A 72,089-nucleotide genomic window follows, 5' to 3' on the forward strand; every position below is an offset into this window, starting at 1 on the left:
TTTGTAACACTCTTATGGAAACTCCTCAAGGCCTTTACACGTATTTTATTATTAAATATTTTTTTCTAAATATAAAAACTATTATTTATAACTTCTTGTGTAGTGACTTTTGAAAATGGTTTTAAAAATTACTATATACTAAGGTGGTGTTTGTTTGTGCTATTTTTCAACGCTTATTGCTGAAAAAAAAATTTCAGCACTTTTTGTCAAAATAGCATGTTTGTTTACTCCATATTTGCAGCGTTTATCGTTGAAAATAAATGAAAAAAATTCAACACTATTTTGATGCTGAAAAAAAATATTAAAGCGGTAAGCACTTTGCTTTTTTCGACATGAACAAGTATACCCTTCGTTTTTTGAGCATGGACAAGTATGTCCTTATGCTTAAAAGGATAACCTCTTATATCCCATGGATAAGTATATAAACAGCCCACAAATTAATAAATCCATACCAAAGTCAAATTATTTTGTCTTATATGGGTTAAAAGTTTTGGAATGAGTTGATTTTTGGTAAGGATGATCTCTACAATGAGGAGATCATCCTCACCAAAAATCAGCTCATCGTGAAACTTCTAACCCCATCAAAACAAGTTCAAGAATCATAAATCGTCTATTTTTTTTTAAAACTAGTTTTGACGTGGTTAGAAGTTTCAAAATGGGCTGATTTTTTGTGAGTATGATTTCTAGACTATATAAATCATCCTCACCAAAAATTGGTTCATTCCAAAAACTTTAACCTATATAAGACAAAAAAATTGGCTATGGTGTAGGTTGCCATTTGTAGGGTGCTTTATAATTACACATCCTTTATTTCCATAAAAAATTATTCACCCCAAATTAAGTTCTTTCAATGTTGATTTCAAATTTTGGTGACTTGTATGACATTATTGTTTTTAATTTAAAATTTATTATTTATAAATTGAAATTTTGAGTAATACTTATTATTTAAAAATGAATTGTATTTTAATTTTATAAGAAATAATATATTTTATTGTATTTAATCAGAAATAGGCATTTGAAACATGCAAATAATATATAATATGATTGTAAGAGTAAAAAAGATAATTTACCAATTTTAGTAATGCGTAATAAGCATGATTCTGCATATAAACAAGCAATTTTTTCAACACTTAAATTTAGTGCTTATAAGTTTCAGTGCTTAATGTTGCTCAGCACTTATTTTTTTCAGTTTAACAAATAACACTTAACACATTTTTGGTGTATTAGTTGATTTATATCATTTGTTAATAGAACCAACACCACATCCAAGGGTTCAAACCTTCAAAAACAAAAAAATCAACTTGGGCACCCAAACATAATCTTAAGTGAAAGTCATCACAAAATTACATCAGGGCCTTAGTGGAATGGACGACCTAAGAAGACTTAAAGTCATCCAAAGGAGATGGATTTCTCAATCAATAATTATTAGATGCGAATACAAAAAATGCACCTAAATCTGATGACATGAAATTATCCAAAGAAAAAAAATGTTCAAATCTCATAATCATCATTATTATCAATGTCTTATTCCAAAAATTTAGGGGGTTAATTGAAGGAATTTTATTCTTGTAATATGTTAATCTTATTTTGTTTAAATATACTCTAAAAATGATACTGTCCCTCTTTTGACATTTTCAACCTGAACATTCCTTCTACTTGAAAGTTTATTTCTTCATTTGTAAGAAGTTATGATTGAGATTAACAAATTGAATGTGAGATTTGTTAAAGCAACCATGATTCTCTTTTATTCTAGTTTAAGTTGGAAACTAGGGGTCTGTTCTTTACAGAAGCCAATTCCACTTACAAAAGTTAATTTCTAGAAGAAGCAAAATCCCAGAGCTTGAAAAGTCATATCCAGTAGAAGTTTGTTTGTTACAAAAGTGCATAAGTTGGAAATTGATGTTTGTTTGACAGCTTTTTATTGCTGGATTATGGTAAAATGATAAAAATACCCTTAATATTGATAATGCACTAAAAATGAGTAGAATACCTTTATATATATATATATATATTAAAAAATTAAAAAATAATTATTTTTAATTTAATTAAATTTATAAATTTTATAATTCTATTGAAATTTTGCCAACATCTACTCTTAAAAATGAAAATATAAAATTTTTCTGATAAAAAAAATACATTTATAATACACAATCCAACATCCACATAAAGATGAAGGATGTTTTGGTAATAAAGTAGTGATGAAGAATTTCTTTTAATCTTGGTAGTAAAGATGAAGGGCATTTTGGTAAAGATGAAGGGTGTTTTGTTAATTTTTTTTATTTTTTAAAATTTAGTTTGGTTGAAAATTTGATTAAAGATGAAGGGTATTTTGATAATTTCATGTTTTGAAGGTTAAGTTTGGTTGGAAATTTGATTAAAGATGAAAGGTATTTTGGTAATTCACTTTTATTTTTTAAGGTTAAGTTTGGTTGGAAATTTGATTAAAGATGAAAGGTATTTTGGAAGATGAAAAATATTTTGGTAATTGGTAAAGATGAATGGTATTTTGGTAATTTCTTTTTGTTTTTTAAGGTTAAGTTTGGTTGAAAATTTGATTAAAGATGAAAGGTATTTTGGAAGATGAAGGACATTATGATAAAAATGAAGGGTATTTTAGTAATCTCATTTCATTTTTTAAGGTTAAGTGTAGTTGGAAATTTAATTAAAGATGAAGCATATTTTTGTAACTAGACTTGAGTCGTTTAACGTTTTTGACTTCTCCCAAAAACCATTGAAGAAGTCCCTATTGAATGACTTCTTTTAGAAGTTACTTTTAGGCTTCAATTGAAATTTGAGGGAGCCAAAAAAGCCCAAATAAATATCATTTATCTGATTTTTTTTAGCTTAAAAGCAAAAATAACTGACTCCTGAAACTCAAATGAATAGGGCCTAGGTCTACCAAATGATTTTGTTCATAACTTTTATCATCAATTCATCGTGCTTTTATGGACTTCTAAGGATGAAACAAGATTCTTTCATTAAAAACATATCACACCACACATTATCTTTAAATGCCCTTTCGACCTAAAAAAAAGTCTATGAATTGAGACATGCTTTGGGTGGAATCCTAATTTGGTGTCATTTCTCAAGGGAAATAAAATTCTCAAAGCACTACCCAACAATAACAACCTTACAAAGTTTTCTTTTTTGTAGTACACTTTGATGGACACTTTTGTTCTTCATTTTCATTCGACACTTGATTTTTGTCTTTTTTTTTTGTGTAAAAGGTATGGGCATTTTTTTATGGAGTTTGGTAGGATATGTACCTAACAATGGATTAGAATTGATTCTTAAATTTGCAAAAGAAGTTGATGATAAGTTGTTAGATAAATTGAAAACCCAGATCATCTTGATCTTGGTGTGATTCTATTAAGTAGAGATATATGTAAGTTATATAACCGTCCATAACTACTCTAACCAACCTAACAATTTGATCTAATCCTATATTGATTTGATATTTCTACATACAATTTAATACAATACATTAACTGATACTCTAAGCGTTGATGCCTGTCATTGTATCGTAATTAAATTTGTCACACACTAAAAATTTCGAACCTTAATCCGATCCATGACCCGGTTCAAGATCCTAATTCAAGGATATGAAAGGAATCAAGAACCATTGAGTCATATCAACTAAATATCTAAATATAATAATTAAAATAAATAGAAATTAATACTTATGAAAATGAAGAGCATCATCTTAGAATTCAATTAAAATGTTAAGTGTAGCAATACTTATTGGGTACTTATTACATTCAAACCAAATATAACAAAATAAAATAAAATTATTCTAAATTTGAATCTTAAAGGATTAAAAAATTAACTAAAATAAATAAATAAACTATATCCACTAATGATTCTGCATTTCCATCGTCCAATTCCAACTTCAATGCTCATTATCTGAAAAAAAAATTTCAACAGAGTCAGTAAGCTAAAGTTTGCAGAAAAGTCAACGCTACATTAACATCTATTCATAAATACATACAAATAAAAATATATATATGAACATGTTATCATCAAGTAACCAAGTCATTCTAAAACAATCAATGCATTCAATGATGATAATTTTTTCACCAGCTTAGCCATTACCATCATCACACATTTTTCTAACAGCTCAGTCAAATTCTCTATTTCAAAATAATCAATGCATGCAATGATTTACAATTTTTCCATTGGCTTAATCATAACCATTATCATCAATTTTCCTAACAGCTCGGTCAAACACTATTCTAAAACGTGGAACCTTCTTCGAGGGCCTTTAGGGTCTTTCACCTAAAGACTTAAGTCTTGACCTGCTCAATTTATTATTTCAAAACATGTCCATGATTATGTAATTTTACATTTATCTTCTAAAAGAACATTCTATACAGTTTCAACACAAAACATTATGACGATAACAAAAAATTTATCATCCAAATCTACCAGACATTCAAATATCACATTATTCATCGATAAGCATATAAGAAACATATAATCATGTTATATATTTAATTTTTATTTACTACATATATATAAATAGATGTTTCGTGAAAACTTGCCTTAATCAATATTGGAATCTACTAATGAAATCCAATTCATTCTTCTCCATTTTACGTCTTCTCGATTTTTACATCAAATAATTATATAGATAAAAATTACATAACTACTAATGGTGTTTAAACTATCCTAATGAGATTTTTAGTGTTTCTCTCATGCCAATGATCTTATTTTCTTTTTGAAAAAATAAAATAAAATAATACAACATTCAAGAACAAAAAAAAACTAAAATGATAGTCTTGCATTGAAAAATGACTTCAATGAATACATAATTTTATTTTAATTTTTCTGAAATTTGTTTTGTAAAGGGGACTTCCAAATCTTTCCAACGATATATAAATCGTCGAAAATGGTTAAGTAACAAATTCTCGACAGATTTTACAAGTTAAGCTTATAAATCTATCTTAAGTGATGAGAATCATAGATTCTTAAAAGAGATGTTTTTTTTTTTTTTTGTAAATTTTACAATAAAAGTATAGATTTTTAGTTTAAAACTATAATGCATAGAAATCTATGACTATTAGGAAGATCAAGAAGTTCCCTACCTTAGATCGAATGCTAAAAACTCCACCAAGAATGCGGGAGGCTAAGTTGGGTTGAAGGTTTTAGATAATATGTTGTTGAAAATCAAAGCTTTTTTGTTTCTCCTCAAAGGTTGCAATGGTCCGGTCATTTTTCTATTTTACATTGACATCCAACGGAGACTCGAAATGAATGAAAACCTAGGTCGAAGATGGAGGGAGGTTAGGGTTTTATTTTATAAGAAGAAAATGTGGAAAATAGAGGATTAATTCTAAAATTTTTGCGAATTTTAATATTAATAGTGTTAAAAAGACGTAATGGTTATTATTCAATTTGTTTTGCTTTAATTAAAAAATCTATGTTCTGAAATTCGATTTTCGTGATCTTATAGTCTATTTCGATTAATTTTTCGATGCAGATCTAATAATGTAATAGGTTTCAAAAAATTTCAACTGTAAAAAAAATCTTCTATTTGTTAACCTACGAATTTCCTCGAAATCCATGCTTAAAAATCTGGGCCATTACAAGATTTTATTATGGATTTCTAACCAACCAAGTCATGGCCATAAAAGGAATAGCAACATGTGTTATTTAAATATTATCCAACAATCAATTCCATGAAGTATAATAAGTCTTACTATAAAAAAAAAAAAAACTCTAGTAGTACACCTCCACTTTAATTTTCTTATTATAATTTTATGAACACTCTCCCCAACCTCTTTTTCTTTATGCATAACTAGAATTTTTCAATGCCTAGGGCCCGACCATCCTCGTTGAACTTAAAGGGGTAAAATGAAAAATATTGTAAGGTTAGAAAGTATTATCGAAAAAGGAAAGGGGGTGAAGAGGAAAGACACTAAAATGGTAGTATGGTACCCACTCCACTGTAATTGAGTGGACGTTTATGTAGACACCCCATTTTTGCATCTACCTGATTCAATAATTTGTCACTCGGTTGCCGTGAATTCCTAATGATGACTTCAAAGACCTTAAAGGCTTGTGAGTACTATCCTTGATTCCTTCTGTTTCTAGTCCTTTCATCCCCTACTCGCTACGACTTGACATAGAAATTTACGTACACTTAAGATCGTTACACCTTACACCGATTTAGCAAGCACGCATGTTTTAGGTTCGCTACACAGTTCGATAACTTAGAGACCTTGCTACACTAGGAAAATGCGACTTTGAAACTTAGAAATAATCACGTTGGGATTAAAAAAATTTCACGCCTAAATTCCTAAAAATTTGCAAAAATCATGAAAATAACGAAAATACCTCTTATAAATTTTGGACCTTTGAAAAATCTCGAAAGTACCTCCATTGCACTCAGAATATGATTTTGAGTCTAACGGAACCAAAATCGACGAAAACAAAGAAATTTAGGAAAAATCATAAAAACGATCAAAATACCCCTTAACATCCAAATTTGACCTAGAAACCTTGATCCTTTGGAAAATATGATAAAAAAAAATCAAAATCAAATTAAAAATTCATCGATCAAATTAAAAAATCAAAATCAAATTAAAACCAATTAAAATCCAACCATTCAGTAAATCAAAATCAATTAAAATCTAATCGACCAATCAAAGAGAAATTAAAATCAAATACTAATTGACCAATTCAAATTAAAAATCAATCGATCATTAAGGTCCAAATTAAAATTTAACCAATCAATTAAAATTCAAAATCAAATTAAAAATTAAAAATTAAAAATCAATCAACCAATAAATCCAAATTCAAATTCCATTGAAATCCAACGAAATTAAATCAACAGATTCAAAACTCAAAATCGAACTTAATCAACCAAACCAAATTGAAATTAAATCTTAATTGGACAATTAAAATTCAAAATCAAATGCAAAATCAATTTAAAAGTTAAATTTTAAACATCAAATTTAATGTCGACAAAACCTAATCAAAATTTCATTCAAAATCGAAATAAAAAAACTTTATTATCAACTAGTGGAATCAAAATTAAATTGGTCAATTACAACTCATCGATAGAAGATTATCGTGGTACAAGTAACGTGGAATTCTCACCCTTATTCTCCTAAAAAGAATGCAAAAAATGTGTAAGAAAGAAATTATTTATTTATTTTTTAAATATAAACTTTAGTTTTTATAAGAGGACGAACAAAGAAGAAAAGATGACTTTTTTCTTCACGATCAATTTCACACTCCACTGCTCCATCTCCAGATCTTCTTCTACAACCCTCCACTCTTTCTCTACTGAACCAATTCCACACTCAACCCTTTCCTCTTCTTCTTCTGTGGCTGAACCTGCAACACAGCCTGCTGCTGCAATACCTACAACGTCCTTTTGTTGCCCAATATTTTTCCTAGCCCCTCTCATTCTCTCTACATTTTGCTGCAATAGCCAACTTCCCCAATCCTTTCTATCACGTTTTCTCATCTCCATTCTCTCTCTTTCCCTCACGTTCTCCAGTCTAGAACAACCCATTGTTGTCCATTTTCTCCTTCCCCATTAAAAGTTGTTCCTTCTCGCTACTGTCCTTACGTCTATCTATGCTCAGCTCTATCTCTAATCTCTCATCTTCCCTACATCCTCTCTTTGTCCTTCACCTCTCCTTACGTCTCCATCCTTCTCTATCTTCTTCTCCTTTTGCTCATCTGCACTTCTAGTCCAGTCTCTGTTTTGGACAACAAACAAAAAAATAGAAAGTGAGAAATGAAAAAGATAATAAAAAAAAGGGAGGCTTACCTGGTAGCTTTCTTTTTCTTCAACCATTGACCCCTACGTCCTCCACCCTCTCTCACGTTCCTCTCACATCTCTCTATCTCATTGCATTTTAAAAATAAGAGAGCTTCTCCTAACCATGACAGTCATCACGTTTTAAAAAATGAGGGAACTTCTTTTCTTCTCTCTCATAGTGGTTTTGAAAGAAATGAAAGCACCTTCTCTCTCAGACCCACGTTTGAAAAGGGAGAGAACTTCTCCTCTTTCACAATGGCTAGTTGAACGTCTGGCTTTCTATTCAGATTCACATCCTCTCTGCCCAGACTCATGCCCCTACTGCCCTCTTCAACTCGCTACTCTAACAACCGCATCATCTTTCACGTTTTATTCAGCTCCTTATTTTTCTCTGTTGGCGTCTGCAACATCCTCTTTTTGCCTTCATCTCCGTTACTCCATTGTAGCTATTGTGACACATCTCACTCCTGTCCTCACCCCGTTGTACTCGCTGTGACACATCTCTCTCACGTCCTCACTTCATTGCAGCCATTGTGACACTTCTCTTACAACCCATAATAGCAACGCACTCGTCTCTCCATCACTCTTTAATGCTTTCCTCACATTTATCTTCCTTACTACCATACTCATGAGCCATTTCGAGTTGTGCTTGAAGGAGCTACACCCAATTGCCATTCTGACATCAAGGTAAGTCTAATATGATTTTAATTTTTTTTTATTTTGTTTTCTCTTCTCCTTCTACTCAAGCTGTGTTATTTTTCAATTTTTCTAGGGTATACGAAATTGTAATTCTTATATTTTTTCTCAGTATTTTTGTTATATTAGTAAGATTATGAATTATATTAATTTTTTTTATGAAATTCATGATCATCATGCTTAATTTGATTTTTTTGTGTATGGTTAAATTATTTTGACGATTGGAGTGAGTCAAATTATTTTGATAGTTTTCATAATTAGGAATGTATAATTATTTGAATTGAAGGATTGTAATAAGTAATAATTGTGTAATGATTTGAGAATGATGCAATGCACTAATTTGTTTGTCAAATCGACAAATATTCAAAACGACTCTTTTGAAAATTTAGAAATTGGTATATCTTTATTTCTTGTTAATTTTGGAATTTTGTCCATCTAAGTAATTTATCGATTTAGAAATTTCATGATCATGATTTGATAATTTTGAAATTCATAAATTACACGTATTTTGGGAATTTTCTATTCAAATTTGTGATATTCTATTTTAAAAATTTTCATGTTCATATTTACTATTTTCTATTTTGAAATTTTCGGATTCATATTTTCTATTGTGGAAAATTCGTAATTGAAATTTTCCAATATGAAAATTACATAATTTTCTATTTTGAAAAAACATATATTCATAAATTTCTAATTTAGAAATTTCACATTTTAGTAATTCCCCAATTTAGAAGATTTTACATTTTTCTATTTATAAATTTCATGTTCATGAAAATTTGGGATTTTCTAATTCGAAATTTTATATTTTCTTTGAAACTTTCTATTTTGGATAATTCATTTTTATAAATTTCTGATTTGGGAATTCATCATATTTATAAATTTCTAATTTAGAAAGTTACCAATTTTTAATTTAGAAACTTCACAAGTTCCCATTTTAGGAATTTCACATTCCTAATTTTCTAATTTGGAAAATTTTCATCATTCCCATTGTTGTTTACTTTGGAACATATTTGCATGTGTGGATTGCTAATTAATTTTAGATCATGAGACATAATTATGATTTTTTTCACAAATTTTTCCTTTTGTGCGAAATTCAAAGATCATGTAATATTGGAGAACTTTAATTGTAAGAGTCATTTAGCATATCCGATATAAATTGATGAAGATGATTGGACCATAGTCTTCCCCGTTTGACCTTAGAATTTTTTTACTTGGATCGTAGTAAAGAATAATCATTTTGATTGGGTAGGTTCGGTGCCTAATACCTTTCGAAACCCGTAATTTGATCCCTTATCCATTTCTTTTATTTGTGGACCGATCCATATTCATTCGGAGTTATTTTTTGTTCCTAGACCTAAACTAGGTGGCGACTCCCATTTTTCAAAAAATCTCCCATTTATAAATCGGACTCTTATTCGTTATTTAATGAAAAAAGGGTCGACTCAATTTCAGTGGCAACTTTACTGGGCATTTTAAGGTCAAACTTGACCCGATCCAAAACTATCCTTAGGTTGACTATTTACTTAAGTCAACTCAATTGACTCAAAAAGACTTTTAGAATATGCTAGATTTTGTCCTTCCTTTCATTGACATGTGATTGGAAGTAATTGATTTTATTTTTTTGATTGATTTGATGATTGGATGTATGAGGTTTGTATGGTTGGATATTTGTGAAAACGCCCCGGGCATACTTTGTCCATTCGCATACACTCATGAGCATGCATACTCACATTTGCATCATGACATGCCCTTATAAATTCCCGTAGTTGGATCCAAGCTAACCTAGTCCTTCGGGATATAGGGGATGACAGTGAACGCTACAACTTCAGTATAGTACCTTTGGGTATATCAAATTAGAGCACCACGTACTGCTTAACCAAGTAAAATTGAGATAGTACATCGGTATTTCGGGCTGAAGTGACCTAAGTTTTGTTCTAACCTAGCCTCAATCATATAGTGAGCCTAGAGACTTGAACTTAAGTACGGTCCCATTAAATCATGACTTGAATAGACCATGAGTGCTTTTGAGTTATTTTTTTTAATCTAACAAAAAAGGTAAGTGGGTGAACCGATCCACACCACTCAAATTGAACCCGCAACAATGGTCTAACCCAAGAGATGTAATTGATAAGACGTGCCGACCAATCAATTTAAAACCTATTGACTCAATCGGTACATCAATCTTTTGGATCGGTATACCGACCGATCGAGTTAATTGATTTAGTAAAATGTCAATTAGGTGATATATTATTCTTTTGAATCCATTGGGTAGAACCGATCCAAATGTGACAATTGAATTTCTTTTTCGAACCTACTCTATCCAATAGATCTGACCTTTCCTTAAATCAAAATGGTTGAATCACATTAAATATCATACCAAACAAAAATAGACTTGGCTCCTTTTAATGTGTCAATAATGGAAGGTAGTTTTTTTGTATAAATGGCTCACGATGATATATAATTATTGATGGACCGAGCCTTAGAAGCATTAACCACTGTCGAGAAGTACAATTTTGTTGCATGTGGATTTCAAAACATATTCTCCCTCAAATAAGTAAATGTTAACTAGAACCTCTTATGTGCCGCGGTCAAGTTCTGGGACCCAAACTACCATGTATTTCGCTTTAGTTCTATCATGTTTTGTGCTACTCACGAGGATTTCTATAGCATCATGGGGATAAACACATTAGGTCCAATGGTTCGTCAGTTATTACCATCTCAATATATGAAAGAACTTGTAAGAGGATTAGGAGTTAAGCTTAAGAAAGCAAGAAGATTCATCAATTACGAATCATTGAACATGCGAACACTATTAGAAGTACACCAAACTCCCAAACGGTAGTACCTTGGGATTTTGCTTCGGAACCTCATAGGAAGACTAAAGATTTTACCATATGTTTGGGGGTATTGTTGATGAATTTTCTAATTTCCTTTAGGATGGGTCATCAGTTGCCAGGCTTCTTTGTAGATATTGCTGAACAACTCAAGAATAAGGCTACCCGATTCCTATAATATTCATCGAAACTTTTGATGGGTTATTTAATGAGAATGCACCAAAAGGAGCAGGGTTAAGATGAAGCCCACACTTACTTAATATATGGTTGTGCATTCTACTTAGCATTGCAGAATTCCTACGAATTAAAAAAAGGTAAATGGGATAAATTCACAAAAAAAGAGACATCGGTGGAAGATTGGAGAGATTGATTCTCAAATTTGATTGCTCGGGACGTCAGTTGGGACAGATTGGAATCGAAGATAACTGAAGGTATCGTGCTTCCTTCAAAATGGTATGATCATGTAGTACTCACCAGACTATTGAATACATATTTTTATTACCCAAGGATGATACCAAGATAGATGAGACTCCCTTCATTTATCTTAGTGCACCTAAGGAATCGACACCAATTCAGAAATTGGTACGATTTTTAATGCAAAGTCTCTTTAAATAAGACCCTAATTAATAATAAATCACCTCGTCAAACATAATCCTGACCAGCAAATTTATAAAAGAAATAATAAAAGAGAATGCTATCAAGAAGGATCATTTACCTACCACCAATTCTTAATGCACTTTTGACGAGTTTGATGATACTATTGTGTCCAAACTCAAACGTCCACCACCTAGTTGGAGTCGAGAGTCAAGTCGTTCAAAGCGAATATCAACACCAAGTGAACTGTCATAAATGACCTCAGAATCTACTACCTCAGTCTTATCGATTGAAAGCGATGTCTTGAATCCTCATTCTATAATTAAACTCGTTATGGGTACTCGTCTTTAATTTTTCACGAGTCATGTGACTTAGTTCGAGTTTAGTCTTTTATCAAGTTGGCAATGCCTTATTTTCATTAGCACGAGTTTAGCCATTTTATTTCTGTTGAGTCGAATCAGTTTGTCGAGCTTGCAATAGCGTCAGTTACCCCATTTGAATTTAATGGAATAAAAGAAATTTTCGAATACCTCTAGTGCATTAATGAATTAATTAATAATCATACTTTAAGAGAGGATTCTCTAACGAGAAACATCCTCTCGAGTTAATCGCATTACTTGAACAAAAAGACAAAGGTCGGACTCAACGTTTAATCTAGGAAGACAATGTTATTAACCTCGGAACAAAAAATAATTTCCAAGTAATTCAGATTGGATCTAATTTATCCCTAGAGGAACATGAGGAGATGATAAATTTATTCAGAAAATTCAAAAGACTTATTCACGTAGTCCTATGAGGATATATGGGGTAAGCTTCGGTGTTGTCTAACATGAAATAAATGTCCGTCCTACGAAATGAAATACTACACATAAAGTCAGAACGGAATCACATAATCAGAGGACAAGTTATGAAATATATCAATGTTGGATTTCTCAAAATAGTAGAACACCTAGAGTGGATTACTATTGAGGCAGCTAACAAAAATCTTGAAACTCTCATCATGAAAAGGTATAAAACACATCGAGATCGGTCAGAGAAATTATCGTTCACACCTTTGACATATCAAATTTCAATTCGATTTTCTATGCAGACTACCCAGAGTTTTATGTTATGTGGCATGAAAAGAAATTTTTGAAATGGAAAGTTCGTTTCTTAAAGTATGAACAAAAAATCAATTGTTAGAAGCGGATTTGATTTATCACCATGAATTATTTGTGTTTTGATAAGAAAATGAAGATGTGGGACATGCAAGTTGAAGATTTATTCTTCAAAGAAAATCGAGCAATTGTCTCTAACCCAATAAAGAAAATGCAAATCCAACATGGAAGGTCCTTTCATCACCAAGATAAGAATATTTGAAAAATCTGTCAGATTTCAAAGATCGCAACGACGCCAAAATGTTATAATCATTCAACCTTGGCTAGATCGAGCGGTACTATATTTAAGGAGGCCATCTTTGGCCGAACAAATTTTCCTGTTACCTAGTTCAATATCCCATTTTTTAACCTTTTGTAGCCTTTCAAAAAAAATTTTGTTTTTTCTTTCTCAACCCGATTATCCAACTTAGGGGAGGGAATGTGCTCAAACTATGTTTTGGTCTGATCTCAAAAATAATTGGGGTACATAGGCAACCTAAGAAGTTACTTTAGGCCCGACACACAAAAAAAAAAATATAAAATTTCTCCCTCAAAGAGATAAAAAAAATCCAAAGAAAAAAGGTATTGTCAAAATAGGGAAGAAAATTCAGAAAGAAAAAAATCAAAGATATTGTCAAAATAGGGAATAAATTTCAAAGAAAATGAAAAAAAAAAGTTTCGAGAGAAATGCCACACAAAGGGCATTTGGGTTTTAAGCCTAAAGTTTTCTTTCTTTCTTAGCCTACTCCTAATCCCACTTATGAAAGTCCTCCTAATTACCATGCGAAAAAGTCAAGGAAAATAGCAAAGCATGATCAAACAGTAACTCCAGAAGTTCAGAAGGGAAGAAAAAGAAAAGTCTGCTGGCTCGAAACTCCGAAAAGACGACTTAGGCAAAAATTAAGGTAAGCTCGTAAGGTTGAAAATTTGAAATGACGGGCTTGGCAACAATCAAAGGAAAGAAAAATGGTAAGCTCACTAGATCAAAAATCTAAAAAGGCGATCTATGCAAAAGTTAGACCATGATCGCTAGATTGAAAATCTTAAAAGGTTGTCTAGGCAAAAATTAGAGCAATCAAGGAAAAATCCCAATCAAGTTGAGAATCTTAAAAGTGGTCAAAACTGAAACATTAAAAGTTTGAAGGGCCAAGCTTCATTGATTTTGGGACAAACAATTAATACCCAGTTTAAACCAAATATAGACTTAATGGATACAAGTATCTCTTCTATGATTGATCTGAAGAGCTTCACGTCCTTAAGTGAATCAACGAGGGATAAAGAACAGATTCTATAATGAATTTCAAAAAGAAAATATTTTGTTTCAATTTCTTTGAGCCTGACTCAAAATTTTCAATATAAAAAGTCAAAATTAAAAGTTAAACCTTTATTGCACTTGTCGTAATCAAAGATTTTAAACTTTTATAATAAAGACATTTCCTTTTTTCAAAAAGTATAGTTTCCCCTTTTATGTTAGGGACATTCTTTTTCAAATGATTTTCAATTATCCCTAGTATAATGTTTTATATCAGACTAGGGGCATTTTGTTCTGAAGTCTGATCAATTTCAATCGCAAAGGATAAGGTTAACCTTGAATTAAAAGTTACCATTTTGATAGCAAGTTTTAAAAAACCCCTAAGGTTAAAAAGAAGTTAAAATGTTGACCCAAGATTCAATTTTTTTTAAAACCTGTCCGCTGAGATTTTTCTTGGATTATGCTCAAACATCGCTAAGGGTTTTCTATAATTTTGCTCAGACACCGTTGAGGGTTTTCTCAGATTTTGCTCAGACACCCTCGAGGATTTTTCTAAAATTGTGCTCAGACACTGTCGAGTGTTTTCTCTAATTTTGCTTAGATATCACCGAGGGTTTCTCTAGGATTATGCTTAGACACCGTCGAGGGTAGTCTCAGATTTTGCTCAAATACTGTCGAGGGTCGTCTCAGATTTTGGTCAAACACCGTCGAGGGTTTTTCTCGAATTATGCTCAGACACCGTTGAGGGTTTTCTCGGATTATGCTCAGATACCGCCGAGGGTTTTCTCGAATTTTGCTCAGACACAGCCGAGTGTTTTTTCAGATTTTGCTCAGACACCATTGAGGATTTTCTCAGGTTATGCTCAGATTATGCTCAAATTATGCTCAGTTTATGCTTAGATTTTACTTAGTTTCTAATTCATAATTTTCTCAAGTGTTGCTCAGGTCTTATGTTGACCTTACACAGCTTTTCATTATTAAGCTTGTTATCCTTCCAACATGAATGCATAGAATGGAGGTGCGTCATTTCAAGATTATCACTACACTATTGCACACATATACACTTGTATTGTATTCACATAGCCAAGGAGAATTTTTCAAAATTCAAGGATTTGACATTTTTAGTTCAATGAGAGGTTACGAGGGTAAAAATGAAAAAAATAAAGTTAGAAGGGTATTAATCTTTATGGTTATATGGATAAAAGATGAAAAATAATAAAATAGGTTAAAATGGGTAAAAAGAAAATATAGTAAAATTCGAAGGAGTAAAGAATAAAATAAATAAAGTGAACCCCACAAAATTATTACTTGATGGGAGGTTTATTTTCATACGCACACACACAAACATGTAGTATTGTGGATCCTAGAGTTGGGTTAAGAGGGGTGAAAAAAGGTAGGAGGGGTATTATTGAAAAAATTAAGATTAAAAGGGTAAAAGATGAAAAATAAAAAAAGTGGATTAAATGGGTAAAAGAGAAAATATAGTAAAATTAGAGAAGATGAAGAATAAAGAAAATTAAGTGGATCCCATAAAAGTGGGCCTTATCGTTATTAAATTTTTTTAAGGTCAACAGGAAAAATAAAAAAAATAATAAAATAGCTTAAAATTGAGATATAATAAAGTTAGAGGGAGTGAAGAGGAAAGACAAAAAAAATGTGTTATAGGTAGATGAGACATTTCTCTAACTACAAAACTATAGTTGATGGGACATCTATCCTCAACTCAAAAAACACAAAACTGTAATAATTTAGTTGTACTTTTATTTTATTTTATATAGTTATAGTATGTCCAAATTTCTTAAAAATAAAAACTCATTTTTTTACATAAGGTTAAGGAGAAAATAAAATAATAATAAAAATCAAGACTCCAAAAGTCACAACTTACAACTAAAAATTCTACATCGTCCCTTTTTTTTCCCTTTAGTTATTCATTCAATGATGGATTCAAAGGTCATATGCACTTATATTTACTAGTTTTCTTATTTTTTATGTTATAATTTTTTAAGAAATAAATTTTATTTGGTGATCCAAATGAAATTAGGGTTGTTCAATGAACTCGACCCATCCAAAATTATCTAACCCAATTTTAAAAGCTCAAGCTCAAGTTGACCTTGGATTAATGAGCTCAGACAAAATCGTAGGGTTGCGGCTTTTGCCACCTGGGTTGAGCCTGGGTTTACCCTCCAACCAGGTTGTAACCCTACCTCTTAGCAACCCCCAGCCAGGTCAACATGGAACTGGACCCGCACAAAACAATGGTTTTATTGGGGAAATTTTATTAGAATTATTCATATAACTATGACAAGTGGAAATATTTAGTAATCAAAAGGTTTTTGCTATGAAAAATAGAAAATTGGATCGACTCTATTGGAATATTAGATCTAAGGGAAAATGTGGTATTTTGGAATTCGGGTTAATTGGTTTCAGATATGGAAATCTACAATTATATGAGTTATGTCTCTAACCATTCTCAACATGGTGACATTCTCCCATCTCTCATTTGTAAGGCTTAGTCGAACCACGTAACTCTTGTGTTCCTTTTATTTATTTCTCATTACATACATAACTGTATATAAGGATTGATGCTCATAGACTATAATCATTAGCTATAAATTATAGACTATATTTGTTTACAGTTATCAAAGGGGAGAATCCAAGAATCAGGAGCAGCATATGACTAATGAGGCTATAAAAGTGAGTAAATAGGCTTAGTTACTCGTATCACCGCACCATTCCATGCAGGGACGTCGAAACCTTCGATCATCAATCTAAACATTGAAAATTTGACATGGATAGTTGATCAAAGACCCTTTAATCAGATGGTTAATTAGCTTTCTTGAAACTAATCCGTAACAGTGCTCGGACGTACCATTTTTACTTAAAAAACCTTATTTGTTCTGATATAGGCTCATCAATCCAAGCCCAAAATTACATTTGCCAAACAATTTTGGGTTTGTATTAAACAATTCTGAGAAGGCCTTGAAGCAATTCAATATGATCAAATGGACACAATAATTCGCTTGTCAAGATGTTCTCATAATTGAGTGAGGAGAGGGAGAGACATTGTAATGTTTAATATGAGTGTTCTTACTCAATAAAAATGGTACGATCATCTATTCTTAATGTCCTTTTTGAGAGATTCTATTGCAACAACAACTTTTGCTAATGCCACCTCAATTCATATGTAAATCATCAAAGAATTAACACACATCCTGGGGTGGCATCAGTAAAAGTTGGTGTGGCAATAGAAGCTCTCTTCATTTTTTAGCCAACCATTTCAATAAATGGAGACACAATGTGAAAAAAGCCCAAATTTGATGGCCTTGGGCCATCAAAATTCATAAAATTCGATAGACCAAGAGGTTGAATTGGTGTCGAATTTTATTTTTCAACGAGTCGAAACTGTCAAATTAATGAAGGATGAAAGAAATTTGACAGCTCTAAACCATCAAATCTGGGAACATCAAGAATTTCGACAGTCATAGACCGTCAAAATTGAATTTCTAAAATTCATGGGCCTTGGCTTGTCAAATTTTTATGTCGAATTTTCTAATTTTCACATAGTGAGATCTAATGAACTATCCTCCTTTTTTAGCATTCCACAGTTGCAATCATATTCTGCCAACCTATAACTTGATATTTGTACCAAAAAATATACACAAAATCTCAAGATTAATCAAAATATACCCTTTTTAAGGAAAACAACAAAAATTGTACAACTCAAGCCAGTTCTTGCTCTACCACCTCAATTCAATCTCTCCCTCCCCCCCTCCCTCAATTCCATTCCCAAAACAACAAAAAAAATGGGTTCTTTTTCTTGTTTATTCCTACTTTCTTCTTTCTTGATTGTTTCTCTCTGCTTCCTTTCCATCTCTGCAGTTGTGATAGACCCCACCGCAGAATTAATTGACGAGATCTGTCACCAGATTGATAACTATGATTTTTGCAAGAAAACTTTTTATGAAAACAAGAAATCCTCCACAACTAACCTGCTAGGCCTCGCTCAAATCACAATCGAGTTAGTGCTATTCAATGCCACAAATACTTTTTGTTACATTGATCATCTTTCTATGAATGAGAGAGATAGCGTAATGAAGGAAGATCTTTTCAAATGCGAAGAAAAGTATCTAAGTTTGATGGATAATTTTGAAGAAGCCTTCAGGTGTCTGGACATGAGGCAGTACCACACTACGATGAAATTAGAGTTCGACGTATCAGATGAGCCTAGGAAATGTGAGAATCTGTTCATGCAACAACCGGTTCGTACGTCCCCTCTGAGCGATAAGAATGAGGTTATGGAACTGCTCAGTAAGATGGCTCTTGTGACTGCCAGTCTTCTTGTTTTTGATCAGCCTTCCAAGTTTTTCAATGAGCTTCAATGTGTCATCTAATAGGTGTTCATGTTCTTCTTCTTTAGTTATTTTGCTCTTTTTTTGTTGGTCTTTTGAGTTGATGGAGGTGGGTAGTTCCAAGGCCTTTGTGGCTAATTTGAGTGCCTCAATTGAAAAAGTTGGACCAGAAATAATGAAAATCTTTTGTACTTCATTTGATCTGTTTTGCTTATACTACTCGTCTTTCTATCATCTACTAGGAGGGTATGCATGTGATTCTCAAGAAATGACATAGATGAAGGTACTTTTATGATTAATATAAACAAGTGTTGGGTTAGATGTCTACGAGTAAAGTCCTGATGGGTTCTGTACATCAAATACCCAACCTGGGGATAATTGGGATTTTGACATAAGGGAAAAATATGGTATTTTGGATTTTTGGAGGATTATCATTTCTCATTCGTGAATGTAGACATAGCAGAACCACTTAAATCTTTGCTGGATCTAAAGACCTGAACGCACGACAATAAACACACAAGAAACACTTAAAGACAACCATACTTCTATTTTCTACTTGAGTCGTAAATTGAATTATTACCACTCAAGTTCTTAAAAATATCATCGTAAATTTAGAATAAGTACACATATTTTTTGTTAAGAGTTTACTGATTGTTAATAGAGGTTATTTAAAAAATATCCTAAAAAGAACTGTTCAAAGAATCCATTTTTATTGCAAACCCACTAATGGATTAGTAATTACAAGCTTCTGAAAGTTTTAAGAGAAAAAAACAGATTTTTAGATACTTTTAAAAGGGAGAAGAAACTACATATCATCTTACTGACTTTTTTATTTTGAATAATGCTGAAGTGACTTCGTACTAACACTAACACTGCCTTGGCCACCGAACTAACATTGAGGTTTGTCCAGAACCATAGACCTTTTTCCCTGAGATGTTAGTGAGCGCATGTATGATTCTAAGTAGGGGTGCAACTTAATTTGATTTAAACTGAGAATCAAATCAATCTGTGAATTTTGGATTAGATTGATTTGATTTTAATTAAATAACGGTTCGATTTCAGATTAACAAATTAAAAATCGATGGGTTCATTCAGTTTTGGATTCAGAATTTATAAATAATCGAACCGAATCAAAATTGTATTTTAAAATAAAATATAAATTCTTTTCAAAACCCTAACCCTCTCTCTCTCTCTCTCTCGTCTCTACGGTTGCGAGCCTGCGACTGCGATCGGTTCATCTCTCTCTCTCTCGTCTCTGCGGCCTGCGGCTGCGACCGGTCTCTCTCTCTCTCTCTCGTCTCTACTGCTGCGACCTGCAGCTGCGAGTTGCCTCTAACTGCGTCGGCGGCAGTTCATCTCTCTCTCTCCTTTTGGACATCTGGTTATTTTTGTTTCCCGCCAAGATAATGATTTCTTTTGGTGTTTATTTCCTCTTTTTGGACATCTGGGTGTTCCTAATTTTGATGATTTGTGCATATTTTTTTCATTTTTTTAACTACCAAAAAAGGAGCTAACTCTGGTGGGTTTGCTCTGTTTTTTTTCTTTTTTCCTTTTTTTTTTTTTCAGATAAGGAGATCTTGGTACCACGATGTGATTAGAGTTTCTGAGATTCAAAAGGTCCTGGACATTAGTGGGTTCAAACCTACATTATCAACAGTGCGAGAGTTGTGTTCTTGAACGAGCGACCTCAGCCTAGGCCTGGTAAAGGTGTCACAAACACGTGCGAAGCCTGCGAGCGAAGCCTTCTTGACTCCTTCAGATTTTGCTCTCTTGGATGCAAAGTAAGAATACAAATTCCCAATTTTCTCTCTTAATTCATTGTTTTTAATGAAAATTTGACATAAATTCAAAGGGGTTTTGAGTAATTTGTGATTAGTTTTGTAAAAATTCTTGCCTATTGTTCTCAGATTGTTGGGACATCAAAGAATCACAGGAAGAAGAAACGATCAACAAATTCAGATTTTGAAGAATCCTACAGTAACTGCAGCCATGGCCATGAGAAGAACAAAATTCAGAGCTTCACTCCTTCAACGCCCCCTCCAATTGTCACCAATTACAGAACTGCCAAGCGAAGAAAGGGAATACCTCACAGAGCACCAATGGGTGGATTTATCTTAGAATACTGAAAAATATATTTATAATTACTGGCAACCCATGGAACCGAACCGAACCAAACCAAATCGAATTAAGGTCAGTTTGGGTTGGTTCAGTTTTGATTCTGATTCTCATATAATGGAACCGATTTCAGTCAGTTTGATTCTGATTTTACTCTAACCCGAACCAAGTTGCACCCCTAGTTCTAAGCACATCTCCACGTCAGTTCAGTGCCCAACACAGTGTCCTGCACAGCCACTAGCATCATCCTGTAAGGAGTAAACCTAGTTCATTTAATTAGTGGTAGCAAGAAAATATTCATGCTTGCTCAACTTAAATTTTTTTTGACAAAACAAGATAGTTCATCCCAATCGCAGAACTTGTTCACATTTTACAATTTATTGTTAAATGAGGCATTTGCAAATCCTTCCGTCTATTTGGTTCTCTCGAGGCTACGGTTTGCATTTCCAAATCATCTCTCCCTGACTAGGAAAAGTGGCATTCTAGTTTTTTTTTTTTAAACCCACTGTAATATCATTTGAGTGGAGGGCTCGGATTTGTACAATCATAACTAACACAGCTTATGAGATATGATGATAATAGAGTATGGGAGAAGAATATAACCATAAAAATGGAAAAAAGAAAAAAAAAAAAAAAAAAAGAAGAATTATTCTTAGATTTAAGAAACAAATGCCAATATCTGTAACAGAAACACAGAAACCTTTAAACAAAGGACGATAAATTGTTTAAACAGTTCCTTTCTCTCAAGGTCTAGAAGAAAAATGAAAAGCAATACATCCAAGTAGTAATAATAATAGTACCATTTCTACTCTTGACATGCTTACTGTAGCCCAAAAATCATAAGGAATCATCCCCAATCTTCTATGCCTGCAATAATGGAAAGATGTGAATGATCCGACAAAAATACCCTATCCTTACATATTAAATGAAATCTTCTTGTATCGAATCTGGGCATGTTTACCTTGTTAGCAATGTTGTTGGAGAGCCAATCCAGTCCCTCATACAGCCCTTCTCCAGAAGTTGCACATGTGCCCTGAATGTACCTAGTAATAATTATACAAATAGAGGATCTCCAATTAAATAAAAATTTTATGAAGTTTCGTACAGAAATAATAATTATTTATACCAAGATTGAATAAACATGCTTTTTTAATTTACCAGTGGCGCTGTCGGAGTGAGTGAAGACCGAGCTTATCAGTGATCTCAGCAGCATTCATTGCATTCGGAAGATCTTGTTTGTTTGCAAAAACGAGCAGAACTGCATCCCTCAACTCATCCTGCCACATAATTATGTTATAACAAAGACCATTCACACTAACACAGTCAAGGTTGAGAATCCTTCAAAATGTTTCTATGTTGTTCCCCAGAAATGATACGATAGATAAATAGCTTAGAATAATAGTACTAGAGCCATTGTCTAAGGGTTTTCTTCTATTACCTCATTCAACATCCTGTGCAGCTCATCCCTAGCCTCAACCACACGGTCACGGTCATTGCTGTCAACCACAAAGATAAGACCTTGGTGTATTTTGGAAGTAATGTCTCCACAAAGGGCGGATCTGAAACCAGCACAGAAAAAAGAAAAAACACCCACAACTTTTTAGAGGTTCTACCACTTAATTAAGCCAAATCGGTAAGTGGTACCTTCGATTAGATGATGTGGATTTATTACAATAATTAAATAACAACTAAACCCCAAGTCTCTTCCCCACACATACGATATGCCTTGAAATGTCAACCACAAAGGGTAAACATAAAATATGTAAGTACATGTTTGCCTTCGCACGTCTATAGATGCATATATGTGTGCGTATTGTACACTCATCAAAATTCCCTATAATCATTAGCCACATCATGGCATACCCACACATGTATGTCAATGAATATGTGAACGTACATATGTGTACGGTCAATTCAGTAAATATTCAAGAAAATGCCTTGAAATGTCAACCGTCGCATTTTGCTTCTCCTCTAAATAATCAAAGACAGACTGAACAATAAAATGACTTGAATCACTATAGCTCATGATTATGTTAAGTAACTGATAGGGAGACGATTAATCAGCAGCACTAGACCGTCCATATGCGTGCCAACTTTGAAACTGTAAATAGACATACTACATGGATAGAAGTATACGTCATTAGATACAAAGATATATCTGTGGGCATCAAAATTTTAAAAAAGGCCCTCATAAATTTTATAAGGCAAAATAAAGTCCTTAACCTCACAGTTAGGCCCACAAGTCTAAATTGAGGATCTGTTAATCGGGACGGGCTTCATATGTTTGGGTTTGGATTTTCATAGATAAAGCCCATGATCTAAACTAAATCAAGTGATCCATATATTAAATATTTGGCCTTATATCTAAATAAATGAGTTTGACCCAATAATAATCCATAGAATCCCTAAATGGGATTTGAACAAATTTAGCCTCTTAAACAAATCAATTAAGCCTTTTTAAGTTGAGGGTATAATTGAAAAGCTAAATTACCTTTAAGTCTATAAATACAAGAGCCTCTCTCATGGAGAGGGGATCTGGATCACTTTCTTTCAGAAGACAGAAGTTCTCTCTCTAGAGAAGAAGAAGCTCTCAAGCCCTCCTCCAGAGACAAAGCAAGGTTCTTCAGAGATCCGGACTCCGACTAAAGAGAAGATCAAGTATAAAGTCCTTCTCCGGAAGTCAAGAAAATATTCTCAGCCGATAAAGCGCGAAGCCCGGAGATAAGAAAATCTACAGAAGCCTCTACAGAAGATCAAGCACAAAGCAAAGCCAACATCAAAGCATCCTTCTTAGCCGATAAAGCGCGAAGCTCGGAGAGAAGAAAAGCTACATACGTTGTCACTATTTTTTTTGTACTTGACTGTTAATCAGTGGAAACACTGAGATCTGTATCCACTTTTCATCAAAAATCAATAAAATCATTTACGATCTTATTTCACGGATCTCGAGGTAGATCCGTAGAAATTTATTGTCGACAATATCATTATACATATATTTACTATTATGACGAAACTCACCGCTAGATCTGTGAGCTGATCCTTGATCCCTTATGTTTTCAAAAAAAAAAAAAAAAATTCATGCAAACATCTAAGAATAATATTAATCTTGATTTTGAATTCTGGCATTTCAGTCATTTTAATTGAAGCCGAGGATACTTGGAGCATTCTTTTTCAAAATCATCCTCAGCCATAAGTGTCATGTTAGTGGTGGTCGTGATCTAGAGCCCGGGGAAGGGGTGGGGCTCCAATCAGTGCAAGACCTTCCACAAGCATGTCCATTATATTGGTATATAAAATGAGTCATGCTATCTCGATGAAAAGCATCTATGGTTTTGTGCGCACCTCCACATCAGGAAAGTGCATTATTCATATAAAATACATGCATGCATGCTCCCCTAATTGACATGCCTAAAAGATGTTTAAAAATGTCAGCCATAGAAGATTCTATATTTTTAATAGGATCAAAGGACTGAAAAAAGAAATGGCTTGGGTTTCTCTCAGTTATGATTATGTTAAGTACTGACATGGAGACAATTAATCAGCACTAGACCGTCCATAAGCATGCCTGCTTTGAAACTATAAACATACGTACATATGTGCATGCCTATAAATATACTTCCTTAAATACGTACATTTTTTTGTTTTGTTTTGTGGATAAGTAAATTAACTTGTTTTTAATGAGTTCAGTAACTTGGTGTTGGCAGGATATGAACCCTGGTCTCTAGTATCATCACCCGAACACTTTACTAATTAAGCATGCAGGCACCTGCTCCTTAAGCACACACATATCTCCACCTTTATGATCATGAGAATGCATATGCTTCACATACTCATACACATCATGAAATTGACAAGACTTACCCCAACTATCTTGAGTTGCACGCACAACCCTTGATAACTCAATTTATTGAGTCCGACTTTGAAGTGGCCAAGCTGCCTCAAAATTTTGTAGGAACCCACCTCATTACAAGACACGTGACTTTTTGTATTTATTTCACGTCCTTACTTTTAAATTAATATTTAGGATATCTCCAAGGAATGCCACGTGTAATCCAAAGGAGAGGGCTTTACCGAAATTTGAAGTTTGGATGGTAGCTTCAAATTCTTTTCCCAATTTATATCTATAAAATAGAACACTTTTTTTCTACAGTTTATGTGCTTTTTGAGGTGGGGATAAACATCCCCTTAACTATAATTTTGTGATATGACAAATGGCCCGTTGACCTACTCCACACTTTTTTATTTTTTCTCTTCACTCCCTCTAGCTTTATTATATTTCCTCTTTAACCCACTTGATTGTTTTTCATTTTTTACTCTCTTAACCTCATTTTTTTTAATAATAACTCACTAACTTTATTTTTTTTCCACTTTTACCCCCCAAAGATGATGCACGTGCTATAGGCACGAGCGAACTCTAGTATAGCTATATCCTTTACTATATACATTTTCTTTTTTGTTATGTAGATATAATGCATACACTGCGTCATATTTCACGAAAAACGACTGGCCAAAGCCGTCGTTTTTTAAGAATAATGACGGCCCCCGCCGTCGCAAGAGCAGTTGTGAATAACGATGTCGTTTTTAGTGAACGACGGGTGGCACGTGTCAACAAAGTGTTGTGAAAAACGACGGTCATGGTCTGTCAAAATAAAACGACGGCCCAAACCCGTCATTTATTTATTCGAATTTAAATTTAATTAATGGATATAAACGACGGCTTAAAGTCGTCGTTTTTTTTTAACACTTTTTTTTTTTTTTTTTTTTTGTAATTAACCACTATTGTTTGTCATTTTTAATATTTTTCACCTAAAAAGAAAATGACAATTTTCATTGAAAATTGAAATCTAATAAAATAAATAAATACACCAAAAAAACAAAAATTTACATTTTTCAAATGGAAACAATTTTCCTTCAAATTTTACATGTGCAATCATAGTCCAACATGCCCCGTTTTGCATGGTGTCAATTTTAATCTACATTTCAATGTTTAAAGTAGTTTTTCAAAAAATATCTTCTACCAACTTCACTTCACTTGACTTGACTTGTAGAAATCAAAACCAACATCTGTCTTTCTCAGTCCTTAGAAGAATGACGCAGCGATTCTTAAGGATAATATACATTCCTACTTCTTGTGACATATTGCCGAAATCTGTGGTTGAAAAATTAAAAAAACATTGTCAGATATATAGTAATGACACCGACTACCTAAAACAATCCAAGTAATTATGCAAGAAAGATAAATATACCAAATTACAAAATAAAAGAGTTCTCATAACTATCATTGTCAAACATTTCTCAACAGCACTAGCTCAATCCTTAACCATAACCTAAGCTCTCACAGTAAGTGGTGTCCCTCTTAATTTCCCAATTATCGATTATCTTGGTTTTGTCAACTATATTGAACCCTGTCACATTACAATATTGGTGTCATTCTCTGAGAACGGGAGGGGAACAGGAAGCTGAAACTGTTGGGTGAAATCTCAGGGGGCATTTTGTTCTTGATTCTAGAATCTGATTAGTTGTTTAGTTGGGAAATCAATAGTGTTTCTCCCAGGATCAGAATCAAACATTGGCTAAACATAACCAGAATAGAATACAAGACCTGTTTCTTGCAATTTTTTAATCTGTTTATTATGCTTTTAGCTCTAATGTGTGTTTTTGCTTATATGCATACTGTATTTTGTATAACAGTTGCTGAAACTATCAGAAAATATGTCATCAGCACCAACAGATTTTTATTATTATAGCTTTTGAAATTAGTTTCATGGCAAAGTGTAGACCAATTAATTGTGTAGACCACTTTCAACTAAGTCATTCATGTATGGATTGTTGTTAAGCAGCGAGGCTACATCACGAAAATAAATAAATAAATTATTCTCACTGTTTGTTGGCTTTTGGCATGGCTGGCAATGTATATGAAAGGAGAAATCTTAGTTTCCTTCAAGTTGTGGGGATTCAAAAAATGAGTGACCTCGAAGTTGGTGCATCTCCTACTTCATTTCTAGCGTTTCCATACGTGGGAAGCCTCATTTCAGCCAAATCAGCCTTGAGAGTGAAAGGGTAACAGTAAGTAAATATTGAAGAAGGAAGAAAGACTTTTGGGTTGCTGTATATTTAAAAATCTATGGCTGTCTACACACTACTGTGTCGGTGCAATGTTGCATGTATTATCTTAGGAAGTCACTTTAAACATTGGTAGCTTTATACAGCCAAGAGAGGAACTAAAGCAAAAGAAACCAGCCAAGTAGTAGCATCTCATACACTGAAAGAAAAAGAAGAAATCCAATGTACCAAGCACATAATCTACCCTCCACCAGCCAACACTTACCTCTACTTTCTAAAACCCTAAGATCAAGTCTACACTAATTATAAAAATAAAAAAAATAAAAAAGCCCCACAGACAAGAAAGTGGACCTTTCAGAGCATAAAGGGTGCAAAGAAGTAAGGAATGGCACTCCCTGTTCTCTGGCAGTTTAAGAAATCCCTCCAATATCTGCAAACAAACACGAAAGACAAATTAAAATCTTAGCATTCTTTTTTTATTTTATACCAACTGAACAAAATCAGAAACTGAAGTTGGCTAAAACATAGCATTTTAGTAAAGGGATTAGCTGAGTAGGCTGCATTAAACCTTGTAAGAGGGAAAAAAAAAGTTAGGGCTTAGACCCATAGCTCAGTTGGTTTGAAAGATTGCAAAACTCAGGTAGATCTGACCCACATAGTGATGAAAGAATTTTTTTTTTTCTTCTCTTTGTAACTCTAACCCACATGGGTGCTATCTGTGTTATGATGAAAGTCTTAATTGAAAGAAATAAGTACATTCAAACCCAACTTTAATAAGTAGTACTAGTCTTTAAGAATCCCTCTATCATATAACAATAAAGTGAAAGCTCCCAAATTATATTCTTTGTAACTCTCTACAAGCAAAGCACATACAAGTCCAAGTCCTAGCAACTAAAGAAACCCAAAAGATAAAGAAAAATCTTGCTTTTTTTAACAGGTGCATTCAAACTGAACACCTCTTTTTATCAATATATCTTGTGAGAACAATATATTGATGTTAAGGGATCTAATTTACAAGAATCCTACTTTGATCCCATTGGCTAGTGATCCTTCTAGCTAAGATTGCTAACTCTATAAGCTTCTACCTCTTCTTGGTGATGAATTGCATACGCATATACTATAAAATTGTGAAAATAATAATTCTATTTATAATGGAAATAATCCAAGCAACTCATGAACAAACTATACAAACTGACTTTGGCAGATGCTATGTTCGTTGAAAGTATTTTAATAGCAATGTAACCAAAAGTGTAAGCGATTGAGGTCCTTCAGGCATGGGCAAAGCTTCTCCAAGAACATTTTGACAATAAAAAATCAAATTATTGAGATTCACACTCCAATCAAACAAATGAATGCATTGCTCATTCCACTCAGTTTCTAAAGACAGTATCTGCCATACCTCACTTCATAACTATAAAATCTAGTAGTAAACATAGTAGGAAATTAAGCACAAATCACTAGCATTTTAACTTTCAAACCAATTCATAGGATCGAAAGTTGACTCTAGAAAATGTTTTTTTAACTATAAATTGATCATAGTTTTCAGCATCCGGAGTTGCTGCATTTCTGAGCATAATTTGACTTCTAAGTGCTCATTGGCTCGGGACTGCCAGAAGAAACTAAAAAGAAATACTTCAGTGAACGGATTTTTACAACTAAGCAACAACTTAACAGATTCAACAAGAAAAAATAAACTGTGAAAGATCTCAAAACCTAAACACAAATAAACAAATCAATCCAAAATCAAAAAAACCTATATGTACGAAACAGAACGAATCAGAAATACAAAACCAATAATCTCCAACAGAAATATAGTTTAACAAAGTGTAATCAAGAAATCTTTTTGTATTGAAAATTAAGGAGATTCATCAAAGATCTAATCAATTCACCAATTAGCTCAAAATTTCCAAATTAGTACACATATAGGTAGTCTGCGATCATCATAAAGACATAAACAGATCAAATATGTGGTTATAAACGAATCAACCTCCAACATTTTGAAGTAATCATCCATCAATCTATCTAACAAATAATCTCTAACAGAAACAGAGTAACAATGTATGATCTACAACAAAACAAGAACACGATTAAACAAATACAATCTATTCACCATTAGAAATCTCCATTATTCAAGAAAAATTTAGCTTAAATTCAAGAAATAAACAGAGATCGTTATCAAATGGCTGTAGAAAACATTATGCCTGTGTGTGTGTGTGTGTGTGAGAGAGAGAGAGAGAGAGAGAGAGAGAGAGAGAGAACTACCTGGAACGTGTGGGTTGAAGAAGATCCGAAACTCCAATGAGAATGAAAATCCGACAGAGACGTTTGTTGCTTTATGATTTCGTGCAAAAAATCTATGAGAATGAAAATCCGAAACTCCAAATCGACAGAGAGAAGATCGATCTTCTCTCCGAAACCCTAGAATCGTGAGAGAAGAAATCGAAAATCTCAAACTCTAGAGTCGTGAGAGAAGAAATCGAAAAAAAAAATAGATTAAATGTGATTTGTTGTTTCAGATTTGAGATTCAAGATTTTTTAAGGAAGAAGATGCAAATAATAGATTTTAAGTGAAGAAGATGGAAAGGGTGTAACATTAGTAAAAGTTGGTGCGTCAAATAGTCGCACCCAATTTTTATTCACGCCACACCAATTGGTGTAGCATTAGTAAAATTTGGTGCGGCAAATAATAACACCCAATTTTTATTAACACCACATCAATAAGTGTAATATTAGTAAAAGTTGGTGCGGCAATAGTAACACCCAATTTTTATTAACGCCACACCAATCGGTGTAACATTAGTAAAAGTTGGTGCGGCAATAGTGACTCTTTTACTAATTTAATGACGGATTAAATTAGTTGTTTATAATCGATCATTATAAACGTCATTAAGGGTTAAACAACTGACAAAACCCGTCGTTTATAAACGACGGTTGTAGTCCGTCGTTTTTTCCGCTATATTTACTCGTTTTTCATAGTTTGTGACGTAGTGATATTAATATGCAAGAAGATGGTTTGACATTTCACAGGCTTCACTATTATCAGTCACCAATAAAGATGACGATCAATTCAGATATATTTTTGACTTACAGCTTTCAAAATTGTTGCTTCAATCCAGGCACCCCATTAAGTAACCATATGAACTTCCTAAACCCTATGGTCCTCATGCAATTCTAGAATGTAATATGATTCAGTGTCATTATTATAGCTTTAAGTCTTTGGATCAATAAGAAGTTATTGACCATACATACCTTGTCCTGACCACCAACATCCCAGACAGTGAAGCTAATGTTCTTGTATTCCAGAGTCTCCACGTTAAATCCTGATAGAAAAAAGAGCATGTGAGACACAAGTAAACATGCATGTATATAATGCGAGCTAAAAGAACAGGAGAAAATTCTTGCATCCTTCATCTGAATGGAAGTTACATAAAAAATTTAAACATAATAACACCGGATACCACATGTGTGTTCATCCTTCAATTGCATTTCCCAAAAAATTTGAATTCATTTTCTTTTTAAGTTTTTCGGATATTCATGCATTATTACCAGGATGAGTCATTAGGTTTAAAATCTAAATAGGACAAAAACAACTCAAAGACACTTAGGGTATGTTTGATTGCATGGAAAGTCACTTTCCATGAAATTTGAAATCCATGAAAAATTAGTTGTGGAAAATAGGTAGGGTTGGAAAATCAAATTCCATTGTTTGATTTCACTTGGATAAAATCATGAAAAAAATATGAGAAAAAATAAGAAGAGGAGAAGGAGGATGTGGCGACGACGAGGGCGACGGTGGCGGCGACAACGGCGGCGGTGGCGATGGCGGTGGCGACTACGACGACGATGGTGGAGGCGGTGGCGGCGACGACGACGACGGTGGCGACGGCGACAACGACGACGATGACGGCGACGACGACAACGACGACGGTGGCGACGGCGACGATAAAGGTAAGTGAAGAAAATGGGGGGAGAACTTGGTGGTGGTGGTGGCGGAGGAGGTGAGGGATGGAGAAGAAGAAAAATAAGAAGAGAGAGAGAGAAGGTGGTCGGAGACGGAAGAGAGAGAGAGAAGGTGGTCGGAGACGGAGTCGACGGCGACGGCGATGACGATGGTGACGACGGCGATGACGACGACGGCAAGGTTAGTGTAATGGTGGTGGTGGTGGTAGTGGTGGTGGTAGGGAATAATTTAGATGGAAAACATGGGTGGATTTCATTTTCCCACCCATATGGGTGGAAAAGTGAAATCCATGATTTAGTTGACTTTTTGAATGGGGTGGAAAATGAATTCCATTTCCATGTGCAATCAAACACTTGAAAAATGTCATTTTCCATGGAAATTGATTTTCCACCTTATTTTCCATGTGCAATCAAACATACCCTTAAATTTTAATATGCACATTTAATGCTCATAGACCCAATTCTAACTAATCATGTAGATACAAGAAAAAAATCCAACTAATGAAAATTAATTATTAACCTAAGTAACTAAGGTTCATATACATAAGTAGAATATTCTTCTACATATTATATAGAAAGAACCAAGCACAAACAGTCCTTAACACCTAGAAAACATACATGGAATGTCCTTTGCCTCATTCATATATTTTTAAGTTTAGAACATAAAAGAAATATACTCGTATATTTTAAGATTAGAATGTGAAACAAGCATACCAATTGTAGGAATGGTGGTGACGATCTCTCCTAACTTGAGCTTGTACAAAATGGTGGTCTTACCAGCAGCGTCGAGAACTACCATAAGAATGAGCATCTCTTTCTTGGCAAAGAGCTGACTGAAAAACTTGGTGAAAGACAACCCCATGTTTGAGTCTGAAGGCTCAAGCAATCCCAAGTGAGGTCAGAAACCTTTTTTTTTCTTTTGGGTACTTTATATAAAATGTAAGTTGTCAATCAATTACCATACAGGAGCATGTTGTGGGACATACATGGATATTTGCATGATGGTAACCACGTACAAGGATTAAAATATCATATGGATTGAATTTTTCAGTCAATGAAAAAGCCCATACGGTATAGATCGATACATTCAATACAAACCGATACATTTGCGAAATATTCAATATTTTTTTATCAGTCGTGTCCGATAAAGATACGTATCGACCGATACATTCCGATATTTTAAACGCCCATGTACATTCAAATGATTATTGGATGCTTGTAAAATTCAATAGGCACCCAATCGCCAGGAATGTATGGCTATCATTAACTTTGGATTTGGATGCCTTTTAATAGAAATTTAAACAATGAATACGTTAAATTCATAACATTTGATCTAAAACAAGGAAATCTCCATGAAAGAAATCAGTCAGAAAACGATATCGCATCTTATGCAAGTCTACTCCCTCAAGAAATAGAATGTAAAATAAATATAATCCGTCCTAAGTGGTTAAACATCTGTTCATCAATGCTCATAGAATATCAGATCAATCAAAATTAATCAATCAACTTCATCAAATCCAGAAGGAAAACAAATTACCTCTATAAATATATATATATATTTATTTATTTATTTGTCAACAATCAAATTAAACAAAATCAAACAAATTAACAAGAAATTCAAACTCAAACACATAAATTAATTAATCAACGCTAGTGTTTGCATCAAAATGCAGATTTGCCAGATCGTAAAACAATTTTGATTACACAAATGCAAATGTTAAGAAAGAAACAAAATCAACCTCGAACGACACAAATAGATCTAGCAAGACTGGATTTCTTCTTCTACGAAGCAAATCAACCAAAGCACACTTCAAATCCAACAAAATCAATCAAAATACTAGCAAAAGATCTAAGAGATTACCGAATCTAGGTCTGAAAATCTCAAAAAAATCCCTAAAATCACAGATCGAAAAGAAAAAAATGATAGAAAACGTGAATCAAATTCAAAACTAGCTCTTACAAGAGAAAAAAGGCAGATCGCAGAAATCCTAATGAGAAGTTGTTGTTCACAACCAGACTCGACATCAAAAGAAGTGGCTACATATGAAGACCGATATTAATGGGCATTAAAATGTCGTTAGCATTTGCAAGTGCAAGTGAACTGTCACGTGACGGACACCATTATTATTGCCATTAATTCTGGTCTTGCGTGTTACGTCTCCTTGACGCGTTGAATGTTTCAACTTGTTGTCTTCGAATTATAACATTTTGCACAAAATTACGAAATGTGCCTGTGACGCCCCGCCAAACGCCAACACAAAAACCCCATGTCAGATCTCGAGGCACTAGGTGGTACTTCGAAATTTCAACATGGTCTCCTCTGTTTATGTTAGCATTCCAAGGCGTTCAACCTACACCTGATAAATGACATACATTATCCTGCATATATATACAAAATATAATAACAGCGGAAATCTATATATATATATATATCTAATAACGAACGATAGATTAGAGTGCGGAAGAAGAAATTTATATACGGGATTATATAAAAATTCCTCATTCTAACAAAAGTCCTAACGCTCAGCACAAATCTATAACACTCTTAGATAAATCGAGTACAATCCCAATACTCACCAGGTGACGGACTCTAGTTATCTATCTGACCCACCAGATGATCCTCACTTGTGTTCTATACCTGTATCGTTAAGTTCTGAATCTGAAACTAAAAAAAATGGAGAAGGAAAGGGCGAGTAACAATGGTTATTACCTAGTAGGGAAGCAAACAATTTCTGTCAATAACTTCTCCTAACATAAACGAATAAACATACTGAATCATTTTAAAATATGCAAAGTTTTACAGAAGAAACTACAATTAACTGGTACATATAACCAGGGATAAGCAACTAAACATTTTAAAACTCACATTACATCGATCAGTAGTACTCACTATAACATTCTCTTTTTATACAAATCTATTTGATCAAATGAAAATATTAAACGTGCATTTCATTTTATATATCAAAATAAGGCAACAAATACATAATACACAATGGTAGAATAGTGGAATTAGAGAGTTGGGATTCATGACTGGATTGCTCCCAATCGGGACATGATGTTTCATAATAAAGTATTAGTTCCTGATTTTGTGGCTAGTTATTGTTGACCACACTTGCGGGACCATTTATCCGGTTCAGGCTGGCCATTTGACGTGACTGTAAGCAAGGGGTCTCTTTTCGATGTGTTAGAACGTTCGACTACTATAGATTGTTAGTGATCACTGACTAATCATCTTCGTATATGCCTATCAAGCGTACATGTGATTCCCAAATATACAAATTATTCATATACGACCACCTTTACATTACAAGTTCACTGGTAAAGATAGAGAGGAATAACCCAGATTCCAATTGTGACTCCACTCTCATACGTGTCCCATACCACGTATGAGCTTGATGGTCCCTACCGTACTTCCCAGGATAGTACACTACTCCGGATGATATGACGTACTATCCCTTCAGGCATTCATAGACTCTTTAACAGCTCACAAAATAATTATATATATATATTTAATTTGAAAACAAAAGAGAAATTAACAATACAAGGTTGAGAATGAATATCCAGTTTCCTACCATGCAAGTGTGGCCACCTGGCCTAAAATAAATAACAGAACAGAAAAGTAAACAACGCCTCGCATTAAAAGAAAGTAAATAAACATGTAACCAGTAACATTATCCCTAGATATCCGTTCACAAACCTACACACAACACAACAATGTAAAATGCAGACATCACCTCTCGGGTGTGACTCTGACATTTTACCGTTTCATACCCTTTTTCCCTTTTTTTTTGATATTTACAGTTTTCAATCTCTCAAACAAAATATCCACTTTCTGATATTCATCAACTCAATTTGAGTTCATTGAATATTAAATCATTTTTTCAACTATGAAATTCATTTTTATCAATAACATTGAAAAAGTACAAAACTTAAATCAAAACGGGGTCCGAGCAGTGCACATGATCCAATTGACGAAAATAACCCATTGAAATGTCCTACCCACGTATAATTTATTATAAAATACAATTAAACATATCAAACATGCAAAGTTTTGGCGTGAATTTAAAATAAACAATTGAATTCTATATTTTTGGAAACTTACCACAAAATTTTAATAAAATCCAAAATGCAATTTTCACAATCTATGATTACTAATAGAAATTGAGAGTTTTTTACTATTTATGTGTGAAAGTATCAAAGTATATACGTGAAAATCAAGGCGATCGCGCATAAAAATCGAGATGGAACGGATTTTGAGGTGGTTGATTTTTGAGTTGACCTAGTGGTTTTGAAGATCTTTACGTCGTCGTCTTTTCTCCCTTCTACGTCGGAAGATGATTTGATCCCGAAACAAATGAAATCCGAGGTCAAAGTTTCGAAACTCTCGTATATAAATACGGCTAATTTTTGACGATACGGGGTGAAAAAGAAAGTGAAACGAAAAAAGGTTGGGTGAGTTTTGTGGAGAACGCGGCTGCAGACGTTTCTCCCTTTTGCGTCGATCGTCGACGGTGAGTCGTTTGCGAGGGATCTAAATTTGAAGTTTTAAAAAAAAAAATTTGTTGGCTTTTCTAGAAGGGTTGAAGAAGACGAAGAATAAAAAAAATTAAAAATTGTATTTATATAAATTTTGGGACGAAATCGGTATTTTGCCTATTGTTTCGATCGACGATAACTTAATCATTCGGACTCCAAAAGTGACAAATGAATATTCTATTTCATCTAATTTTTCGTTTCAGATCTAATGATATGGTCAATTTCTATAAATTCTATCTCTAATAAAAATTTACATTTTTGACCTGAGGTGACCCCTAAAATTGACGTCATTTTCATTTTTGACGATAATTCGACTTTCTGTGTTCCAAAAATGATAAATAAATAGTCCATATTCAATAATTTTTTTATTATGAATCTAATGGTATAATCGAATCTTCATCATTCTTGTTTTAGCAAAAAGTCGCTATTTTAGTTTAGTCCGACTTGATAATCGAGGATTTTACAATTTTTATGTTCGGACTCGCATTTGAGCGTGCTTATAGGTTAAAAGTATGTTTTTCGATCATTTTGAATCCATTGGTGAGGTCATACCATTAAAAATGATCAGAAACATTCTAAAGTTTTACCCCTAAGTCTCATTTTCAAGATTTTCTCAAAATTCTATTATTTATTTTTCCTCAAGATATGAATCGAGAACTCGGGATTTTACAGTGCCATCCATAGAATTCTTAATTTGCCCTCCCCATTGCTCTTTAGAGGATTACAGTCTAGAGTGATGCTCTTTATAACTCACAAAATACTAGGGGTGCACATGGTTCGGATTGGTTCGGATTTTAGCAAAATTGGAACCGAACCAATCCAAGTACCCTATAGAACCGAACCAATCCAAGTACCCTATAGAACCGAACCAATCCAATCCAATCTTGGTTCGGATTGGTTCGGATCAGTTCTCGGTTCTCATACTTAATATTTTCAAAAGAAGAAGAAGAATTTGTAGAGATTTACTCACCATTGGAGTTGCAGACGAAGCGAAAAGATGGAAAAATCAGTCTGGGGGAGACGAATAGATGTTCTCTATTTGGCAGGAGTGTTATTTAATATTTATGGTTCTTCTTCTAATTATAAATTCGAAATTACCAAAATCTATATTCGAAATTACCAAAATTTATGTGATTTGCCCATGGAATTCGAAATTACCAAAATCATTCTTATACAATGATCCGACCGAAATTCTTCGTTTTCGAAACGAACGAGAATGACGGCAACAAGAGAGAGAGAGAGTTACCTCTGTGTTTTCCGACGAGGTGAGGTAAGCGAGGGAGACAACCGAGACTTGAACAGACGGCGGCGAGGTTTCTGTGTTTTCCGACGAGGTGAGCGAAAGAGACGACCGAGAATGGACAGACGACGGCGAGGTTTCAAGAGAGAGAGAGAGAGAGAGAGACCTCTCTGTTTTCCGACGAGCTGAGCGAGGGAGACGACGGCGGCTAGGTTTTGCGATTTCAGACTTTCCCCCAACTTCGATTCGAAGGAGAAGAGAGAAATAAAGAAAATAATTTTTTTTTTAAATCGTTATATATATATATATATATATATATATTGGTTCGGATTTCGGATTGGTTCGGTTTATTATATTCTTAATCCGGAATCGAACCAAACTAACCGCATTTTTTTTTTCTCGATCCGTACCCGAACCGTGGGTGTGTTTAATCAGAACCAATCCAATCCGAAACACTGGCCTTTTGTATTACTGGAACCCCGAAATCGATATCACTCAATATGAAAGGCCGGGTTCTATAGCCCCTCTATTGCCATCTGCTTTTATGCTGAAGCTTGCTCCAATACCCATGGTTCACACACTGCAACCAAATGGCATGTTGGCTCAACAAGGGAATCAAATGAACCAAACTCCACAACAATTAGGACAGCAAATTTATCAACATCATGACACACAAATGGTGGTGCAAGGACTTCAACAATGGGATCCACGAATCACACAAGGAATGCAACAACAGGGACATCAAACACCACAATATCAAGGGCAACAAATGCCACCTCAGCAAGTGAAGCAGTTTCCACATCAGCAGCTGCAACAAGTGCCATATCAGCAAACACATTATGCTCTGGCACACCAAATCCCATATCAACAGGGGCAGTAGTTTATGCCTCATCAAGGGCAAAACATGGGGTTTGTGCAGAGGGAGGAAAATGTGTTTCAACAAGGAAAGCAAGTTGGATTTTCTCCCTCTCAAATCCAATAGGCTTCAGGAACCCATTTTCTGATTCCACAGAATGTTCATTCAGTCCAGCCACAACAATTTTTAAACTCGTCTAGTACTGCACCGCAAACTGGGATTTGTTTAATTCACTGGCAACACGTGGGTGAACCCTTGGTTCAAAATCAGGTTGGTTCAAAAATGGGGTGTGGACCTCCTATTGGATACAAGGAAGACACAGGTGAAAGAGCTGGAAATGAATTCTTTTTCAATTCTAACAAGGCAGGGTCAATGATGGCTCCTCAGCAGCCAAAGCTTGCTGCACTTCCCATGACCCAGAATAAGCAGGTATTTGGGGTTTTTTTTTAATATGTACCATTTCCTTTCTCTAAACTAGGAACTATTCATATAATTATATAACATTACTTATCAAAAAGTACATATTAAGGCAACATTGCAACAGTAAAACACAATACTTTATCCTTAATCTCAATTAAGGTTTGAATTGCTGCTTATCTTTGCATTATGTGATGTATTGATTCCTTGTATAAGTTCTCACATGAACTTCCTTCTTTGTGCTCTTAAGAACAATAAGAACTTGATTTTGAACATTTATACTATTTGAGGATTCTTTCCTTCATAAGCAAATAACAGTGATATTCTATATTAAGCCTTTTAGCTTTAGATACAGTTGAATGGTAAAAATGATCAATATCGATCCCAATATTTGGTATGATGTGTAAATGATGATGGGTAGATACAATTACTTGGTAAAAAATGATCAATATCAATCCCAATATTTGGGATAATGTATAGATGATACTGGGTTATTCCCACGAGCAAGTTTTAGTTTATTGAAAGTTGGAGATTCCGGATCTTGACTTATTTAGGATGATTCCATTTGCCTCTTGCCTTAGAATGGTGTAATGGAAAGAAGGAAGCAAACAATCATGTATAATCATACAAATATGCGAAACAGTTGCATATTTACCCTGTTTCTTACCAGTGGCATTGGTGTCTCTCTCTCAAAGTATGATTTGACATTATGAACTTCTTTCCTCAACTCATGATTATAAGGCTTTGAATGCCAAAGGCCTTACCTTTTCTTTGTTTTTTTTTATTTTTTTGTGTGGAGGTTCCAGGATTAACATTAGAGGATTTGAGAATTGACCTTGCACTTCAAAAGGATTTGCCAAGATCAATAAAGAAAAACTTTTAGCGTTAAGTATCAACTCTAATCTTGAAAATAACAGTTCATCATCATCACCCTCCTAAGCCTTGAAAATTATAGTTGTTTCCATTTATTTTTAATCTGTTCAAATATATGTTATCTTGTTGAGACATGAATTTTGCGATCTTGGTCATAGCACATATTTTGGGGCCATATGCACCGTTGATGTTCGTGGGTTTTCTTGCACTTTTGACAATGTTGTTATTTTTTCTCCAGGAGATGAGGATACCTCAAACTGTCACAGCTGGTGGACCAACCTCTGTAGCAGGCAATGCAATACCTCCTGTATATAATCATGTTTCTGTTGGAAAAACATTTACGGACAACACTCCCACAATTCCACCTCCAGGAATGCTTGTCTCGTCAGATATTGCAAATCTCTCACCTGTTGAAATCTACCGTCAAAAGCATGAAGTTACTGCAACGGTCAGTATTTAAATTACCTTAGTTTGTTTAACTGTACACATAACACAACCTTGCTGCACACTAACCACTTATTTTAAAATACTGTACCTATTTTTTGCTTTTAGATTGACTTATTTCATTTATCATAATTATCTATTCCTGACCTGACTTGAGGAATGTTTTAGGTTAAAATGTTTTGCAGTTATGATTTGTGATATGTTCGCATTTTTTGAATTATGTGCAAGAAACACGATGTAAGGTAAAACCCAGAAAAAAAATGGTGAAATTTTAGAAACGGAAATGAGTTGATGGTAGGTCCATTTTTGAGTCATGAATTTGGTAAAACCTCATATAAAATGGTCATGCCAAAAGTTCATTTCTTGGGAAAAGGTCCTTCAAGCATGCATTCATAAGAAGGCCAGCCAGTGTTTGTGGCCTTTGGAATTTGACATCACTGTCTAAAGTTTGTATCCATTGTAATTGATATCTCGTAATCACAGTTATTACATATATTTTTTCCATTGTAGGTTTTAAATTTTTTAAGGTGTCACCTTGGTGAGGTGGTAAAGTCTGTGTGGTAAAACCACAAACCTGGGATCGAAATCCCACCTTCACAGTTAAACCTATCAAAAGAGGAAAATTGTAGGTTCTGCATTTTTTTTCTATATGCTTGTTTCTATGAAATACTTCTTTCAATATTAATGTTATTCTGTGTTTGCTAATAATATTACTTAAGCCTTGCTAGGAAAAAAGAAAATGTCGATCAAATCACATTTTTATTAGCTTGGCTAGTTTTTATTATTTTTACTTGTGTAACAAATTGATCAGGGTGGCAATGTTCCTGTTCCTTTCATGACTTTTGAAGCCACTGGTTTCCCTCCAGAGATACTCAGAGAGGTTAGTTTTGCTCAACACTGTGATTAATTATATTAATTTTAAAGTCCTATTCACTAGATTTTATGTATAAGACAGTGTTTAAAATTGCTTTTGGGGTTTGATTATAGCTTTGCAATAAACATTTAAACTCATTTTGGTTAAAACTCATCCATTGTCACTTGTCACAGGTGCGATATCTGCTCCAGAAGTGGAGCATATCGTACTTTTCACTACCATCTGTACCTCAATACACTGTAATTGCTCTGCCCTTTGGGAGTTTTTACAAAATGTATCATTGAAGCCTTTCCTTAAGGGGTGGTTGGCCCTTCTTCCAAATCTCATGTGATGTGGCTAGGATTTTCTCCTAAATAAATAAATAAAAAGACCTGGCAGGGACTTTTTTGTTCTTGATGGATCCACTTGGTCTGAAATGCTTCATTTTTGCTGTTTGAAGCTGCTTTGGTAGGGCCAACCATTACTGAAGCAATGGTTTTTATTTTTATTTTTTATTTTTTATTTTTTATTTTTGCGTTATTGTATTGGATGATTGGAAGTAGTTTTTGATACTGTGTAGAATGTGTTTGGGGGCATTTCTTCTTACAAGATGTGCTTGTATGGGGCTCATTTTTTGTTTGTCCTTTTCTGTTTCAGATACATGTTCAAGGTTTCTCTTCTCCCACCCCAATACAAGCACAAACATGGCTGATTGCACTGCTAAGTAGGGACATAGTTGCCATTGCCAAAATAGGTTCTGGGAAGACTTTGGGCTATCTCATTCCTGCTTTTATTCATCTAAAAAGATGTCATAATGGCCCTCAGAGTGGCCCAGTGGTGTTGGTTCTGGCACCTACGAGGGAGCTTGCCACCCAAATACAAGACGAGGTTATTAAGTTTGGCAAATCTTCTAGGATATCTTGCACTGTGGGTTCTATACACTTTATTCCAACTTATAGTCCTGTAATGACATTTCCTTTCCCTGATCATTATTTCTCAATCCATGGTTCAGTGCTTATATGGTGGAGCTCCAAAGGGCCCTCAACTAAAAGAACTAGATCGGGGAACATATATTGTTGTGGCAACCCCAGGTCGACTCAATGACATCCTTGAGATGAAAAAGATTGATTTCCGTCATGTCTCTTTTCTTGTGCTTGATGAGGCGGATCGAATGCTTGACATGGGTTTTGAACCTCAAATCCGTAAGATAGTGAATGAGATCCCCTCACGCAGACAGACTCTTATGTACACGGCAACCTGGCCCAAAGAGGTCAGAAAAATAGCTGGAGATCTACTGGTGAATCTTGTTCAGGTGAACATTGGCAATGTTGATGAGCTTGCTGCAAACAAGGCCATCACACAGGTAATACATTGCAAAAAAAATGTGATTGATGAATGCACACTTGTAATGGGCGGGATCCATTAATCCTGTCATGTGGTTGTTCCTGCCAAGGAGCTCTCTGGCTTAAAATTGATCCATTAACTTATGTCTGTTTTCTATAATTTTTCTTCCCCAAACAATTCTGTAAGAGAATGATTTTTAACCTAGGAGCAAGGTTTAAGAGTGTTATAAAGACATCTTGGTAGTTGGCTTACTTTTATGACTGTTATAATGGACGCTTCATCCATGTTTCATAAAATTAGAAGACATCAAAAAGAAAAAGAACGAAGAAATGACAACTCAAATTTTAAAACATAAATTTTATTAGTTGCAACATTGTTACAGCATCTTTTATTCAATAACATTGCAATTGTGGTTCAAATGTCATTTTGTTTAGTAACGTTTCTTACGAAACGTTTCGACTTTTGAACAAACCGAGATGAAACTTTACCCAACTCGAAACATATAAAATTTTTGTTCATTTCGCTGAGAAATCAGAGAAGAAGGGAATGGAGAGAGAGAGAGGTGGTTGAACGATGACAACGAAGTTGCCAGTGACCTTGGTCTTCTTAGAAGACTTGGTTATTTATTTAAACCCTCCTTATTTTGGTAAATATCTGAGATACCCTATGTCTTCAAACTAACCAAATGCCCCTTGACCACAGTCTTCTGAGTAAGACTTCCCAAAAAATCTTATTTTGAAGTATTGAATGTCTCGGAATGTATCAAGAATGTTTCGTATTGTTTTGGGTTTGTTTCGATTTTTCAAAGAGTCAAAACATCAAATCCGAAACGAGATTTTAAACCATGATTGCAATAAGACCTTTTTTTGTAAATGTTCAAATCCTTTTTTTTTACTAATTGTTTACCAGAATAATGTATGGAAAGTATAATATCATTACAATGGTAATTATATTATGGGGCATTGCATAGCAAATAACATGAGTGGGGTGTTAGCAACTTACCATTATAATGGCGACTACAACCTTTTTTTTATCCATGCCTAAATTTTCTTGGTGGGATCTACTAACTAGCATACGCCCTGATTTTGATCCTTGCATTTCTTCTGTTCACCAGTACCTAGTTTGGCTATTCCACTATAAAGTATTGCACAGTAAGCAGTTTGTTGGGAATTTTGTTAATTCACGAAGTATTAGGTTTATCAGTCCATGCAAATTATGAATAATGTTTTGCCTTGAACTCTACTCAAATCTTGACAACCTTCTATATGTTTCCCTATCAAAACAATTAGACAATTTAGATTTGGGTTTGAACCTGCAGTATGTTGAGTTGGTCCAACAAATGAACAAGCAGAGGCGCCTGGAGCAGATTCTCAGAGCCCAAGAACGAGGATCCAAGGTCATCATCTTCTGTGCCACAAAGAGGTTGTGTGACCAGCTTGCACGTGGTATTGGGCGCAACTTTGGTGCTGCTACAACTCATGGAGATAAATCTCAGGGTGAGAGGGACTGGGTTTTGAACCAGTTCCGGACTGGAAAGTCCCCCATTTTAGTTGCCACTGACGTTGCTGCTCGTGGGCTTGACATTAAGGATATTAGGTTAGTTATTGCTGCATCTTGTAAAAGAAAAGTAACAAATTTAACTTTTCTTTTTTGCATGACTTATATGTGGTGTTAGTTGGAGAGTCCCAATTAGGAAGCTTTTGTATTGTCTCTTAAGCTGGTTATGAAGCAATCTCACAATCTTACATTATTTGAGATTCTTGTGTTCCAAGGTGGTGATCAACTATGATTTTCCAAATGGTGTTGAGGAGTATGTCCACCGAATCGGAAGGACTGGGAGGGCTGGTGCTACAGGAATATCATATACTTTCTTCTCTGATCAAGATCGAAAGCATGCGGCAGATCTGGTAAAAGTGTTGGAAGGATCAAACCAACAAGTGCCACCAGAAGTTCGGGAGATGGTTGTGCATGGAGGACCCAGTTTTGGTAAGGTTCGGGGTGGGACGAATCGATATGATTCTGGTGGTGGACGATTTGATTAAAGAGGTGGTCGCGGTGGCATGAGAGATGGTAGTTTTGGTGGTCGAGGTGGGCGAAATGACTTTGGTGGACATGGAAACCAAGGACGAAGATTCTCTGGTCCACGTGCTAGCCCTGTTGGTTGGGGTGGACACGACGGGGGGCTCATGACCGGAGGGGTATTGTGGATAGGAATAGAAGCAAATGCTATAGTCCAAGCCTTGATCAGGTTCGAACGTAGGACTATCGCAGAAGTAGGAGCAGAAGTAGGAGCAGAAGTAATAGTCGTAGTAGTAGTAGTAAGAGCCAGAGCTGGAGCCACAATTGCAGTCGCAGCCGCAGTCACGAGAAATCACATGAACAGAGCTGCAAACAGGATCCTTCAAGGCCTGAATATGAACCCCCTTCAGAGTCACAAATGTCTCCTATGCCTCCAAGCACTCAAGGTGACTTATTTCCTATAACTAGGTCCCCAAGAGTAGTGGGGCCGCTGGAGGGGAGCCAAGCCTTCCAGTCAGTGGTTGATCTCTAAGACTTGTGTCTACAAAACTTAATTTTTTCCGAAGTGTCGAGATTCAATTGTATTGTTCTTTATTTTGTTGAGCGACAGTGTTGGCTCGGTTATGTGGCTGAGGGGAAATTATGGGGTGACATACATTGATTCTGGACACGATTGGGTGGGAGCTCTGGCTAATTTTTATGTTGTTTTTTCTCTGACAGGAAACCGTTACTATTAACAATCACAATAATTTACTTTATTTTCATAGTAAGTTGGGAGGAGGTGTAAGGGTATATTGCTCAAGTAAGACTAAATTGTTCTAATTTACTTATTTTTATTTATAGAAATGAACTGTTAAAAAATACTGCTTTCCCTTAAAACTTTCAATGTGGTGTTATTAGTATTTTTTTTTTTGAGAGCTTATGTTGTTATACCAACTTTTCAATATATATTTACATAGCTTGGGCTCAATACAAGTTGAGAGGTAAGGCAAAAATTGGAAATGAAACCTTTTTTAGTATTTAATATATTAATTATTTATTTTTATAATGAGGGGTAGAAATGATTTGACACCAACGTTTGAGTCCAAAAAATGCCCCATCTTTATGTTTAAATTTAGGATAAATTATACTTTCACCCCTTGTAATTTTTGGCATAATTGTATGTCGACCCCCTAATATTTTGACAATTGCACTTACCTCTCCAATAGTTTATCTAGCAGCTCACTAACATCCCATTTGTCTACTTGTTGTCAATAGGGGTGCACATGGTTTGGATTGATTCGGATTTTAGCAAAATTGAAAGTGAACTAAATATGATCGGTTCTACAAAGTTGGAATCGAACCAATCCAAACTAACAACCTTGGTTCGGATTGACTCGGATCGGTTCTCGGTTCTCATACTTTCAAAATAGAAAAACTAGTATTTTTTCTTTCAAAAGAGGAACCCTTTGAATCAGATCATAAATAATGCCTATTTTAAAAATGAAAATGATTTTATGATTAAATTTTGATTGAAATCTGTATAAATTGAAAATTAGAGGAAGCTTAATGAGATTAAAAAAAAAAAAATACAATTTTAAAATTGGTATATTGGATGAATTAGTGAGGAAAATAATCCATAAATGGTAGATTAACAAATCCAAGTCTAGGTTCGTATAGTACATTTCATCTAATAAACACGACATAAAGGTTCTCGTAAAAAAATAAGGAATCAAACTCTTTGAAAAAGTTTTTCCATAAATGAGTAGATCTATTTGAGAGTTGAGAGAGAGATTTGTGTACTTTTTTTTATGAGTTTTTGTTAGAAAAAAAAAAAATAGAGAAGATAAAGTTGAAGACTTTGATGAATTACCTCTTCGTAATATACTAACACATTTGAGAGAGAGAGAGATGGGTTACCTCTTTGTTTTTTATGAGGTGGCGAGGTGGCAAGGTGAGGGAGATGAACGATGGTTAGGTTTTTTTCAAACTTGAAGAAGAGAGAAATAGATAATAGAAGAATGAAATTAAGAAATTATTTTATTTTTAAATAAATAAATAAATATATATATATATATTTCGGATTGGTTCGACTCTTGGATTGGTTCGGTTCTATTATACCCTTAATCCAGAACCGAACCAAATCAATCAGATTTTTTTTTTATAACAATCTGCACCCGAACCAAATCATACTCAATTCGAATCAATCCAATTCAAAAGGCTTCGGATTTGTTCGATTATCGGATTTACCCAATCCAATGTGTACCCCTAGCTATCAGTCAAACATTTAAAAATTAAATTTTACCTTTTGTAAAGAAAATTTTACTCTTTTAAAAATGTTATTTTTTTATAAATAAAAATACCCCTTTGAATAAATAAATGGGTTCGAACATGGAAATGTAGTCGTTTAGTAAAGAACAATTTTATTGTTTTTCTAAAATTTAATATTTTGTACAAAAAAATAATAAGGTAAAATAGTAAAATAACATCTGAATTTTAACACCATACTTGAGAGGGAGGTAAGTGCAATTGTCATTGTAACAAATTCATTTGATTCAATTATAAATATCAAGCTCAATCTCTGAGGAATTCAAAGATGAGTACAATGTTAACACCACATCTTTACTACTCTCATAGGATCCAACCCGACCGAATTGTTTGAGTCGGTATGATAATTACAAACCGTTCAACAATTTTATATTATATTAGTTTACCAATATAAGCATTTTATTTTATAAGAATTCATGTTATATAAAAATAATAATAATAAAATATTTTGAAAATATAATATTCAAAACAATATATCATTCGGATCTAGGCAAATATAGAGATAGACTCCCATCCGACTTGGATCAAGGGATGTGAAACTATATTCCATTAATTTTTTGGTTAGGATCTTTTCAAGGGTCCAAACTTGCTACATTTGAATTTTGGATCACTGGATTTTGAATAAAATTGGGCCCATTAATTTATGCCCTAATGTGGGTGTGGGTGTGGGTGGTGGGGGGGGGTTGTTGAATATAATTTGACTCAAGTTCTTGACAACATTACCCTAACTTTAAAAATTAGTTGAAGAATATTCAGAATGTCAAGTATCACAAGTTTCTTGTCCACCATTAACGTGTGCAGTAGGGTTGCAACTTTGGCAAGCCAAACCCGAATGCGATGGGTTCAACTCGACCTTGAGGTCAAGTTTGGATACAATTAGTTAGGGTTTGGGTTAGGGTTGCAATCAAGGCGGATCGGAGGGTCAGCCCAGGCTCAACTCAAGTTGTAAAACCCTCAACCCAACCATCGAGTTAGAGTTCATTAATCCAAGCTCAACTAGAGATTAAACTTCTAAAATCAGTTTGAGCTCAGGTTAGCCCAAGTTAGGTAATTTTGGACGGTTTGAACAAGCCTAATTTCATTTTGATCAACACATAAATTTTTTTTATATCTAAAAAAAGTAATACAACATAAAATAAAATAAAAAATTCACAAGTAAATAAATTTGCAAACCATTTCCAAATCCATCATTTAAATAATATTTAAACAAATCACTATAAAATACTATACTTAAACATATATAACAATAGATTTAAATGTAGAAAGAAAAATCAATAAAAATATTTTTTTTTCTTAGTTTTACAAATATATTTAAGTAGAGAAAAATATTTTTTTAAATAAATAAAAATATCTATATGTAAATATGTAGCATCAAATTTGGGTTGAGTTGGATTTTCCGGAGCCTCAACCCGAGGTCAACCTGAATTCAATTTGGGTTGAGATTTCCTAACCCAGGCTCAACTTATTTTCCATATATCTTAGCCCAGGCTCGCCCATCAATTAGGTTGAGCTTGGGTTGAATTTGATTTAGCCTACCCTAGTTCAGGCAAAAAAAAATTTTGACCAAATCATATCGGGTTGGGTTCGGGCGTAGACATCGGATTTCCTGAACCTGAATTTCATATGGTTATAATTTTAAATATCTTTGTTTATTTTCTCATCCACAATGCACATTTCAAACTTTATTCATCTTTTTTAAGAAAAATAATTTTATATTTTATATTTTTTTCACATATCACTTCTCTTTATATCAGCCATTATTATTACTAAATTATCTAATATTAATTGAGGAATGAGACAATGCGACTTGGGTTGGGCATTTTGTGGCTGATGTGAGGTTGGGCACAGACACAGGTTGGTATTTGTCAAGTGTGGGTTGGGCAAGGGTTGATCCTCATCTCGGCCCAACCTACCCAAGTTGCAGCCCTAGTGTGTGGATGCATAACTTCTCTTTTTTCTCTTGAGTTTGAAGGTTTTTTTTTGCCACGCCTAGTTTTACTGCTAGCACCCCAAGATGTGTGTTGATTCTATGGTGATTTGCACTTAGAATTTTATTTATTTATTTATGAAAAATGATGAACAAGACTTCCATCTACACTTGCGCTAACCTGGCAGTGTTAAGAGAGCCACAAATTTTTTTTCCTTGTATCTTGAGGAAAAATTCATGGTGTTGAAGGAAGTTATTTTAGACCCTTTTTTTTTATGAGAGATTTACCGGGTAGATCTATCTGTTGCAATTCATTACAAAAACTCCCTTACTTTATAAGTGTGTTACTTGAACAAACCTTACTTTATGGAACTAGCCTAGCATGACTAACTTAGTAAGATATCAAATCTTACTGAAAGTCATTGGGCTATATGAATGATCAAATTAGCAAATCCTACACGACAGTCTTCTAGATTTCATGAAAAAACTTAGATTCAAAAGAAAAAAAAATTCAGACAAAAATATATTTTTGAACTTGATCATAGGTATTGAAAATGGATGACTACCAAACTATTAAATTTAAAATTAAAATTCAACAATAATTTTTTTTTATTTTTGATAATTTTCTAATTCTTTTTAGAGTTTTGTCCTTTGTAGCCCTATATCATCAAATCATGTTTTAAGATGTTACAAATTGATGTGATTAGAATCCACTCCAAAGTATGTAAGTAATAAATTAATCCCATAAATTTGAATTTTATGATGTGGATCCCCACTCCAAGGTTTGGAGGGTAACAAATTTGATCAAGTGAGATTTGGTGGGTAACAAAATGCAAAAATTAAGGTTCCCTTGAGTTGTGAGAATTCCAAGGGATTTTTTTTTTTGTAATAAAAATTCAACACTTAGGTTTGCAAGGTAAATCTTTATTTATTTATTTATTTTTAATATTGATAATATGATGCAGTTTTGGTGCAGACCTTTGACGCATTTGCTCATAGCCCAACAAACGTTTGACATATTGCATGAATGACATCAGGAATATGGAGATTCTCTCTCTCACTCATTGCTTACATATTTATTTTTTAGAATTCAAATCTTAAAAAAGAATTGTTGGCCTTATGTTAAGCATCACATTTATAATCCAACAACAACCTTTTAAATTTCATAAAAATATTCATATTTAAAAAAAATATTATTTTTTGAATTTGATCCAAAGTGTTGAAAATGAATAGTTAGGGAGCACCAAAATTTAAAAATAAAATTCAACAGTGAAAAATAACTATCTTTTTGAGTTTTGTTTTTATAAAATTCATATAATTTTGTCTTCTATAACTCCATTGCATTGGATCATGTCTTTTTAACGTCACTAGTTACCACCTCAGAAAAAAAAAAATTTCACCATGGGCAGGAGAGAGAAAATGGCGTCAGGTCGTTAGCCAAAAACCGAGTCATATTATCGAAATTCTTTTTTTATTTTTTATTCGAGTGAGGCAAGATTCTTGCCGTAAGAAAGGTTCTTGAGCGCGGGTACTCTTTTATTCAAATTTTATGAACCAGTAAAGACTCGAGAGAGTGATCTCAAACTTGTAGATTTCGAACGAAAATCATCAATTTATCCTGTTTTACATTATTTTCAGTCATTTAATCCAAATGGGTTGCTAAAAATTTTTCAAGAACCTATCCAAATTTAAAATCTCACTGATTTTATATCTGGGTAGCTCGATTTCTGACCTATCGATGCGGTTTCTATTAACTCATTGTCGATCATACTGCACAAGTGCTGTCCTCTCTGCCAATTCTCAAATTTCTCAGTATGCCCGGCTTGGACGAATTGAAAATGCCCGAAGGATCTTTGACGAAATGCCTGATAAGAGCGTAGTTTCTTGGAACTCCATAATTGCTGGGTATTTCCAAAACAATCAACCCCAAGAAGCTCGACATTTATTCGATAGAATGCCTGATAGAAACACCTCCTCTTGGAATGGAATGATTTCTGGGTATGTGAAGAACAAAATGGTCAGAGAAGCGCGGAGATTTTTCGATACAATGCCTGAAAAAAATGTAGTTTCTTGGACTTCCATGGTTAGAGGTTACGTGCAAGAGGGTGTAATTTCGGAGGCTGAATCTCTCTTTTCGCAAATGCCCGAGAAAAATATTGTCTCGTGGACCGTGATGTTAGGTGGTCTAATTCAAGACCGTCGAATCCACGAGGCTAGACAGCTTTTTGATAGTATGCCGGAGAAGGATGTGATTGCAAGGACTAACATGATTGGTGGGTATTGCCTCGAAGGTCGTGTGGACGAAGCACGTGAGCTTTTCGATGAGATGCCACGCCGAAATGTGATTACTTGGACTACCATGATATCGGGTTACACACATAATTTACGAGTAGACATTGCCCGGAAGCTCTTTGAGGTGATGCCAGAGAAGAATGAGGTGTCGTGGACAGCAATGTTGACCGGTTACACACAATGTGGGCGGATTGAAGAAGCGTTCGAACTTTTTAAGGGAATGCCTGATAAGTCGATTGCTTCTTGTAATGCTATGATTCTAGGGTTTGGACAGAGTGGGAAGGTTTCCGAAGCAAGGAAGATTTTTGATTGGATGAGAAAAAGGGATGATGGAACATGGAGTGCAATGATTAAAGGGTATGAACGGAACGGATTTGAATTGGAAGCACTTGATACTTTTTTTCAAATGGAAAGAGTTGGAGTTCGGGCAAATTATCCTTCTTTGATTAGTGTTCTTACAGTCTGCGCCAGCCTGGCAATTATCGATCAGGGTAGACAAATTCATGCTGAGTTGGTGAAATCACAACTTGATTCAGATGTGTTTGTTACCTCAGCTTTAATCACAATGTATGTTAAGTGTGGTGATCTTGTTAAGGCGAACTGTGTGTTTGAGCGATTTGCACCTAAGGATGTTGTTATGTGGAATTCTATGATCACGGGATACGCACAACATGGCTTAGGAGAGGAAGCGTTTCAAGTTTTTCATGAAATGTGTTCTGCGGGCATGGTACCCGACGATGTTACCTTTGTTGGAGTTCTTTCCGCTTGTAGCTACACGGGGAGAGTTGAAGATGGAATGAAACTTTTTGAGTCAATGAGATTGAATTATTCGGTGGAGCCCACAGCCGAGCATTATGCTTGCATGGTTGATCTACTTGGCCGAGCAGGCCATGTCCACGAAGCTATGAATATGATAGAAAATATGGAAGTTGAAGCCGATGCTGTTGTTTGGGGTGCCTTGTTAGGAGCATGTAGGATGCACATGAACACTGAATTGGCTGAAATTGCAGCTAAGAAGCTTTTGCAGCTTGAGCCCAAAAATGCTGGACCTTATATCTTGTTATCGAATATTTATGCATCGAAGGAGAGATGGGAAGATGTTGCCGAGCTGAGGAAATTTATGAGGGTAAGGAATGTAAGCAAGTCCCCTGGTTGTAGCTGGATCGAAGTCGAGAAGAAAGTCCATATGTTTACGGGAGGTGACAGCATGAGCCATCCTGAGCACAAGTTGATATTGGGGATGTTGGAGAGATTGGGTGGCCTTTTAAGAGAGGCAGGGTATTCTCCTGATGGTAGCTTTGTGTTGCATGATGTGGATGAGGAGCAGAAGGCACATAACTTGCGTTACCATAGTGAGAAACTGGCCGTGGCATTTGGATTATTGAAGGTTCCGGAAGGAATGCCAATTCGGGTCATGAAGAACCTCCGGGTATGCGGTGATTGCCATTCCGCAATTAAATTGATAGCAAAGATTACAGGGCGAGAGATCATATTGAGGGATGCCAATAGATTCCATCATTTTAAGGATGGGTTGTGCTCATGCAAGGATTATTGGTGAGGTTGCATCGTCATTGCATCTCATATGTCCAATTAATACCCACTTGACGATACATTTGGCACACATATAGGTGTTAGGAGCCAAAGAAAAGTAAGAGATTTCTAATACAAGAAGTTGACATTTTGATGATCATAACCATTTTGACTTTCCTTTGATGTGCTATTAATTTTGATTTAGTGGCCATTCTGTCTCAGTGAGAGTCAGAAGTTAAATTTACTTGAGGTTGTAGTATGAGATTATCGCGGCTCTAAGTGTGAACATGAGGGTTTAAAGTTTTCTTGATTGAAGATTGACAGAAGCTTGTAAAAAGATGGTTTCTGCTATAGCCCAAGTTCTGTGATCCAAGTCTAACCATAACAGTCTAGGAAGGGAACTTTGGCTTTTGTTAAGGTATGTTCTTTTCCTTTTAGGTTTCCAATATGCACCCTTATATTATTTTGTTTCTCTACGAGTCATCAATGGTTACCCTTGTATCCTCTAATGTATGTTAATTTCAGGAAATATTTTTATTTTCCATTGCTAATGTGAATCATGTAAACCTTTGGTGGATTGGGAGAAACTTAAAATAAGAAGTCACATACGAATCACTGCAATTATTTGCAATCCCACACATATGTCTACAAGGAATCCTTCAAAACTTTCGTAGTGTGGTTCCTTTAACTTTGCTTGATCCTTACTCCTTGATCTACCTCTCCAATAAGGCCACTTGTATCCTTAATTATGTGATTGTGCCTGCGAATACACTCTGACAATCTAGTTAGTCGTAAAACTTTACCAAGTTTTATGGCACAAAAGAATATGGATCATGAGATCCTGGAATTCATAAGCGTTGTCACACGCGTGTATGCTTATTATAAAACAATCAAACTACAAACCATGGACACTTTCACTTTCTTTTGAAAGGCTGGTTAAGACAGTATTGTTTCTGGGCGATGATCCACCAGGATTAGTGGCAACATCTACAGTAACAACTATTTTGTACTAACTATTTTGTTTTTATTTTTTATTTTTTTGTTTTCCAATTTCTATTCACGTTAAATTTAAAAGGTGTCTCTATTACAACAAATATTGCAACTGCTTTAAGCGCAGTTTTTCGTCAAAGTTGACTTGAAACTTGGCTGAGTCTCTTCTAGGATCAACATGCCTAGTTGACTCAGTAACTCGGCCAAGCCAACTGATTGATTTTACAGTACTTTTAAAAATGGGGTTATTTGTCAAATCCCTTTAAGGTGACTATATCTTTTTTTTTTCTTAATAGTTTGTCTGCCTTCTACTTTAAGTTTTAAGGGGTTCTAGTCTTCTACTTCAATTTAGCTCTGAATGAAAAATATAGAGTTAGAAAAAAAATAAAAAAAAGAATTGGTAGGATCACAACTCAATCTATGGAACAAATCGAACGTAAATTACGGGAAAAGGGATCGAATTAGGTCTTCCTCTTTAAATCGAACGATTTTAAAGGGGAAGAGGGTTTATGATAAGCATAAGAGAGGAGCGACAAGTCTTGGACGACTGTAAAAAGGGATCGTGTTTAGAAAGAACAAAAGAATTTAAAACACTTAAATAATGTAAATAATATCCTAGTGGGCCATGCTCCCTTCAGCCTCCCATACTGCTCTCTAGTTGAGTTTGCCAAGCACCAGAACAATTCTATAATTTTCGATTTAGAACTAAATGATTTTATTTTGTAAGAAGGGTTGTGTAAGTGTTAGCCATTAGGTCTACTTTGAATTATAATACTCAATAGTTTTAATGGCTAATCAAATCCAAAAATCTCAACTCCACCTTATAAAGATGCATGTGGGACTTACTCAAAAAGCATACATGTTACCTACAAGGTTTACAACCCTTCCAATATTAAGTAGATCCCAACAAGGTCTTTCTTGCTCCATTTTATTTAATCTTTGCTAATTTGTTGGTCAATATTGAGTCTTATTATGAAAGTTCATTATTCGGATAAAGATTCATGGATGAAGAAGCAATGCCATTACGTACACATTGCGTGCAGGAATCTCAATAATTTTGATTGTAAATAAAATGCATGAATCTCAACTCCACACCATATAATATTTGGTGTTGAGAATATGTACCTTGAATTAAAAGAGAAGAAACAAATTAAAAACACAGCAAAACAACTCCCTCCATTATTATAGCTGTTATTCAATTATTTTGGGGCCTAAAGTTCAAGTTGTACATTAACGCCAAAAAGTTACTGCTCCAAGCAATGGTCCTCAATCAACATAGGCAATAGGGGTTTACTTTCATATTGGATCACTGGCCAATGTTAGGCGACATAAATTGGGGTGTAGTAGAAGCCTAAAGTACACCATCTTTGGCCATGTGGTAAGGTTAGAAACCGCATATCAAAATGTCACTCCTTGGTAATGGTTGAGATTCTCAATATGACAGAAATATCTTTATTGACATGTGGCATTGTCTCTGCCCTTCAAATCCTCAATCAATCATGATACTTGGAGTGAGGAGAAGGTCTGGTGCTAGACAAAATCATTTGAGTGCAACCCTACAAAGCTTTATAATGAAAATGTTTTTTTTTCACAATAAAATAAAGCTAAAAAAGTCAAGAGTTTATTCTAGAGGCCTGTATGTGGTGGACCTCCTCCTTTCCACCCCCCCCCCCCCCCCCCCCCCCTCTTAGATTACACACATTTGAGACAGAAATTAATTAGTGAGAAAAGAAAAAAATGGACATAATTTTCTTTAAGGAGAAGAAGACATATGTTAGTGTCATGACAAGCTTGAAAGTGTTACATCCCTCCAAATTTTAAAGTTTTTTCAAACTTTGAAAGGTTGTAAAAGGGAGGATAGTTTATAGGCCCTTTTTGATTGTGGAGAGACCCATCTAATAGTGTTAGAGAAGTGGAAATATAATATTCCTTCCTGACAATTGAACAACCTTCCAAGTAAACCATGTACATCTTTATACATAAGATCTGTAAGCCTGCCACGTGTCGGCGAGTTACCTTACATCTAGCTAAGATGATTTGACTATCATCCTCGTCGTCTTCGTCGAATCTTATTTCAAATATATCGAAACATGCAACTGATTGGACTACTATCCTCATCTTCACCATGGTATTCCAATATTTGTAGATTACAAAAAAGAACCAGCGTAATGTGGGCTATGAATTTAGGATAAGAATAGACAACACTAAAAGTTCCATAGGAGGAAGCCATTATACATTCATACCCATACCATAAATAGGAAAATTGAGACTAATAGACCCACCCATGGCTGAGCCTGGTGCATCGAAGCTCCCCCAATGTATTCCCCTCTTAGTATAACTCCGAGGGTGGTTTTTTTTTTTGTATATATCTAAGTAGGTGAAGATGGGGTTTTGATCCCAGGTCTGCATTATTACAACTTTCAGATTTTATCACCTTAATTACCAAGTTAGTGCCTTTCGAATTTGTTTGTATTGAAATGATATAATAAGCCTGCTTTTAATGAGATTTGTAACTCGAGTGAGGACCCATTTTGAACCCAAGTTTATGGCATTGCCACCAATTAACTAACCTCGTGTGTTAATAGGCTGGCCTACCTCCCCTTTTAATTGAGCACAAATAAGTCAAGCGAGTGAAGACCACACGAAAGCTGAATGATATGTGCTTGGCCCAGTAAGCGGAGTGTCAAAGCACCCACTACTTAAAGATAGTAGTAGTTCTCCTTAATTGAAGTGATCGAAAAGTTGTTGGATGCAAATTAATTAATCTAAACTTCATTATCATAATCAAGATTGTTGATTGTGGGATTACAAATCCTTAAAAGAGTTTTTGCCATGTTTAATGATTATGACTAGACAACACCATAGCTGAGGTTGATAGATACCTTGGGATCTAAAAGTTGATGCTCTCTTAAACATTTTTATTTTGGCTTAAAATCTCTAAATTATTATTAATGGACCTCTCTTTTTCTGTACTTGATATCTTTAATCTTTTTTCTTTCATGTAGTAGTGGTTGTGATGATGGTGGTGCTAGTTGATCAGAAAAGAAATTTGCTTTAATCTGAGAAAATTATTGTGAAAAAAGAGTGAAGATCGATTACCACTCGATGATAATGCATTACCTTGGACTTCATTCATAGCGACGATGATCAAAGAATGGGACTAAGTATAAAATAAGTTCACAATGATATCTTATATGGTTTTAAATAAGTTTACTTTAAAGGGAAGTTATGTGATTTTCACAGTAACAAAATATCCTTCAGAAATATCTAAAAACAAAATAAAATTGGGTTCGAAAAGTTAAGTTATACTAATAAAATTCAAGACAATCCACATGTAACCATTAAGAGGTTCTAACTTTGTAAGCTTTGACGGATATGATTGTGACCAACTGATCGTGCTATTTTTGGACCGTAAAGACATGTGCAGTGGCCTAGAAGAAAGTCTATCGATTCCATGTTTGTGATCACCCGATCAGACCGATATTTTATGGACAATTTTTGCTAGGGGAGGTCCATAGTCCATACAATGGTTAGCTTTACCAAAGGAATCTTCTCTAAATGTTATAATAACAATCCACTTGAAGAATATAAAATTGTACCAAAACCAGATCAAAAAAAATATAATCAAAATTTATACTTGGAGAGAGAAATATTAGAAGATATCTTATCAAGTAAAAAAAAATGTCTAGTCAAAGCAACATTTTCCCTATTGGCACTTTGTGGCTGTCATCTTCCAATATATATTTTTGTCATGAGCCCTAAATTTTCAAGTTTCCATTAAAGGTTAGACAAGTTGAGTTTGGTCACAGAATTGGGCCATGGCTCATGAGTGTGGAATTGGGGAACTTACCATAGAATGATGAACCTAAACATGGACTATTGATTATATTAGTCCCTGACCATCCAAAAAAAAAATATGGGTAAGGTCATTGATGCCAAACCTCACAAAAAAAAAAAAATTAAATAAATAAAATAAATAAATAAATAAATAAAACTAAACTAAAACTCAACTAACAAACTTATTGGCCATTTTTATCTCCTTAAAGATAAAAAAGGTTACTAAGTAAAAAAGAGTTGTAGAAAACATATGGAGAGCCCATCTATGGGATTCTTTATATAAATTTAGGCAAGAAACTTTTGAGTTATGAATGAATCGTGTACATCGAATTGCCTACAGGCTAGGGCATGCATGGATTTTAGGTAGGTTAATTAGAACTATACAAGATTAAAAATAAACTACAACTAAGACATGATTTGTTTATTTAGGCTTTGTTTGGGAATTAAGATGGTGATGATTCCAAAAGTGATCATTTCGTGAAGGTATGTCAAAGAAGTGTATCTTGGGATCTAGAGAAGTTGTGGGGCATTTGATGAACAACTACTTTCTCCATATTTTTGGTAGAAAAAAGTGATCTAGACAAGATTTGGTAGCTAGTTATGTTTCCTCTGCCTTAGGGATGCTAATTTTTGGAACAAAAAAAAAAAAAGTTACGCACAAGCACATATCGTTTGCATTTCCCTAATGTCAGATGTCATCCTTGCTCTGTTACGCTAGCAATATTTAGGTATCAACATCCTAAAAGTTCAACATTTCCAATCTTTAGAAGGAAATACTTTCAGAATTAGAAGTTCATAACAAAGGCGCATAAAGGAGAGTATGTAGAAACTTTTGTAGGCTTCGGGTTCCTATAAGTATATTTATATGCATGATCATGATTGTCGTTATATGTAACTCTTGTCTTCTTTTAAAAAAAAAAAGGGATGAAAGCTATGAAGAGAGTGGAGAATTACAACTTGTGAGTTCTTTCACACCCCCTAAATCTTTACTTTCAAACAGGCCCTCAGTGTTTTAAGTGGTGAGGGCACATCCATCATTTGTCCCTTTCTTTCATCTCACACTCAGTCAATACAAAGCTTGAGATAAAACATATGCTTTTGAAAGTTTAAAATCAACAAGATAAAAAGTGAAACAAACAACCATTTACTCACTCATAATTAGATTCTTACAAAAGCTAAGAACTGAAACACAAGTTAACAATTGATCGACACGTGTCACGCATACAATCTCAAGTCTCCTTCAAACGAGACCCAGTTAAACACAACAACGATGTCGACCTCATCTTTTGGCTTAAGTTGATAACATGTGATGTGATGTCCACCATCCATGAAGCCATCATATGTTCTTGATGTATAGTATTATAGTGTAGTTATAGAGGTAAGGATGGAGAAAGATGCAACCTTAGCTGTTGCAGGAATTAGGATAGTGAACCCATCTCTTTACATTGGGATCCTCTTGGACTGTACTGTGCTACCACAGTACCACCTAGTGATCCCTACACATATAACAAGGAGAACACATCTTTTGAAAGTTTTTTATGTGATCCAAAATTTCGAGTCAATGATAGTAAGGAAAGATTTTTTTTTTATGTCAATCAAATGAGCTATGTGTCTAAATCCTGAAAATAAAGCTAGTTGATAAGGACTCTAAGAATTTCTTGTAGAATCAACGACAAGAATCATGATTATATTGATTTTTTGTGACAATATCCAGAGAGAGCTTCTGGAGGTCTTGAAAGGATTTTAAAAGTTATTGAACATTTGTAAAATAAATAAAAGGTTATAAAATAAAATAAAAAAATTTCATTTTAGATAGTGTTTGATTGATCACAATACCTATTAAACAAGATAAATTAACTCTAGAAACACTTCAGAGGTATTTTAGTTATTAACTTAGGCCCCGTTTAATTCAGCTGCCTGAATCTGCTGTCAGAATCTACTGTCAGAAGCTGAAACATTGAAAAGCTTGTTTGATAGAGTTTTTGTAAAAGTGCTATGCTATTGACCAGAATCTGGTAATTATTGTTTGACACAGCTTCTAGAATTTACTGTTTAAGGTAAAATGATCAAAATACCCTTAAGGTTGATAGAACACTCAAAATGCATAAAAAATTATTAGAATACCCTTATAAATATAATTACACTAAATATATATAAAATAATAAAATTATATAAAATTTTTTAAAAATAATTGTATTAATTTTAAAATATTTATAATTCAAAAAAAAAATTATAGAAAAATTTATAATTCTACAGAAATTTCTGCAGCATCTCCTCTTAAAAATGGACATATGAAAATTTTCTAATAAATAAAATACCTGCATAATACGCAATTCAACATTCACATTATATCATATATACATAACATATCCACATCCACATAACTTCGAATTTACATTCCGACATCATTTTAACATAATAATCATAGTTAATATAATAAGTAAAATTGAAATAAATAAAAACATGAAAAATATACATCCAACAAATGCATATAAAATATATTTTTCATTCTTCTTATTTGACTCCGTTACTTTATCTTTAGGAACATTATCATTGATAATGTCAACTTCATCTGCCCACACAAAAGACCATGCATGTCTCTATAAAATAAAATAACACATGAATTAATATCAATCTCACTAAATATAAATATGCACTCAACATTAATATTAATATCATATTACTTACCAAGATGGACACCTATAAAACATCCTCCCATAATTTTCTTTTGTTTTAACTGTGATTAATGTCATCACTCGACCACATGAACAACATGGTGGATACGTATAATTTGCCATCAATGCTATTCATCATACACAAAGAACATAAATAAATAAGCATAGAATCTTCGAAATATAATTAAAAATAGTATAATCTTTATTCCAAAATTGAATAATAGTATTTATAATTACAATACAAAGTAAAAAAATTTAATATGAAAATGCATCAATAATTGCCAGTAAAAATGACATCAGCTATTGAATCCCTATGCATTTTCATTGTTTGTTGACTCTGACTACCTATTGATGGGGGAACTGGATACTCATCATCAGTGATCTCATCTTCTTTCTTTTCCATTGCCCCTTCTTCCTCGAATCGAATAAATTCTTCATCGGCAATCGCATATTTTCTGATAAAATTGTGCAATGCCATGCAGGCTACAACAATGTTTCGTTGTTTGTCCAAATTATATGAACGCATCATCTTCAAGATAGGCCATTTTGCCTTCAAAACCCCAAAGGTTCGTTCGATTACATTCCGAAGTGAAGAATGTAAATGATTGAACATTTCTTGTCGACCTTTTGCCCGTGACCTCCTATAGTCTTGTAGATGGTATCGAACACCTTGGTAAGGTGCGAGATAACCTTTCATGAGCGGGTACCCAGCATCTACCAGATAATATTTACCTATTATCCAGAAAAAAATTATTTGTAGAATTGAATATAAACATATATAATTGACAAACTTTTATCTACAGACCTGATGGAGGATATGAAAAATTTAAATTGGGAGTATTCAATGTCTCAAGGAAGACCCATGAATCATTAGCTGACCCTTCCCAATCAACCACCACATGAATGAACAACATGTCAAACGAACATGTTGTCATTATATTTTGTGTGAATCCCTTATGTCTTCGATATTGCATTTGATCTGTTATTGGTATAAATGCACTAACATGTGTTCCGTCTATCGCTCCAATACAACCCTACATATTTTTTAATTATATTAAGCTATAAATATTAATAAAACAAATATAGTTAAAGTGTATGTATATAAGAAATTATCTTAAAATATGAAAAAAAACAAGGATTGTTACGGATGTGCGAAGAGCCTTCATTGAGGTTGGGAGGTACAATTAAGGATATTAACAAGTTCACAATCGCCAAAAGAATTATGTTGAAGTACTCGCTAACCGTTTCAAGTGAATGAACAAAACGATCTGCAATTACTCTTTATCCTTGATTATGTCCTATTATCAATAGGAACATCGCAACTTGTTCTTGAATAGTAATATATCGTTGCATCTTTAGTAGACCCCGTTCCTCTAAAATAGAACATAGATTCACAAATACATGGCTTTCCATTCTAAATAATGAGTAACACGTCGTATTATCATTCAGTGTTTTTCGCACAAAATCAATCCCCTTGAACAGACAATTACTATATTCCTCCCTATTTAAGGCATTCTCACAATAAAATAAAGAACCTAAGATGACTCCTCTCGTGACTAGATTTAAAACACTTGACCCAACAGTATTATTGGTATCATCATTTGAATCCATGGTATCAGTCGTATCAACAGTATTTGTGGTATCAACATTTAAATCCATTTGACCTGTTTATGAATCCATATTAGTTGTATATACACCTAACTTACAATACACAATAAAATGATATCCACCACATACAACAAAACTCATTATCCACAATATTAATTACAATAAACATCCAATAGTGCAAATAATATCCATCTAACATAAAATATAATATATGTCTAACAAAAATTAACATATCCATCTAACAGAGTTTATTACATCATATTAGTGCAAAAAGTAATCAATATATATTGCACCCGATAGGTGTATCATCAAACCAACATAAATATAAAAGTAACCAAGTATATTGCACCTTATAGGTGCATCCCAAAACTAACATAATATAAAAATAACATGAAAAAATGTCTAAGAATCTCTCCCAGCCAGATAATCAGTCATCTTGCTTTCCAACCACCTAAGACGAATATTTGTTAATCGTAACCCACAAAAAATCTCTCTGAATTGTTTGTTCTTTATAAACATCTTCAACGCAAAATGATAGAGATCACTGTTAGGGGTTATATCTGTTAGTTGGTCTAAGAGGTCGATTGACTTTTGAATATTATATTTCTTAACAGAAGTAAGATTGATAGAAGCAGATGTCTGATTGTTAACTGCATCTACGAGCTTCTCCAATGATTGGCTAATTCGCATAGCAGTAGTCATCTTTTACCTACGACATTGCGGTTGTAGAGTATCGCCACTTCTACGTCGAACAAGGTCTGTGGGTGGGGGTACAGTAGCGGTAGCATCATCCCGTAACTCATCAGCATCGTTAGGAGTAAAGTCTAGAGGTGTCTGAGACTCCGAGGGGTAAAGTCTTCATGACATCTTCTAGATCATCCCCAAGATTATCTAGTTGGTTTACTGATGTAGATGGCATTGTACTAGATACAGGCGACCACATCCGGCTACCAGTAGCATATGTGCCTCCAAAGATTACATCTAATTGCTTCGCAAACATCAAATATTTCGATCAAAATATTGCATCTTTTGGATGATGCTTTAAAAAATAAAAATTCTAAATTATATATAAAAGAAATAAAAAAAATTAAATAAATAAAATAAAGAAATAACAAAAAAATATAGCTCTAACCACTCATCCCACTACTCCTCACTTGCATCTAATATACCCGTCTTAACATTATAAGAGATGCCAGTATTTGTGCAAATCTTATTCCAACGTCCCCAAAGTCTTTTTTGTCTATCCCACTTATTTTTCATTTGCCCTCTATCATAGTAAACGTCAGTTATCCTTTCAAACTCCTTCACCAATGTTTCATATCCGATCTTATCAAGCACTTTATGTGGTCTCCTCCCCTTTTTAACTAATTCATATCATATCTTGACCCAAACTTTATGTTGTTTGGGTGTCCAATCTACTTTCACACTTTTTGAATTATTATTTTCCATCTGTCAATGGTAATAACAACAGTAGTGCATGGAACAAAACATGTCATATTCTACTTCAATTTCATCATCAATCTTTTGTAAAATCTTTAGTTCACAAAAAAAAAAAAAATAACGAAATAAGTAAGAACAATAAAAATATTGTTCTCAATCCCACAGTGAGGGATCCCTGTGTTCTCTATATTTGACTGTACAGAGTATAGTAATTGATGTGTGTGTGCGTGTGTAAGTTAAAGAGAAGCACACATATATTTTGATTTTTGCACAATGTATAATCAAAGAGAGAAACTAGGAGGCAATGTCAGGCTATCCTATAGATAGTCGAAAGAACGCACAGTTCTCAGTCCCACGGTGAGGGATCCCTGTGTTCTCAATCTTTGACTGTATAGAGTATAATAATTGATATGTGTGTGTGTGTGTGTGTGTGTGTGTGTGTGTGTGTGTGTGTGTAAGATAAAGAAAAGCATTCATGATTCAAATATTCAAACTTTAAAACTCAATTAGTAGTGATTCCGTTCAAACTTAAAAAAAAAATCATCACAATTCTACAACATCCAACAAACATAATTCAAATATTCAAAGCTAAAATCCAGTCCTTACTCGAGTAAACCTTACATTATGAATCATGCTACCATTATGAATCCAGCCCTTATTGGAATTTCAGAAACTCTTGAAATTAATCATTATAATGCATGACTATTTAATTTAACCATGAATATGTAAATAATAAACACACCCACATAATAAACCCTTAAGAAACTCAAACCCTACAAAAAATGAAATAAAATTGAGAAAAACAATTCTTTAATTTGCTTAAATAACAAAACTATTATCACATAGACCCTAAATTGATAAAAAAAAATTCTTAAATTTTCATATTTATAGAGTCAGAAAAATCAAACAAAATTAAATAAAATTGATAAAAAAAATTCTGAAATTTCCATGTTTATAGGGTTAGAAAAATCAAACCAAATTAAATAAAATTGATAAAAAAAAAAAAAAAATTTGAAATTTGCACAAAACTATAATCAATTAGACCCTAAAATTGATAAAAATAAAATTATGAAATTTCCATGTTTAGATGGTTAGAAAAATTTAACCAAATTGATAAAAAAAATTCTAAAATTTGCTTAAATAACAAAACTATAATCACGTAGACCCTAAAATTGATAATTTTTTTTTTTGAAATTTTCATGTTTATAGGGTTAGAAAAATCAAACCAAATTAAATAAAATTGATTAAAAAAAATTCTGAAATTTGCACAAAAATATAATCAATTAGACCCTAAAATTGATATATAAAAAATAAAAAAAAAATTATGATCCATGTTTAGATGGTTAGAAAAATCGAACCAAATTGAATAAAATTGATAAAAAAAAATTATGAAATTTGTTTAAATAACAAAATTATAATCAACTAGACCCTAAAATTGGTAAAAAAAAATTCAGAAATTTCCATGTTTATAGGGTTATAAAAATGGAACCAAAAATCTCGTTTGATTCAACTGTTTGTCGAGAGAGAAGAGATGAAATTTGCACAAAATAATAATCACAACTATAATCAAAGTAGCCCTTAAAATTTTAAAAAAAAATCAGAAACTTCCATGTTTATAGGGTTAGAAAAATCGAATCACAAATCCCGTTTGATTCCGCTGTTTGTCGAGAGAAAAGAGACGAAGTGGAACTCCGACTACATGCAGATCTGTGTATGGCTCGACAGAGAGAGAGAGAGCTTCGCGATGGAGAGATCTGTGCAAGATCGAGACCGAACAGTTGTGTGCAGCTGTGTGAGAGGCTTCTCGACAGAGAAGAAACGAATATAAGTAGAGAAAGAGACCGTGAGATAGAGAGAGAGATGGTATAGAGAGAGAGAGAGAGGAGAGATCTGTCGAAGAGAATATAGCAAAGGGACGGGGGCAAAATCGTCTTTTCACTTCAACCGTTTATTCGGTGTTTTATTCCCCCGCAAATGCGATTAAAAAAACGTCTCAATCGAGCTTCTCCAATTTGCGTTTCAAAACGCAATTACAAAACGCAGATTTTTAACGCCGTTTTTAACAAACGGTAACTATAAGTGGAACTGCAACTTTTCGCCGCAAACACAGTGAAAGCCGCGTTTTGAAGCGGTAACAAACAGGCGCTTAAAAAACAAAAATCAAAACCATTTTTTTTCCAAAAAAAAAGCCCATTACTTTCGTTTCATCTGAATTCCCAAAGTGTGTTTAGGTATTTGGTTCTGGATTCTGCGAAAGTCTAGACTTCAAATGTATACTAAACAACAGTTTGGGAATTTAAAGCGTTTTTAAAAATGAGAAGTTAAAATTCAACCACAATAAATTGCTGCAAATGCATCCTTATGCAACTCGAGTTTTACTTAATAGAGTAATATGCTAAGGGGCACCTTGTCAGATTAGGACTGTTAACGGATGCTTATCGGTTCAGATACAATAATATCTGAATTCGAATCTGAAATTTTTATCTGATATCCAAATTTGAATTCGAATCTCACAGATGTTCTAAAACTCTATCCGAATTCGAATCCGATTATCTTATCAGATATCGGATAATATCCGATTAGAATTTGAATAATTTGTATATATAAAAAAAAAAAACATAATTTTTCCTTATCCAACTAACTTTTCATTTAACAAAAAAATTTATTATATATTATATTATTTATATAAAAAAATTAATCAAATAAAATAATATATATTATATATTATTTTGAATCGGATATTATTGGATTCAAAATGTTAATATCCGAATCTGTATCCCATAAGGATTCGAATATATAAAACTATTCAAATTCGAATTTGATATCTGAAATTTTTGAATAATATCCAATTTTTTGATTTCGAATTTAAATTTTCGACTATCCATTGACACCCATATGTCAGATGATGAAATGGCACTAAAATGTGCTTTATAAGACGATTTCTTCCACATTAGCCGAGATGGTTTCCATGTTAAATGATGACATGGCATTAGGATTTGACTTGTCAGACGTGGGCCCATTGAATGCTCAGATACACTGTTGGTTGTTGTTCACATGGAAGCACAAAACTCATGCATGCCCTCCCACTATCACATTTTGTTTTTATTATCTGGTGGAGCGATAGACCATATTTTCATGAATCATTGCTAGTTATGAACAGCTTTTATATAAATGAAATTCATGCCCATTGCCCATCCTTGCTTGCCTAGTAAATAAATAATTTAATAAAGAAATCAATGCCCTCCTATATGGGATCACTTACCACTCAAATATTCTAATAAAATTCACTCTCCAAGGTTACTTCCACTATTGTTTTCTAGAAAAAAAAATTCAGAATTAAATACCTTCCATGAACAAATTCAAGGATATGTTGATGTCGTTGACATTTGGCTCAGATTTAGAGTGAGAGAATCCCAAAGGGCTAAAACATCAATTGATAAGCTAGTGGGGGAGAAGAGATGAATCTCTTTTTGTTGGTCGGTTAACTTTAGGTTGATTTGACTAATGTGGATTAATATTAATGATGGGTCCACTAGTTCATATTTACCCTAATCTATAACTAAATGCTGATTTTAGCTCACATTTACCTGCATAACCAAATCTCTGATTTTACTTTCTTTTTTTTTTATTTATTTATAGAAACTAGATAACAACTTAGACTTAGAGCAATTTCAATGGTCTCCATTAAAGGGTGATCATGGGCTTAGGAATAGTTAATTTGGATAATCATGAGATATGCACTCCAACCATACTACCCAAAAATGATTATTTATAAAGATTTTTAATTCAACCCAAATTTCAAATGATCTGAAATTTTATTATTTTCAACTAATTATCTGAAATATTTTTTTGGAAGTGACCCAAAATGACAATTGAAAGAGGATAGAGAGTCTGTTGGAGTTGCTCTAAGCACCCTTATTTTTTTAATAGTAAATCTCTACTCCTAAATGGGGTGATTAGCAGGAGCGGAGTAAAGATTTATTATTAACAAATAAGGGTGCTAAGATGTGAAATCAACAAGCAGTTTTTTGACGTTTTAGTTAAAATGTAAAATTCAAAACACCTCATGATGGGTTCGGAATCACTTTTAAGGATTGGGTGAAAGGTTTTGATGGCTAGAGAAGGTGATTTCTCGAACACAGTTTTATTATTTTCTCAATCACATGGTAAAATTTCTTAATTATTAGACTCAATAAACCATCTCTCATGAAACCAACCCAACCTATGCACCACAATTTAGCCGGAGCACCCAACTGCCCTGGCCTCTGCCGATGCTAATGCTAATGCAGCACAAGTAACTTCAGTTGAAGCGTATGTTGCTTCAATTTGAAGGAGGGACCGATTGAAAAAAACTTCAAGAGAGCCAAAACTAGGTGCAAAACCAACCAAATTGGCCTAGGGGATAAATCAGGAATACAGAAACAAAAACAGCCATTAGAGCAGAGAATGGGACAAGCCTTAATGTTGAATCATGTAAATTTATGAATTCTTATCTGTTTGTTTATTTTGTATCACAGCATTTCAACATAGGTGGGGTCTTAATATCCCCAATAAGGAACTTATGGAACCTTTTTTTTTTATTAGACAAACTTATGGAACTTATATGATGATATTTTTCTATGTTATATTCTGATAAGAGGTGGCCCAAATGAATCGGTGCAAAGGAATCTAATCTGTTTGGTGGAATAAAATTTTAATTCACTGTTCTCTTTTATAAGAAGATATCTATGAGAATGTTCATTCTGTTCCTTTTTATAAATCTTGTACAAGGTATGGCATGGCATGCCACACTCTCTTTCTAGGACTTGTTGTGTGGAGCATAAAATTATATTTTCTTATTCAAAATGATGATGGTATATGCCACAATGTGGTACTTAATTAGGGGCAATATTCGATCACAACATATATTCGATGACTCTGAAAGTTTTTCAAAAACTGGACTAACTCCATCGATTATACAGTGCTGATTTAAGTTCTACAAGTTTAGGTACAAAGAAAACATTTTAATAAAATACAATATTCTCGTAAGGATTCTGATTAATTCCATTGGCTTTATAATGTTATTGTAATCTCTACACATTGTTCCACCGAATGTCTAAAAGTAAAGTTTAGGTAGAAAAATAACATTTTAGAAATCTATGCCACGAATTGTTCGTAATCTGATCTTCCTCTTATTCACATTGAATTCCTTGTTGGTTGTATCTCTCGAAGATGAATTTCTAATATGCTTTCATACATTAGAAATTGAATTCCTTCATTACCCACCTACACGTTGATTGTGTCGTTTTACCTCATTCATGGTTCATCCACCTGTTTCAAAGAAATTGTAACATTTTTCTTAATGCAATTAAGCTCTAACATACAATCTCTTAAAAAATGATTTTTCAAGATAATGTAATTCTTAGCCATAAAACTAATTCTTAGTTTTAATTGCTTGACTGCTTCTGTATGAACTGTTGTTCATTTTGGAGTCTTTTTTCTTAATTATTGGAATAATGGTTTGGCTATTATTTAGAGATTTTGGTAGAAATCTTTTATATAATTTAGGCTGCATAGGAATCTTTGCAATTGTTTTTTATCTTTTATCTCATCTGAAAATTTACTTGCAAATTGTAATGACCTGTCTATAGGAATTATTGTTCCATTTTTTATATTGTGTTCTAAGAATCTTATTTGGGTTTGGAATAATACAATTTTTGAAGTTGAAACTACTAGGCCATGAAACTTGATTGTGTTAATAAAAATTTCTAAGTGTCTCCAGTGTTGTTCTATGGACTTGGAATATACTAAAACATCATCTATGTATAGGTAGAAAAATAACATTTAAGAAATCTATGCCACGAATTGTTCGTAATCTGATCTTCCTCTTATTCACATTGAATTCCTTGTTGGTTTTATCTCTCGAAGATGAATTTCTAATATGCTTTCATACATTAGAAATTTAATTCCTTCATTACCCACCTACACATTGATTGTGTCGTTTTACCTCATTCATGGTTCATCCACCTGTTTCAAAGAAATTCTAACATTTTTCTTAGTGCAATTAAACTCCAATATACAATCTCTTAAAAAATGATTTTTCAAGATAATGTAATTCTTAGCAATAAAACATACTCGTAACTTTAAATGCCCAATGTAATTCATGCACATGGGGTATACCAAATTGCACACAAGTGACATTCTTGTCGATCTGATTAGGATTATCACACTATAGTATATATAGAATATTATACATACGAGTTATCACACTATAGTATAAATTATATGTACAAAAGTTTCATTTGAAAGATTGATATATTTCTTTTTTCAGCTAAGTGGAAGAGATTTCAATAGTTGTAAAGGTAATCTTTCTGTTGTTAGCTTTGGTTTGGTGTCTGCTTTATGATTGTAAAGGGCCTTTGGAGGGGTATAAATGTTGAATTATTCTCATTTTAACTTAAAAATCAATAACATTAGTATTTAAAACCATATGGCCATATGGTTAATCCCACAACCTGCCCCTTTTTCTTACCAACTGCTACATTCTTCCAGGTATGATTCTCCTATAGACCTAAATAATCAACAAAAGTCGGTCTGATTGGTGATTTCTGCCTTATGATTACAGATTCCCAGCTCATGATGAGAATGCTTGAATTCATTCATTATATATCACCAATCATGCTATATGTAGATGCAGACCATATGATCATTCCCCGGTGCATCTAAAGAGTGTGGCACTTGATCTATTTCTAGTGACCAGAGCATGGAATAGGTGCGGATGTGTTGATTAAAGGTGCTTTGAAAAAATCATGTATCCATCTTAATTATATTTTCCTTGATCCCATGCCCACATGACCATACTTAGTTATATTTCCTCTCATTCTAGCAACGTGACCTGAAATCGAATATAGAGACTGCCATTAATCAAACATCCTTATATAACTGAGTACAAGATCAGGTGATAAAATATAGAGGCTGCAATTAATCAAACATCCTTATATAACTGAGTACTAGATTACCTGATAAAAAAAAGGATCGAAACACATTTAAGTGGTTTTTATAAAGGAATCGCAAATCTCATTGAAGAAAAATTCCAGGTTAGTGGTGGGTAGAAATGTGTTGGGGAAATATTAGGTGATTCACGAGATAACTCGATGAGGTGATGAAAGCCATAAGAAATCCATGTCATTATGTGAGTCATGTCCATCTCATCATAATGACTTGGATTTAGCTGGAGTTCTAGAAGGTTGTAGTTAACTGATTCTGTTAGAAGAGTTTGTTGTAGACTTTGTTATAGAGTTAGTTTCAAAGTAACAAACAAAATTGATTCTCTTGTAATATGTTATATATATGAGAAAGGTTGAGGACTCTCTTTTTAACGTAGAGTGAAGATCTTACGTTGAGAGAAGAGTATTTTTCAGAAATTTCTTTTGTTTTGAAAAGCTTTCTTGGTATCAGAGCTTGGTTTCTTCTGTTTTCTTGCTATTTTCCTGGAAACCAACCATGTCGACCTTTGCATCTGGACCGACTTCCTCTTCTTCTTTCTCAGAATCAATTGGAGCATCTTCTTCTTCTTCTCTTGCTCTGGCTTCAAGTTTGCAGTCCTTTAATCATACTCTTTATGTTAAGCTTGATAGATCGAACTATGTATTTTGGAGATCACAAATGGATAATGTGATCTATGCAAATGGATTTGAGAATTTCATTGAAGGTTTATCAGTTTGTCCTGAGAAAACTGTTCCTACTACTGGAGGTATCAATCCAGAGTTTGTAACTTGGCGTAGACAAGATAGGTTAATCCTAAGTTGGATCTATTCTTCTCTAACTCCTAAGATTATGGCTCAGATTGTTGGACATACTACATCAAAATCTGCCTGGAATGCTCTTGAGAAAATTTTCTCATCTTCCTTGCGAGCTCGAATTATGCAGCTGAGATTACAGTTGCAAACAACAAAGAAAAACTCGATGTCAATGATTGAGTTTATTATGAAGATTAAAGTTTTTGTGATAGTCTTGCAACAATAGGAGAATCTGTTTCAGAACAAGATCAGATTATGAATCTATTGGCAGGATTAGGAGTTGATTATAATGCTATGGTTACTTCAATAAGTGCTAGAGACAATCAGCTCTCTCTTGAAATTGTTCATAGTCTTCTTCTAACTTTTGAGCATCGTTTGGAGCAACAGAACTCCTTTGATGATATTGGAATAATGTCTGCAAATTTTGTTCAGAACAACAAGTATGCCGGTGGAAAGACCTATGGCAAGAATAATCAGGGATATTCGAAATCATCAAACCAGGGAACTGGACAAGGGGGGAATTTGAACTATACCTACAGAGGTCGAGGTCGTGGTGGTCATGGAGGCTAAGGTGGAAGACGCAACACCAATGATACAAAGCCTCAATGTCAACTTTGTGGTAAATTTGGACATATTGTTCAAAATTGTTACCACAGGTTTGATATTACCTTTCAGGTTCAACAATCCACTGACATTAATCAAGCTCAGAGTCAAATGTCAGCAATGGTTGCTACTCCTAACATTGTTGTAGATGATTCTTAATATCTTGACTCTGGAGCTACTCATCACATGACTCCAAATGTCGCTACTCTTTCGAATATAACTCCCTATCCTGGTACTGAAAGAGTTACTATTGGTAATGGTAAGCAAATTTCCATCTCATATGTTGGTACTGCTTCCCTAGTTTCTGATTCCAAAGTTCTTTCTCTTAACAAGGTTTATCATGTACCTTCTCTTTCTAATAATCTACTCAGTGTTGCTAAACTTTGTGCTGACAATAACTCTATGATTGAGTTTTATCCCAAATATTTCATTGTGAAGGATCAACGTTCGAAGCAAGCTCTGGCTCGAGGCAGGATTGAGAATGGATTGTATAAGCTGCCAGTCACTAGTTCAAAGATACAAAAACTACTAGTGTTTTTCTTTTGAATAAAGACTCTATCTCAGCTTTTACTATTTCTACTGATAGTAGTGTGGTTTGGCATGATCGTCTTGGACATGTCTCTCCTACTATTGTACAAAAGGTTCTAAGTGGCTGTAACATTTCTTGCTCAGTGAATAAAAATTTGATTTGTTTATCATGTCAACATGCTAAAAGTCACAGATTACCATTTCATATATCAACTTCTCGAGCTTCTTCTCCTTTAGAACTTGTTCACGCTGATATCTGGGGGCCAGCTCCTGTGTTGCCTACTTCAGGCTCTAGATATTTCTTACTCTTTGTTAATGACAATACACGATTCACATGGCTTTTTCCTCTACAGACTAAAGATCAAGCATTGCAGGTTTTCATTCAGTATAAAACTCTGGTTGAAAATCAGTTTAATAGTAAGATAAAAACTCTTCAGTTTGACAATGGAGGAGAATTTAAGGTGTTTGCTCACTATCTTTAGTACAATTGCATTGCTCATCGTTTTTCATGCCCTTACATTTCTGCTCAAAATGGGAGAGTGGAAAGAAAACATACACATGTAGTAGAGACAGGTTTAGCTCTTTTGGCTCGTGCGTCTTTACCTTTGAAGTTTTGATTATATGCATTCCAAACAGCTGTTCATTTAATCAATAGAATGTCAATTAAAGTATTGGATTTTGCCTCTCCATACTCTGTTCTCTTCCGTAAGACACCTGATTACACTATGTTGAAATTTTTGGGTGTTTATGCTTCCCTTTTATTCGGCCATTCAATAAACACAAATTGCAATATAGGTCTATTGAATGTGTTTTTCTTGGATATTCTACTGCTTATCAGGGCTATTTGTGTCTAGCCTATCAGTCAGGTCGAGTCTATATAACACGCCATATTGTTTTTTATGAGAACAAGTTTCCTTTCTCCTTACCATCTTCTCCAGTTGCTCCTGTTATACTAGAGTCTATTCTGCCACCTACTCTTGTCTCTCTTCCTTCACAGCGACTTGTTTCTGTACCCCAACCTGCTTCAGTTATGACCCAATCAACTGATCATTTACTTACTATCTCATCAGAATACGCCCCTTCTTCTGTTCCATCCACAAGTCCTTCTTCCTTATTAGCTACCCAACAACATGTATAGCCTATTTCCCCAGCTTCTATAGCAGCACCACGCAGGATGGTGACCAGGTCACAACATGGAATAGTAAAAAAGAAACAATTG

At 34.0% G+C, this 72,089-nt stretch overlaps 2 protein-coding genes, 1 long non-coding RNA gene and 2 pseudogenes across 7 annotated transcripts; 3 read left to right on the forward strand and 2 right to left on the reverse strand.

Annotated features, from left to right (window-relative positions):
- Window positions 1-18,377: 18,377 nt before the first annotated feature.
- Window positions 18,378-21,326, forward strand: LOC147396195 (uncharacterized; annotated as a pseudogene). Its single transcript, XR_015180456.1, has 3 exons — window positions 18,378-18,668; window positions 20,202-20,416; window positions 20,543-21,326. The product of XR_015180456.1 is annotated as an uncharacterized LOC147396195 (transcript).
- Window positions 21,327-21,485: 159 nt separating this feature from the next.
- Window positions 21,486-31,835, reverse strand: LOC147396196 (ADP-ribosylation factor 2-like). Of its 2 annotated transcripts, none has more exons than XM_086451602.1 (5): window positions 31,488-31,835; window positions 30,054-30,133; window positions 21,909-22,027; window positions 21,712-21,793; window positions 21,486-21,617 (listed from the first exon to the last, which is right to left on the reverse strand). In XM_086451602.1, exons 1-5 carry the CDS (start codon window positions 31,633-31,635, stop codon window positions 21,612-21,614), a joined length of 435 nt encoding a protein of 144 aa, XP_086307728.1. In that variant the 5' UTR covers window positions 31,636-31,835; the 3' UTR covers window positions 21,486-21,611. The 2 variants fall into 2 exon arrangements, with proteins under 2 accessions (XP_086307728.1, XP_086307729.1); XM_086451603.1 differs by having other exon boundaries at window positions 30,063-30,133; window positions 31,488-31,832.
- Window positions 25,612-29,365, reverse strand: LOC147396197 (uncharacterized). 2 transcript variants are annotated; one of them, XR_015180852.1, is made up of 4 exons: window positions 29,076-29,365; window positions 27,165-27,243; window positions 26,632-26,795; window positions 25,612-25,899 (listed from the first exon to the last, which is right to left on the reverse strand). It is a non-coding gene; the product is annotated as an uncharacterized LOC147396197 (long non-coding RNA). The 2 variants fall into 2 exon arrangements; XR_015180853.1 differs by lacking the exon at window positions 29,076-29,365 and adding an exon at window positions 27,382-27,400.
- A 5,169-nt stretch (window positions 31,836-37,004) lies between the features above and the next one.
- LOC147396198 (ATP-dependent RNA helicase-like protein DB10) lies at window positions 37,005-44,166 on the forward strand (annotated as a pseudogene). Its single transcript, XR_015180536.1, has 7 exons — window positions 37,005-37,834; window positions 38,934-39,143; window positions 39,951-40,019; window positions 40,650-40,919; window positions 41,005-41,355; window positions 42,655-42,936; window positions 43,109-44,166. The product of XR_015180536.1 is annotated as an ATP-dependent RNA helicase-like protein DB10 (transcript).
- Window positions 44,167-48,828: 4,662 nt separating this feature from the next.
- LOC147396199 (pentatricopeptide repeat-containing protein At1g56690, mitochondrial-like) lies at window positions 48,829-52,796 on the forward strand. Its single transcript, XM_086452054.1, has one exon. It carries the CDS (start codon window positions 49,328-49,330, stop codon window positions 51,437-51,439), a length of 2,112 nt encoding a protein of 703 aa, XP_086308180.1. The 5' UTR covers window positions 48,829-49,327; the 3' UTR covers window positions 51,440-52,796.
- The last annotated feature ends 19,293 nt before the right edge of the window (window positions 52,797-72,089 follow it).

The sequence above is a fragment of the Akebia trifoliata genome, chromosome 8 (genome assembly GCF_017979445.1).
Source record: "Akebia trifoliata isolate Shusen 1 chromosome 8, ASM1797944v1, whole genome shotgun sequence".
In the NCBI taxonomy this organism is placed as follows: domain Eukaryota; kingdom Viridiplantae; phylum Streptophyta; class Magnoliopsida; order Ranunculales; family Lardizabalaceae; genus Akebia; species Akebia trifoliata.

Excerpts from the sequence above, each read along its gene's own strand:
- LOC147396199 (XM_086452054.1), top strand. The coding sequence starts at position 49,328 with ATGCGGTTTCTATTAACTCATTGTCGATCATACTGCACAAGTGCTGTC.
- LOC147396196 (XM_086451602.1), bottom strand. The coding sequence starts at position 31,635 with ATGGGGTTGTCTTTCACCAAGTTTTTCAGTCAGCTCTTTGCCAAGAAA. Across the intron at positions 30,134-31,487 it reads CACCACCATTCCTACAATTG|GATTTAACGTGGAGACTCTG; the intron begins GTATGCTTGTTT and ends TTTTTCTATCAG. Across the intron at positions 21,794-21,908 it reads TCACTCCGACAGCGCCACTG|GTACATTCAGGGCACATGTG; the intron begins GTAAATTAAAAA and ends AATTATTACTAG.